The 69477-nt window shown below is 44.4% G+C and overlaps 5 protein-coding genes and 1 long non-coding RNA gene across 8 annotated transcripts in view; 5 read left to right on the top strand and 1 right to left on the bottom strand.

Moving 5' to 3' along the window:
• Positions 1–1001, bottom strand: part of PATL2 (PAT1 homolog 2) — an 18134-nt gene extending 17133 nt beyond the window's left edge. For both annotated transcript variants that reach the window (XM_063314052.1, XM_063314051.1), the window contains exon 1: positions 922–1001. In XM_063314052.1, the coding sequence (XP_063170122.1) occupies positions 922–960 (39 nt within the window). In that variant the 5' untranslated portion in view covers positions 961–1001. The remainder of the gene's footprint in view (positions 1–921) is intronic.
• A 2917-nt stretch (positions 1002–3918) lies between these two features.
• Positions 3919–6790, top strand: B2M (beta-2-microglobulin). The gene is made up of 2 exons (XM_063314293.1): positions 3919–4029; positions 6468–6790. Exons 1-2 carry the CDS (start codon positions 3957–3959, stop codon positions 6773–6775), a joined length of 381 nt encoding a protein of 126 aa, XP_063170363.1. The 5' UTR covers positions 3919–3956; the 3' UTR covers positions 6776–6790.
• A 719-nt stretch (positions 6791–7509) lies between these two features.
• On the top strand, positions 7510–9934 carry LOC134504807 (uncharacterized). The gene is made up of 2 exons (XR_010068683.1): positions 7510–8173; positions 9447–9934. It is a non-coding gene; the product is annotated as an uncharacterized LOC134504807 (long non-coding RNA).
• Positions 9935–13379: 3445 nt separating this feature from the next.
• TRIM69 (tripartite motif containing 69) lies at positions 13380–20619 on the top strand. The gene is made up of 6 exons (XM_063313915.1): positions 13380–14015; positions 14743–14838; positions 15527–15760; positions 17123–17145; positions 17926–18050; positions 19760–20619. Exons 1-6 carry the CDS (start codon positions 13467–13469, stop codon positions 20302–20304), a joined length of 1572 nt encoding a protein of 523 aa, XP_063169985.1. The 5' UTR covers positions 13380–13466; the 3' UTR covers positions 20305–20619.
• Positions 20620–21697: 1078 nt separating this feature from the next.
• TERB2 (telomere repeat binding bouquet formation protein 2) lies at positions 21698–27652 on the top strand. Its single transcript, XM_063314218.1, has 7 exons — positions 21698–21802; positions 23377–23458; positions 24344–24483; positions 25521–25582; positions 25801–25874; positions 26908–26987; positions 27210–27652. The coding sequence occupies exons 1-7, from the start codon at positions 21739–21741 to the stop codon at positions 27353–27355; spliced, it is 648 nt and encodes a 215-aa protein (XP_063170288.1). The 5' UTR covers positions 21698–21738; the 3' UTR covers positions 27356–27652.
• Positions 27653–40885: 13233 nt separating this feature from the next.
• SORD (sorbitol dehydrogenase) lies at positions 40886–65862 on the top strand. 2 transcript variants are annotated; one of them, XM_063314458.1, is made up of 9 exons: positions 40886–41020; positions 43413–43446; positions 46280–46444; positions 47612–47771; positions 50433–50551; positions 52492–52557; positions 62693–62868; positions 64315–64436; positions 65165–65862. In XM_063314458.1, exons 1-9 carry the CDS (start codon positions 40943–40945, stop codon positions 65328–65330), a joined length of 1086 nt encoding a protein of 361 aa, XP_063170528.1. In that variant the 5' UTR covers positions 40886–40942; the 3' UTR covers positions 65331–65862. The 2 variants fall into 2 exon arrangements, with proteins under 2 accessions (XP_063170528.1, XP_063170529.1); XM_063314459.1 differs by lacking the exons at positions 40886–41020; positions 43413–43446 and adding an exon at positions 45350–45459.
• Positions 65863–69477: the final 3615 nt, after the last annotated feature.

Below are 69477 nucleotides of genomic sequence, written 5' to 3'. Positions count from 1 at the left end.
TCAACTCCCAGAATTCCCCACCCACCTTAACGTTGTCAAGGTTGAGAAGCACTGAACCATGGGAGCCTGGAAGAAGCTCGCCCCTCCCTGAGTGGATCCCCCTGGAGGAGCTTCATGCATTTGCGAGAGTTGCTCTTAGGTGCGTCTTTTTGCCAGACAGAAAGAGGACTGGCTCTTCGAAGGTGCCATCTGCGACCAGGCGCCCTTCGGTTGTGCGGGACCCGGCCTAGGACGATGGGAGTGGAAGTCCAGCACATCCCTGGCTCCATCGGTCCCTGGGGGTGGGTGTGCCTGCGCAGGACACAAAATGCTTCTTACATAGGCACCCTTCAGTGTTCTGCCACAGTCAATCTGTTTGCTTTTAAGCTACATCTCGGGCTTGTTTTACAACGGAGTTGATAGAATTCAGCCACTAAGTGTGGTCTCCTGGCTCGGGAATTCTGGGAGTTGAAGTCTTCAAGTTGCCAAGGTTGAGAAACACCGCCCTAGTTTCAACAGCCAAAGTTGCTCGGCTGAGAAGGGCAAGCCAGCCACTCATGGTCTCCAGCAGCCGCGGGGAGGAATAATTTCTATTTAGGAGTCGGGGAGGACGAGGAGGAGCTCCGCGCGCGGGAGAGCCGCTCGGCCATCCTCGGAACGGCGCGCTCCCCTCCCCGCGCTCCGCAATTCCGGAGTAAGCCTTACTCCGCCCGAGTCCCCGCGGCCAGCTACTCCGGGGACCTCCTCTGGGCGGAGGAGCCGCGGCGGCGGCCAGAGGCGAACCGCGCCGCCTCCGCCGGCCACGGCTCGGCCGCTCCGAGAGGACGCGAACGAGCCGGGACGGAGGAAACGAGGTCGCAGCTGGGCTACGGGGGCGCCCCCCGTCCGTCCGCGGAGCCAGAAGCGCCGAGCGGAGCGAGCCCCGCAGCGCGATGCGCTTACCACGTCCGGCGCCCCCGCGGCGTCGCCTCCTTCGGCCATGGAGCCCCCGTGGCGCCCTCGCCCGGCAGTGGTCCCTCCCTGCGGCCATGCCGGCTCTTTTCAAGGGCCTTTTCGGGGGCGGGGCAGCGGGCCCGGGCCTTATTTAAAAAAATACACCCGCCCCGCGGGGCCCCGCCGCTGTCCCCCCGATGCGCGGGGCCCTCTGGCTGGGGAGCCCGGCCGGAGGGCTGCGCGCCGAATCCGATTCCGCGGAGTGGCGCGGGGCACTGAACGAAGCGGGGGGCAAAACAGCGCGGGCCAGCGGGTTGTGCGAAGGCAGCGGGCGAAGCCTCTGCCACCTTAAAGGCGAGCGCGGTTGTTGCGGCATCCGAACGAGCCTGGCTTGCTGGACTTCAATCGCCGTCCTCCGCACCGCGCTGGCCGGGGAGGATGGGAACTGCACTCCCCGCGCTTTGGGAACGCCCGGATCGGGAAAAGCTAACGTGGCTTCTCAAGGCTGGTTCCTCTTCTCAGTTACAGGGAGCGTTATCTTGAGTTGGGGGGTCTATTTATTAATTTCCACTGACCCATCCTCACCCTTTGCTGTATTCACACAAACCTGCAAGCAGATCAGAGGAAACTTAGCTAGAGGCATTCTCACCACAGGCTTGCTTAGTTTTAACTTCAGAGTTTTTTTTTCGTTTTTTTCTTTTCATGGTTTGCTGTCTGGTGCAGACCCAGATCCCTTGGTTTGCTTGACATTCAGTGAATTGCATGTACCCAGAAAATGATTTAATTCAGGAACCAGGTTTGAACCCATCCATCATAGACCAAACATCAGCATTCCTGGGGAGAGCTGATTTTAATCACTATGTGAAGGCTGCACTTTGGAAAAGCTGAATTTGGGATTTACAGCTGCCTGCACCCCACCCTCCAAGGCTGTTGGTTTGAAACTTCCTGGCAGCCCTTTTCCCACCCATTAAACAGTTGAGAAATCCAGCAGGAGAATATTTTCCTACCACTGTGCCTTCACAAAGGAGTCTGAAGTCCATTCCAAATGGGTTTACACAATCTCTGATAGGAGTTGCATGTTAAATACTCCTGCCTGCACACTAGGAAAACTGGTGTAGGGGGCTTTCAGCCCACCTGACTTGCTAGCTTTCTACAGGAGAGGGGTTATTCCAGTGTTTCTCAACCTTGGCGAGTTTAAGATGGGTGGACTTCAACTCCCAGAATTCCCCAGCCAGCCATGAATCCCTGGTTTGGTGAAAGAACCTTCTATTCTGTGAGTATTTCCTGCATTTGGATGTCAGCGCAGGAAAAACAGACATGCAGTGTCAGGCACACAGGCCGCAAGAGGTGTGTCTGTTTAGAATTATAAACACAGCGAGCTTTCACAAACTCAGTTATACCAAGCGGCCCCGTCTTTTGAAATTGCCCACCGCAGCTACGTTGTGAAGGCTCATCAACCCTGTTTGTCAGAGGGGAAGTTCTGGGCTATAAATTTCCCTCTAGGAAACATGGCTCTCCAGATAGAGAAACACCCCAGCAACCCACACAAAGGGATGGGCCTGTCATGAGTAAGGATGGCGAGCAGGGGGCTCCCATCCAGACTGTTAAGCGCATGCGTAGCACTGAGGAATTGGGCAGCCATTCAAAGAGACACAGATCGGGACCGCCTTAACCTTTGGGGTTTATATGTCTGGGTTTTTCCCACGCTTCTTCAGTTTGTTAGGATTCCTGTTATGTACAAGCAATAAAACATTAGAGACCAGTTCCTTGTCTCAGTGTGGTTCCTGGCTGTTAGGACATCAATCCTAACAAACTCCTACTCCCATCGAAAGAGGGAGGAACAAGAAATTAAGGAGAGACATTTGGAAATGTCTTCAGAAAATCAAGAAATGCTGCTCACCATCCTTACTCATGACAGGGCCCTCCCAAAGCAAATCACGTTGCAGCTATTTTTTTTTCCTTCCCCCAAAAATGTTCGGAAAGAAAGATGGAATGGGTGCAGCATGATTCCAGAGATGGATCACGTTGAAGCTTTGCAATCATGTTGCAGCTATTCCATCTTTCAGAACATTTTTGGGGAAAGGAAAAAAAATTGAGAAGGAAGATTACTTGGAGCTTTGATTGCATTCTGTAATTACAGCAGAACAGTTGTTCAATAAAAGCCTAATCCAGGGGAATCAACAATGTACATGTAGGTGTTCCATTGTTTCCTTCTCAGTGGAGGGGTGTGTGTGTGTGTTAAAAGAAGTAAAACTAAGGGCAGGTTGCCAGTGGAAAAATTTGCCCCGTTCTTAGCTGATCTTGGAAATTTAGGCAGGGTTTGGTCTGATTGATGATACTTGGATGGGAGACCACTAAGAGATCCCAGGACTGTAGGTTAGACTGAGAAGCTGAAAAATACGGTGGGAAATGGTAGTGGCCTTCCCTGCTGTATAGTAATCTCACTCACACCTTCTGCTAAGGCCTAATGGGATTTGCCTGGTTTTAACTCAACCCCTTGTGTAAACCTTGGCAATTGCGGCTTATTCAACAATCCTTGTAGAAACAAACCAAAGCTTAGTGTGATCTTAGTGTGAACAGCCCCCCACTCGCGTCAGTACGTTGGCTTTTAATTTTTGCACGCTTTTGTGGCAGGAATTGCATTAATCCCTCGCATTCGTCGGTTAACCATTATCCGGATCTTTTTCCTTTCCCACCCCAGGCCCCAAAACCCGGATTCATATCCTCAGCGGAAGTAGATTCTCCTTAAGCCTACGCTCCTCAGAAACCCACCTGGGGCGGGAGTTCTCGGAAACCGTCGTTTTTCGGCAACAAGGAAAACGAAAGCAAAACCAGCACGGGGCACGAGCGGGCGGGCGAGCGCGCTGGAAAGTACCGAGAACACACTTGCGTGAAGCCTCCCGCCTGGTTACTAGTGACGAAACTGCTCTTTCGATTTTTTGATTGGACCGGAGAGGCAGCCCTTATATAGGCGGCACTCCGTGCCATGCTTCATTGCTGGCCGGACGGCGTAGCGCTTGGTCGCTGTTGGGGCTGCGAGAACCATGGAGCGGAAGGAGCTTTTTCTGTGGTGCCTCGTCCTGGTGTGCGTCGCCGGTCTCGCGGGGGCTGTGCTAAGTAAGACGAGGCGCGGTGGAGGCTCTTTGCCCCTCGCTGCGAGGGGTTGCTCTTCTCCGCCGCGCTCCGCAATTCCGGAGTAAGCCTTACTCCGCCCGAGTCCCCGCGGCCAGCTACTCCGGGGACCTCCTCTGGCCGGAGGAGCCGCGGGGGCGCCAGAAGCGGGTCACTCGCCGGAGGGCGTGGGCCGGGCTTCAGGCCTTATTTATTTATTATTCACATTTGTATCATCTTTTTCTGCATTGGTTCGGTTTCTTCCGGCGTCGCGCTTCCAGCCCGTGGGATGGGGTCGGGGTGAGAAAGCGGGGTCTGGCCCCCGAAACTCGCAGGGACTTTGCGGGGCTGGCGGTGGGCTGGCGTCTCCTGGGTCTGTCCTGGGTTAGCCCAGCAGGTGGCAGAAAGATGGGAGTTGTAGTCTTAACCGTGTCAGCGGAGGCGTGTTACCTGGCTTTCTGGCGCCTTGTATGACCTGGGACGGGCGTTCCCAACCGTGGCCACTGTAGACTGTGGACTTCAGCTTCCAGGATTCTCCAGCCAGCCCGTGCCATTCTCCCAGGAATTCTGGGAGTTGAAGTCCACCCGTCTTAAAGTGGCCAGGGTTGGGAAATGCTGATCTAGGAGGTTAAAAAAAAAAGTTTTGACGCCCCTGTAATACTGGTGGGGCGGGGGAGTCTGGTTGGAGGAATAATGGGGGGAATTCAACTTTGCTTTTTTGTTTTTATTTCTGTGGACTGGGACGTCACAGAAGGGCATGAGAGGGGTCCTCTTCGTTTATTCTTTCATTATTTATTGTGTTTTACATCTACCTAATTTCCGAAGGGTGGTCTAAAATATTACAAGTAAGACCAAAACAGTAGAACATTTTGTTTTCCAAAAGGTGTGAACTGCCATGACGTGGGTGGAGTCAAGGAGCGCTGAGGCTTGTGATGGCTTTCTGGATATTTGAAAAAGCCTTGTCCTCTTTTGTTACAAACTTCATGGTCTCTTTGTTTTCTTTCCTTTTGAATATTTCTGACCTACTGGTGGGGCTCAGTGCCCCAGTTACAAAAGGGAAGAAGGGCAAGATTTGAGAGGCAAGCGTATCCTTTGGTTTGGAAGGGATGATACAGGTAGTCCTCACTTAACAACCATTTGTTTAGTGACGGTTCAGACTTAAAACAGTGTTGGGGAAAAAAACAACTTACTACCGGTTCTCACACTTATCACCATCTCAGTGTCCCTGTGGTCATGTGATCGTGATTTGGGCGCTTGCAACCGGTTTGCATTTATGACCGTCGCAGCTTCATGTGGTCACATGACGGCCATTTTTACCTTCCTGGCTTAATGACCACATGGTTTGCTTAACACCTGCTGCAATTCGCTTAATGCCAGCTGCAAAAAAGGTGGTAAAATTGGGTCAGATTTGCTTAATGACCACTTCACTTAGCACCCACAATTCCGATCCCAATTGTGGTCATTAAGCGAGGACTACCTGTAGTGTGCTGGAAAGAGGCCCATTTTCTGACAGGTTCCTTCTCCAAGAGTAAAATAAAATAAAAGAGAAATGAAGTGCTGTTCTAGAGTTTCACAGCAGCAGTTATATTTGAGAAAACAGGAAAACTTGGAGTCTGGGAAATGAACAGTGGAAGGAAGGTTGGGCTGTTAATCCCTCACACTCACTCCTTGTTCTTCAACCTTCAACGTTTAGGATATGTGGACTTCAATTTCCAGAATTTCTCAGCCGGAGTGCTGGTTCTAAATTGTATGTCCCACTTTTATTTATCCTTTGCTCACCTGGAACTCGGGGTGCGGATGGGGTTTGTGGGAAACTTTTGAAATTAGTCTCTTCCTTGCTGGCCAGTTCCTGACGCACACTAGCTTCTGCTACCTGTCTGTTGGAAATTGCCACTTCCCGAGAGCACTGTTTTTATATTTTCAAAAGGTAGTTGGACTTGGCTAACACACAGGATGTCTGTCGACATATTCCAGGGATGTTCTGTTTGTACACCTTTCCCCCGAGAGCTGCAGGATGACCGAAATGGAGTCATGGCTGTGGCTGGGAGGGCGTCGATCAACTGTTGCTCCTATTTTCACCTTCCTTTTCAGCGGATGTTTTAGGAACATAATTTCCAACCTTTACCAAGCCAGGGGAACCCTGCTTTTAGTCAGAGGATTAATTTGGGGACCCACTTGTTCGCTGTTGTTATTACTATTTTTTTTTTATTATTATTATTTTGTATCATCCATATCTTTCTAAAGAGGTGGTCCTGTTATAGTGTGCGCTACTTACTTGAAGCTACCTGGATGGGTGAGCTGTTGCCATCTGGGCCTTGCAAGGAGTGTTCTCTCTGGAAGCAACAACTATGGACCAAGAATATCTCGGGGCCCTCTGGGAGAAAACACGGGGCAGGATGACCTGGGTTTTCAACCTCTTCTCTTCTTTCTCCTTTAATCTACAGAAGCTCCTGATGTGCAGGTATATTCCCTACATCCCGTGACGATGGGCAAGGAAAACACACTGCATTGCTTCACAGAAGGGTTTCACCCTCCAAAAATCAACGTCACTCTTCTGAAGAATAACGTTAAGATGGCAAACATCAAGCAGTCTGACCTTTCTTTCAAGGATGACTGGACCTTCCAGCTTCTGACCTATGCTTCAGTGGTTCCCAATGGAGAAGATGAATATTCGTGCATGGTGGAACACCCGGCCCTGAAGAAATCAAAGATTTTCAAATGGGGTAACAACTTTAGGTTACCGTCTTTCTAGTCCGTCTCTTCCTCCCCCTCCGCCTTCCGCTTGAATCAGGAATAGTTAACATGTCCTAATCGATAGTCAAGCCAGAGAATACATTATGAGAGTCACCAGTCCAGTCCCTCTTCATGCATTGCTGATTTAGCCTTCCTGCTCAAGCAGCCTGCATGGCTGTTGGTGGGGGATAATGGGAGTTGTAGTTCAGCCACATCTGGGGGGCTACAAGTTCCCCAGCCTTCCTGTAAAGGGGCCAGGCCAATGAAGCTGTGTCCTGTGCATTGAAGCAATGTTCTGTGTGGCCCAGTCCTAGCTGCCAATGAACCAGGATGATCCGCTCGATTTCGCACACTTCCTGGTAATTCCAGGCACCACCTGGGAAGTGGTTAAACAAACCATGTCTTATTATTGTCAGCCTTTGATAGTCGAGCAGTCAGAAAATGGACAACGAACTACTGGAATTCTACTTTGTTGTCATGGGGTATAATAACAGAATTCTGCAAATGGTAATAAGAATTACTTTTCTATACCAGGATTTCAGTAGACATGTTTCTAAAAAGAAAGAAATACAACAAGCTCACCAAGTCCTGTTGTTTTTATATCCTATCCTATCCTATTCTATTTTATTATTTATTATTTATTATTTTATTATTTTATTTTGTTTTATTTTATAATTGTTTTATTTTATTTTTTATTTTATTTGATTAAATCTTATTGAATTAATTTTTTATTTTATTTTTTTAAACTTTATTTATTTATTTTATTTTCCCCGCAAGTGCAAGGTCTGCTTTTTTGTCTGTTGATTGCAACAGAAATTGACCAACCAGCTTGTTGCCTGAGCCTGATGTTGTGGGCTGAGAGAGGGGGACTGGCCCAAAGTCACTCAGCTGGCTTTCATGCCCAAGGCAGGACTAGAACTCACAGTCTCCTGGTTTCTAGCCTGGAGCCTTAACCACTAGACCAAACGGTTGTTTTTATTATTATTTATTAAATTTGTACACTGCCCAATTCCCAATTATTCTGGGCAGTTCACCAGTAGACATCATGAAAAGGAATCTGTTCTGTTGTGGATCTATATGTTACTGCTGGGTTCTGTTGTTCCTACTCTTCCCAACGTGGCTTGCTTTATCTCTCTCAAGGTTCCTCTGAAATAGAACAAAAGAATTCTACAAAAGCATGTGATAGAAAATGCTGCCAGAAAGTTTTTTAACCATTTCCTGTTACTTAAGACAAAAAAGAAAAAAAAATCAAGAGGTGCATTTCTTGCTGAGAGCATGCCAAACAGTGGAAAATTACAGACTTAGAATCTGTAGGCCCTCAATAATTTGACATATATTTGAAGAAATGTGTGCTGAAAGTTTATTCTTTGTCTTCTACAGATCAAGCATACTAAGCCAGTAATCTGTAGCAAATAAGGTAAGAGATGGATGTTTCATGAAAAGTATAGTTCACATGAAATATGCAAGTATGTGTATTATTACTAAGGGAGTGAAAGATTAGCTTGCTCTCAAAAAAAGAGAAAGTAAACCAAGTGAAGCCAGAGTGCCATGTCTTTAAGCAGCTTTCAGCAGGAAAGAGAGCTGTAAAAAGAAAGCTGATGCTTTAGATTAGATTGAACTTGGCAACTTTAAGAAGTGTGGACTTAGCTCCAAACTGACCCTTTTGCAGAAACTCTTTTGCAGTGACATAAAATTATTGCAGTAAATAAAATGTACCTGCATATAGATTGGTAAAATTTTGATCTCTCACTACAGGGAGGGAAAAATTTTTGGAATAGACATGAAGGTATCTATATGCCATTTCTAATCACGTTTCCCATACAATAATAATATTTACGGCTCAAGTAGCTAATATTTTTAAAACCCTGTACACAGTTGTTTTTAAACAAAAACACAAGATGGTCTGTATATCTTATCTAAACATTTTTTTAAAAGGATGGAATGGGAAAATAAGCAAATTAAGATCTTAATTCTTCCTAAAAACCAAATAATAAACATAATGAGGATTTTTTTTAAGGTACCAGTGACCAAGAAAAACCTCTAAATAGTGATGCACAATTTCTCCCTAAACCCTAGATTTCTTTTAATGCTGGCACTTTCACAAATAATTTTTTGATATATATAAAAGTGTTGCATATGAGGAAATTTGAATCCAGGAACCAAGACTGTATAGGCTGGTGCAGTGTTTTTCAAACTTGGCCACTTTAAGATGTAAGACCGGTAATGCTTTGTTAAATGTGAACATATGTTAGACAACAGATGCAGTATACTGTCCCTTAATTCTCCTTTTAAATATGAGTGTGTGTTAGTTAATTACTTCCTTCAATTTTTTTTCTTCCTTGATTGTATAGTTTTAGTAAATAACATTATTATTTTACTATTGTTTATTTTTTATGTTATGTAAATATATTGAGAGCTCTTCCACCAAAGTCAAATTTCCTTGTATGTCAAATCATACTTGGCCAAAAAAGTATTCTATTCTATGTGCGGACTTCAACTCCTAGAATTCCCCAGCCAGCATGAATGAACTATGGGAGTTGGAGTCCACACATGTGGACTTCATGTGAAGGGAGGCTCAGACACTGATGCAGAAAGCAATTTAATTGGTTTTCCAATCCAGCCTATGATCTTCTGTGCCACGTTTCTTTTTTTTCTTTTTTTAATGTAAAAATAATGTCCTTTTTCTCCAGATCTGATGAATGCTGCTTCAGAAGACTATTTTTGCTCTTGGGACTTCTGAGTCAACTGCTTGTGCTGTTTCTGCTTATTGGGGAGCACCGCTTTCGAATTTTTAAAGCACTGCATGTTCAGTTTTTCAGTAGAAGATCAAAGATAGCCTTAGAAATTTGAGTCATCATGTACTTACATCAATTTTCATACATTTAAATTTGAATGCTTAAAAATGTCTCCCCTTCTGTTCTACTGTTAAATTTTCTGGAAGCTTTAGCTTCTTGCTTGTCCTTGCAAAAATAATGGGTTTTTACATTTTAATTTTAAAAAATGATAGTTAAATTTTCCTTTTATAAAATACTGCAAGGCATGCCAATACAGTTTGCAAGTCTTAGTAAAAGACGATAAGTCTTCTACTAGTAAGTCTTTATTAGTAAGACTAGTAAAGTGGTTTTGTAGCCTTCTACTAATGTACAGATAATCCTCCAATAAAGGCCTTCTAACAGTATTTTCTTTGGAACTTCTTTGTGGCTTTGAATGATTTAATAATTCCTGAAGTAAAATTGCACAGTGAGTTGTTTTGCTATGCAATCCCAAACATGCTTACTCAGAAGAAAGATAAGAAAATGCTAACTCTTTGCTGCTAGCTAGAGGTTATTCAGATTTTTGAACATGGGATCTGATAGACCTTTATTTATTGTATGAATCCAATTACCTAGGACGGAGTGAATCATGAAACAGCCACGGAGCTGGGTTTGCATAATGCAACAGGCTAAAATGCTGAAATTTAAAGTTTGGTGTATCAATGCTCATCTGGTTTGCTTTAAGGATCTGATTGATGCTATTTGCCTTTAAAGATTTGGATTTACTCTTTTGAATTGCCTTTGTTTTTTGGGTTTAATAAGATTGGGATTATTAAAATTGTGTAATTTTTTTTTCTTTATTTTAATATCAGGGGGAGGAGTAAATGTGATTTTTATTATGTGTTAAAGTGGAATGATTTACAGAAATAATGTGTTTCCGCTGAGCTTGCCGATCAGAAGGTCGGCGGTTCAAACCTGCGTGACGGGGTGAGCTCCCGTTGCTAGTCCCAGCTCCTGCCAACCTAGCAGTTCGAAAACATGCCAATGTGAGTCGATTAATAGGCACTGCTTTGGCGGGCAGGTAATGGCGTTCCGTTTAGTCATGCCGGCCACATGACCACGGAGGAAGTGTCTACGGACAAATGCCGGCTCTTCGGCTTTGAAATGGAGATGAGCACCGCCCCCTAAAGTCGGACACGACTGGACTTAAAGTCAAGGGAAACCTTTACCTTTAAGAGATTGATTATGGAAATTTTTATATACTGTTAAAAGGTGCGAGCCATATCTTTTTGTAAATTTAAAAATTTTTCTCTTGTGTTTCTGCACTTTTTTAGTTTTTTCTTTCTTTGTATGGTTTTTTTGTAGTTTTTATTCCTTTCTTGAAACCTAATAAAATTTACTATTAAAAAAACCCACGAAATGCAGTGTTTCATCCAGAGCAGCACCAGGTCTCTGCGCTTAAGTATATTCTTAATTTCTCAGGGTGGTTTTGGAACAAACTTACCCTCTTAATTCCTCCACAAATTCATTCTCCTATCCATCTCCCCTCTGCAGGGAAAAAAAACCCCAACTACCACAGAGCACAGGGGTGTACACAAGGGGTGTCAAAAAAATAAGATGGCCACAACAGTGTGTTCAAAACCCCACCCCTCTTTCATGCATGTCATGGTGCACATAAAAAGGGGTGTGGCTTTGATGGCATGGTTGCGGCCACCATCTTGACTTTTTTGACACCCCCAGCAGATACTTCTGAAGGAGCACTTGGGTTGCCATTTTCTTCCTCCTGTGCGCTTTGGGTTATCTCAGAAATTCCTTGATTTTGTCTCAAAAAATGCACCATACCCCAATGGACGCAAAACACAGTGGCCAACTTGGCTATTGATGTGCGTGGCATGAAATCCAACGAGAAAGAGATGGTAAAGGGAAAGGATTATTGAAAAAACGTCTTCCCTGTGGTTCATTCCTTGCTCAGGTCAAAACACCAGATGCTGTTACTCAGAGTTAAAAAAAAAAAAGATTTAGCACACAAGGCAGCTAAACATCGAGTGCTAACATTGAGTGCTGCTGGCCCCAAGGGGTGCAACACCCTTTTATAGTTGACAACTAGGTAAAGGTCAAGGTTTCCCTTGACATTAAGTCCAGTCGTGTCCGACTCTAGGGGGTGGTTCTCATCATCGTTTCAAAGCCGAAGAGCCGGCATTTGTCCGTAGACACTTCCGTGGTCATGTGGCTGGCATGACTACACGGAACGCCGTTACCTGCCCACCGAAGCGGTACCTATTAATCTACTCACATTTGCATGTTTTCGAACTGCTAGGTTGGCAGGAGCTGGGACTAACAACGGGAGCTCACCCCATCATGCGGATTCGAACTGCCGACCTTCCGATCGGCAAGCTCAGCATCTCAGCGGTTTAACCCGCAGTGCCACCGCGTCCCTGGCAACTAGATTGCCTGTGCCTAATTCTAAAATCCTTGAATTTAACTTTCTCAAGACATAGCTTGATTTCCCACCGTATCCGCTGCCAGGAGTTTGTCCTTACCTGCCTTATCTACCTCGGTGACTTGCTTCTGTATAACAGCAAAGCATTAGCACTTCCCTTCTAAAATGGTATGAGTTTAGTTTTCCGCTAACTATTTTCCAACAGTATCCAAAAAGCTGCTGGTTTTTAATTTCTCAGGAAAAAAAACGAGTCAGTGGGGTTGTGGAAATAAACCACTTTAACAAACTTTGCAAGCTAATAAACCTCTAGAGCAGTGGTTTTTAAAATGTCCTAGGAGTGTGTTGCACAGACAATATTTAGCAACAATATTTCTCTGGCTCACATTGGTAGGGGTTAGGGTGGCAGCAGTAAATAATCCTGGTGTTACTTGGTTTATAGATAAATGCTTCAAAATCATAACTCTATCGCAAGATTTGGGGTTTTTTGTTTTGTTTTTTTGCTGGTGTAAGATTAGGTGTCTTGAAGATGATAGGTCTCCAGCTGAGCACCTCAGTTTGGCAATATTTGTTGGATTACAAAGCATAAAGCAAGCAGTTGGAAGGCAATGCCAAATAAAGAATAAAATAAGGCCCATTTGACAGCTATTACTAAGTTTCATCTTGCTTTGAGAACTTCATGGGGAGTTCTGAGACGAAATAATTTCATAGGAACCCAGATGGAACCTTCTGGAAGAAAAAGACAGTTGAGAAGTGGCAGTTACCAGCCAGGAGACTTAAAGCAGGTTAGTGAGGAACGGGCAGAGACCCAAGGATTCCCCTGAACAATACAGTGAAGACTTTACTCTGCAAAATAGGTGAATTCCTAAGAAATAGCATAGGTAAATGGTAGATTGTTCTAGAAATGGGTGGCAATAGAAGCTGGGCTCAATTTACCATGAAGCACCCCAATCCAGTCCGTGCCTTTCAGATGGAGGGCCATATGGCGACTTCCATTCTAGATCCTGATGTGCCATTTTGAAAAACACCTCCAAAGCAGGAGCTTATTCCTGATCTGAGATAAATGGATTTATCTACCAACAGGGATGGAAGGGTTGAGTCTGGAGCATGCCAGGCAGGCCTGCAACTAGGGTCTGTGTCACCCAGGGCAAACATAGATTCCGTGCCCATTTTGGCACCCCCCAGCGTGGTGCCTGGGGCACATGCCCCACTTGCCCCCCCTAGTTGCAGCCCTGATGCCAGGCCTTCTAATGCAACTTTCCCTGACCTGGTGCCCTCAAGTGGTGGTGGTGTTAGTAGTAGTCCAATTTATAAGCCACCTCAATCATCCAAGCTCTGGGGAGTGAGGTCCTAAAAATGGCTGAAGATCATGGGAATGATGGAGTCCAACACATCTAAAGATCTCCAGATTGGTGATTGCTATATTATCACTGGTGGAATTGGAGGTGACCCCAGGAATCATTTAGTAGGTGATCTACTAATCCAGCAATTGTCATTTAAGACAAGAACAGCTCTCATGCATGCTTTCTTCCCTATTTCTGATTGTTGCTTTAGTGTTTGCTCTTTCCAGTATCATGTCCACGTCCACCAGCAAAAATCCCTCCAGTTCCTCGTTAATTTCCTTAAACGAAAGAGAAGTGAGCCCTGTTCTTGCCAGCTCATCAAACACGTCATGGGAGCTGCATGCAGATGACTTCACCAAGGAGTTATCCTGTGCCCTTTGCCTCGAACTGTTTAAGGAGCCGGTCATCCTGCCTTGCGGCCATAACTTCTGCAAATTTTGCCTGGAGACAATGTGGGATAAAAAGGGGGTTTTCTGCCCAGAATGCCACATAAACATTCCTGACCGCGGGTTCATAGCCAACCGAGCCCTGGAGAAAATGGCAGAGAAGATTAAGACTTTTCACGTGGGGGTCCAACAACAGAAATGCCTTGAGCATAGCGAGCCACTGACGCTTTACTGGAAACCCCAAGGGAAGCTTGCTTGTTTCACCTGCCGAGAAGCCCAGATACCTAAAGATCAATGCACCCAGTTTCTCCTCATCCCCGATGCAGTGCAGATATATACGGTAAATGACTTGCTGATGCCTGATCCAATGAATGATCCTGTGACCCAGTCAAAGGCAAGCTTTGGAAGTCCTCTAGGACTTTCCAGCAGATCGCTTAAGTACCTCTTAGTGTTCTGTTTGACATGACCCACATGTTTCAGGCTAAGGATTTGAGGCTGAGAGAGGCTGCCCCATCTAGAAGCTGTTGCACATACTGTAGATCCCTAGTTCAAGATGGTGTTAAGCAGGCGTGCACACTCGTTTTAACACCAAGGACTCACTTGCTTTCCGGCAGGAATGCTAGAAGCAGATCGTTCAAAAGGGTTTGGGTCCAGGACAAAGAAAACGAGCCGAGCCAGAATCAAACACAAATGAGGTTTAATTTAAACTGCAATTTAACTGAAATGGAAAGTGTGGAAGTGTAGTGGTGGGATTCTTCCCCATGCTTCAAAGAGTATTCCGTTACACTGAAACAGAAGAGGCAACAGCTTTGAGGTGCCCTGGGTGTTATATCTAAGATTTTGATTGACAGGAAATTGCATGCCTGTAGAGATACAGGCTGCCCCTGTATTTTAAGCAATCCTTGCAAACATGGAAGTAGAACTGTAGATGTTTGCAGTACATTTCTAACAAACCACGTGTTGGTGCCTGAAGAGAGTACAGCACAGCATCTCAGAAACCCCTGAAGGTTTCAAACAACCTTTTAATCTGGCTAAAATGTAGCTGTAACCGCCCACTATACCCACAGGAAAGGCTGCTCGCGTTGAGAATTCAGCTCAGGTCCATCCTGGTAAAACTGGAGGTGTTGAAGAATGCTCAGGAGGAGAAAATATCTAATCATAAAGTGAGTATGCACAAATTCAAGATACCCTTGAATACCCTCCCTTTGTATTTTTTTCCCATTTTGAGCTAAATGGACATAAATTACATATACTGCAAACTGTTAGCAATGACAGCATCAGAATCACTTTTCTGTCTCTGAGGCCATTATTAAAAGGAGAAAAGAAGTCTAAAGCAACATGACAAGCTCATTTTTGGTGTACAGGTAGTCCTCGCTTAATGACCACAACAGACCAGAATTTTGGTTGCTAACTGAAGGAGTCATTAAGCGAATCCAACCCAATTTTATGACCTTTTTTGCTGTGGTTATTAAGCAAATCACCATGGTCATTAAGTGAACCATATGGTTGTTAAGGGAATCACGCGGTTCCTCATTGATTTTGCTTACCAGAAGCCGGCCAGGAAGGTCAAAAATGGCGATCATGTGACCACGGGACACTGCAATGGTCATAAACACAAACTAATTGCCAAGTGCCCAAATCGTGACCATGGGGACACTGTGATGGTCATAAGTGTGAGCACTGGTTTTAAGTCAGTTTTTTCAGCACCATCGTAAGTCTGAACCATCACTAAACTAATGTCATTAAGTGAGAACTACCTGTAATCATTATTCCATGGTAATATGCAGAAACCATAAAACTAGTATCAGTTATTTGCGTGCACTTTGCTTTCAAGACATTTTTTTATTCCAGGAGAACAAATTACAGCTGCAGTACCACATCTCCTTGGAGTTCCTAAAGCTGCACCAGTTCCTTCATATCAAGGAGAAAACGTTAATTCATCGGTTAAAGGAAGAGAGTGAAATCCTTCTGCAGGAAATGGAAGCAAATCTAAACAAGCTCCAAGATCGATCACAGAGTGCTAAGGACACCTTGGTCTGCATTCAGGCTCGGCTGTACCAGCAAAATTCTGCTGGCTTCCTAAAAGTAAGGTTTCCAGATTTAGCAGCCGAACATGGTTTGGGGTAATGCTGCTGGAATGTTAGACTTAGGACTTGCAAGCCTATGCTTCGCATCAGGAAGAAGGAGTTAATTGAGAATTGCGATGTCAAGTGGAAAAGGTAGGAAATGAAGCCTGCAGCCATTTGACTTGTTAAGGTCATTTTGTTATATCTGCTCCAGATATGGACAAAAGATTTAAGTTATAGGAGGATAGGTGCTAGCCGAAGGTCAGAAAAACTTCTCCATAGTAGTTCGGCCGTGGCACCATTACCCAGAAAGGTGGTGGACATCTCTTTGTGGTAGTGATCTACTGGAATCTGGACAGCCATCTGTTAATGATGCTTCAATATGGATTCCTGTGGTGAGCAAGAGGTGGAGTTGAAGGTCTAAATGGCTTCTTCCTATGCCATGACTCTAATGGCAAGAGTGTTGTCCTGACCATGGTTCCTGTCCAGCCCTTCCACACAAAAAGAACTCCTACAAAACCCCAAGGAGTAAAAGAACAACTTAAAACTCATGTGGCACAAAGGAATATTGATAGTGAAATTTCCTAGGAAGTCAACAATTCATGATTTATGCATGTTCAGTTTATGTGTAATCCATGTTTCAGATAAGCCTGGTTATCCAAGAGCAGGTTGGGAAGATACTCAAACCAAAGATGCCCTTCTGCAACCTGGAGCTCTCCAGATGTGCTAGAGGAAGCTCAGCTTCCATAGCAAAAGGGTTATGTCTAAAGATGCCAGGGTGGGAAATTTTATCTGCAGTATTTTTGATAGCCCGATAGAAAATGTTTTATGAAAACAGGTCCTCAGCATGATGGTTTGTTAGGAAAGAAACAGACCCCAGGATAGAACCAATGTCTTGTTCTTGAGGACAGGCACATGAAGGAGATTGTGGCAGGGTTTATCCAGTGCACTGTGCCACCAGCAAACAAGTCATATTCTTTTTGGTAAACCATGGTTGATTGCTTAGCATTTTGTGTGTTAGCTCAGCCATTTGTGGTGAAACAAACCATAGTCTAGACCAGTGTTTCTCAACCTTGGCCACTTGGACTTTAAGATGTGTGGACATCAACTCCCAGAATTCCCTGGCCAGCATGGCTGGCCGGGGAATTCTGAGAGTTGAAGTCCACACATCTTAAAGTGGCCAAGGTTGAGAAACACTGGTCTAGAAGGATATGAATGCTGCCAAGTGCCTTCAAGACTCTGAGGACCACTGAGAATTTTGCAGTCTAATCTAGTACCTGTTTGGGTTTGTTGGGCTTTATGTTTATACTATAAATGGGTCCTAACGGAAGGCAACTTAGAAATGATTCTTCTTCCTGTTCTCTTGTTTTTTTTCTGACAGGGAATAAAACCATTTATAGAAAGGTGAGTATGAGCCTATAAGGAAATATTTTGAAATGATTATAGCAGACCCACAGAGTGGCAAGAACATGAAGACTAGCCACAGACTCTCCATGTGTTGGCCTAGCCTTCCTGCCGTGGTGTATTTTGCACTGCCTGAAGGGCCCTATGCAAACATAGATACATACACAAATATTCCTTTGTTTGATTGTGGACCCGGTGTTTAACCCTTGTGCATCTATACAGTGCTTCTTCTATGTCAGATGCAAAACATGCATATCAGTGTCCAGGCAATGAATAAGCTAATTGGAACATTTTGCCCCTTCATTTCTTCCCCTAAGCCCCGTGCATTTATATCAGGCAATCAGAAGCCAGGAGGGAGATTCCAGGGATGATGTTGGCATCAAATACACCTCTTCTCCATATAGTAGCTTGTAGCAGGGTATAGCCAATTTGGTCTAGTGGTTAAGGCACCAGGCTAAAGACCAAGAGACTGTGAGTTCTAGTTCTGCCTGGCTGGGTGATTTTGGGCCAGTCTCTCTCTCTCAGCCCAACTCACCTCACAGAGTTGCTGTTGTGGGGAAAATATAAGGAGGGAGGAATATTAGGTATGTTCCCTGCCTTGAGTTATTTATAAAAATTATAAAGGTGGGATAAAAAAATCTAAAAAAAATTCTTTGAGGCAGGAAGTGTTCCTAAATGAGTTCTTCTTAGCCAATATACCCCAAGATAATAATTGTTTCTGGAATTATCTCCCCCCCCATCATTACCACATTCTACTAACTCTACAAATGATCTGTATAGGATGGAGCACAAAACTGACAACTCATCTCTGGGAGAATTAGTGACCGGGACTCTGAACCCAGGAGATTTCAAGGGGCCGATGCATTATGCTATTTGGAAAGAAATGAAGTCCATCCTCAATCCAGGTAAAGATGTATCCAAGTCCAGTCACCTACCTTAACTGAAATGGATTTAAACTGTACAGCAGGAGGGGGCAACCTTTTCAGTTCCCAAGTGCTATCGTGCATAATGGCCTTGGCACCCTGGTACCCCCTTCCCTCCAAATTTTCATGATACCTTGTACAAGAATAATGGAAACAAGCACAGGATATCGCGAGAATGTGAGCATATGTGGGGAGAGAGACAGAGAGAGACATTTTTATGTTTCTTAAATTTTGGAGTCTGCAGTTGCTATCATAAGGTGCCGTGAGAATTTGGAAGCTCATGATGGCTAACCTCCAGGCACTGGTATTTCCTGCAGAAACCCTTCCGTTATTTCTTTGTTGTTCTTAAATGAAATGAAATTCTTCCCCACCCACCACCACTCATTTAGGGTGAAAAAGGAAGCTTTAAAGTAAACATGCTGCTTTTTGGTTATACTGCTGGAAAGATTCATTTACCTAGAAAGATGGGAGGGGCGAGCATATGGCAATGAATAGTTTTAGCCATTTATATATTATTGATACTTAAATAGCATCTGGAAGAACTCTTTAGCCAGTATCATTAAGACAGAATGAATTAGAAATCAAGTATTTATTGTTGCAGCTAGAAGTATTGCTTTTAGAGCAACGGCTGTATAATTAGAATAATTACAATGATTTTGGGGGGCATCTTTTGCTGTGCTGCCTTTTGGGTGGCTAAGAAAACTGGCATGGATAACTATCCCCCCAAAATCATCGTAATTATTATTACATTTATGTCCTGTTTTTCTTCCGTTACGGCATTCAGGGTTGCCCACGTAGAATTCCCTGTGGTTTTCCGACTAAGAAGGGCTTGAGCGCACAAAAATGGCCTAATTGAAGCAGGGTGCTGAACTGTTTAACCTGGAACTAAACAGCAGAATTCACTGCTGATGGATTTATTTCCATCACCTGAAAGGAAATGGAAATGGACAATTATGTGTTGTCCCCAAAGCCCCATCATCATGCCCCTGAAATCTGCTTCTAGGGATCTTTTAATCAACCAGAGGTGACATCCAGAGAAGAAAATCATTCCTGGATTTTACCCAGAATTGGTCCAATAAGACTGATGAATCTTCAGACCATCCTTTGAGATAGTTGCTGTCCAGTAAATCTATACTTTCATGTACATGCACCCCATTTCTAAATGGTGAAATTCCACCATTTATTCCAGATTCAATTGCTTAGAAGGAAGTCATAGGAGATTGGTGGTCAGTAATGAAGGAGGCTGGGAGTTATAATTCAGCAAAAACTGGAGGGGCTTAAGCCATGCTTTCTTGGAGCCGTTTCGCTTCCTGCTAAAAGAATAAACAGGATGTTAATATCTGCCCTTATTCATATACTAAGTGATGGTATTGCAATATAGCCATACTTGCAGAAAACTCAGGGTCAATAATGACAGAACTAATAATTAATTCTGTGAATTTATCTTAACCAGCTTCCAAGCCCATAACAATATATCTAGATTTATATCCGTGCAAAGCTGGAGTGGGCATTCTGCGGCCCTCTAGATGTTGATGAATTCCAAGTCCTATCACAGTCCAGCAACATCTGGAGATCTTCAGGATGTCCACTCCTGTTCTGGAGCACATTGTATAGATTGGCCTTGTTTACTGTGCGTGAAGCCATTTGGAAACATCTCCTACGCTACAACAACCATGTTCTTTCTTTACCAGACATCACCTTTATCACCTTGGATCCTAAAACAGCCCACCCAAACTTGATCCTCTCCGAAAGGATGACTTGCGTCCGGCATAATGACATAAAGCAGGTTCTTCCAGACAGCCCAGAGCGGTTTGACTGCAGCGTTTCTGTCTTAGGTTCTGAAGGATTCACCACCGGGAAGCACTACTGGGAAGTGGAGGTGAAGAAGAAGACCAAGTGGACCTTGGGAGTTGTCCGAGAAAGCATTAACCGCAAAGGGAATTACCCGCTCTCCCCCAAGGAGGGCCACTGGCTGATCAAGCTAAGGAATAAGAACGAGTTAAAGGCTGTAGATATTCATCCCAAGTGTCTAATGTTGGCCAGCAATCTGTGCAGAGTGGGGATCTATTTGGATTACGAGGGGGGGCAGGTGTCATTCTATGAGGCCAACGCCATGTCTCACATCTACACCTTCGCAGACACTTTCACCGATAAAATCTACCCCTACTTTTGCCCATGTCTGAATGACTCCGGAGACAACAAGGAACCACTGAGAATTATTGCTTTTAGCATGTAGAAGCGTGGTGAAGGAGAGACCTCCTTAGCAGATATGTCTCAGCCTGGCTCTGTGAGCAACAAGCCGCTTAGAGGACTGTGGGGAAGGATCCCAATGCCGGTGGAAGGGACCAGCCAGCACCACGGGCTTCTGCTGGGGTTGACTCCCAGCTGTTTCCAACAGTAGAGTAGCTCCTTTGCCCCTTTCCGTGGTTCAGCTGTGACAGCTGTCACGTCTGAAAAGGTGGCAGGATGCCTCCTCTGCCACTTAAACAGCATCCCCTGTTTAATCGGTCCACCGATTTCTTTCTGTGAGGATATCTGACCGTCAGGTTGAGCACAACGGATGTACCCATTAGTGTTCCATTCCATAACACATATAGTAATAATAGTAATAATAATAAAAACATCTAGATTAAATCAAAAGAAAACATTAAGTTTAGGCCTGGCAGTTTTTTCCTCCGCCCCCCATGTTTGATGGAAAGCTCACTTCTTCAGAACGAGTGTGAGAAGAGGCAAACGGTCAAGGATTCTGGGCAGGAATAACCGGAGCAATTTCATTCCCCAGCTTTAAAGAATCCTGTTGTAGAGTACTGGTGAAAAGAAATCCAGCCTAAAGAAAGGCCCAAATCAATTGCAATGTGTAGGTTGGCTGTTTCAAAAAAAGGAAAGGAAGGAAGGAAGGAAGGAAGGAAGGAAGGAAGGAAGGAAGGAAGGAAGGAAGGAAGGAAAGAAAAATTATGGGGAATACCCATAAGCCTTTACAAGGAGCAAATATTAAGTCTGTAATAACTTATTTGTGTTTGAGATCCACATTGTACTTTCAGGACTCAGTGGTTGTGATGGTTTCACAGCTACTGCAAAAACTCAGAAGCGTGGTGGCAGGTTTCCAGCTAACAAATTTTATTAAAATGCCGAAGTTTTTGTCAGCTTGCTTTTAATAAAATTTGTTAGTCGGAAAAGGTGCTGCCAGACTCCTGATTTTATGCCCCAAGGGCCTAACACGGCTCTCCTCCCACAGCAAAGCGAAGATCAGCCATTGATTTCATTGTTTTCTTTTTGCTTGTACCTTTGCTTGAGGGATTACTATTAGCAGTATTACCATTGGCATGATTAATATTTTGCAAAACCCGGTTGTCTGAATCCGCAAGCACTATTTTTGGAGCTGGGCAATGTCAGGGCTCTGGATATAGCCGCCCTTGTCAGGTCCCGACCAAAGAGGAGGCCCATGCAAAGGAGAAGGAAAGGCGGGCTGTGACTCGTGTGCAGCTTCCACTGGAGAATCATGTGCACGGGTGCAAATGTGTGCAAGAGAGGATCAGACGCGTGCAAACCGTTCCGTTCAGCGGTGGGTGGAGACTTTCCCCACTTTGGGGCTTGGCTCAGACGGGATGGGAAGGAAGTGGGCGGGGGGGATACAGAGGCTCACAGGAACCCAGCTCGGCCTCCAGGCGGGATGTTTGGGGGCCGCAGGGCCTGGTTCTCGCAAAGCGTCCACCCAGAGCTCTGCCACCTTTGGGGTGAGGGGGCCAGGGAAGCCCTACGGGGGGGGGGGGGGGGATAGGAAAGCAGCAAAAGCCCCCACTGGGGGGAGGGGGCCTAAGGCCCCCCTGCCATTAAGGGCTGCTGGTGAGTATCAGGCAGGGGAAGTCAAAAAAGTCAAGATGGTGCCTATGCCATTGAAGCCCTGCCCCCTGGGCTTCGAATCTGTGTGTCTTCAAACTCCGAGGGCAGGGCTTTTAAGCACACGGGGCCATCTTGATTTTGTTGACAGTCCCCCCCCCACCAAATCCTGCAATCTGAACGTGGATGCCGTGATGCCAACATCTCTTCAATTTGCACAGACGTTCGTCCACATGCATGTGCGAATGGCCGGGGCACCCTCGTGAGTGGGTTGGGTCAGGTGTCCTCCCTTGCTGGGTTCGCTTTCCCCTTCTTCCCACATCCAGGGAGGGCTTTGTGTCCGGTGATGATCCCAGGCCGGTTTCCACAATGGGTGAACTCCATGGGCGTGGTGGGGGTGTGTGGACGATGCTATGTTGAAGCCTCCTCCAGCAAAATGCAATGCAGAAGATGACGACCTTGGGCCCTTCCTGCCACAGGCTTGACCTGGTTACCAAACTGAGCCATTTTCTGGTTTCCAGCCAGATGTTCTATTCCAGGTTGAGTCCTCCTATCATGCCAAGCCATGAAACAAAGCCTAATACGAACCAAGCTTAATGCGTTGTGCAGGTCAAGCCACCAGGTCTTTAACTGCCTGGGTGAAGCATATTGTGTAAATCCATCCTTCTGTCCATCTCATGCCCTTCGGAAACCTTGTTCCGAAAGGGCTGAAGGAAACATCTGGGTGGTTCGTTCACAGGGGTGGAGGCTGGCTACCCATGGCAAATTGGTAAGGTGCTGGGGCAGAGACCCAGAGCCACAGCAATCCAAGAACCCTACAGAGTCAGACCAGGGGCCCTCCCATCGGTCACTCAGCTTCCCAGAGTGGACCACCAGGTATCTCCAAGATGCCCACGTGGGATAATCATCTCCAACGATTGCTTCCCAGCAGGATCAGTTCAGTGGGACTCTCTTCCTCTAAACTTGAAGAGTTGATGGCACCATCCTGGCCTCAGAGCATCATCCCACCAGCCCAGATCCTGCCTTGAGTCTTTGCCCCAAGGACAGGGTCAGAGGCCAAGGTGGCTGCCCTTAACCAGGTGCCCTCTGGATGGGTGGTGGGTTCAACTCCCTGAATTCCCAGCTTGATGGGGGTTGTAGGAGGTCTCAAACACACCCAGAGGCATCACCTTCAGGGAGGCTTGGGCAAGTGACAACAGTCATGGCAATGGCCATGAAAGAAAGACAGTGCAGCCAGAGGAAAGGTGGAAGTTCCTCTACCCGGGAACGCTGATCCCGGAACATCACCTGTTTTTAAGAACAAGTATCAGGGTTTGCCAAGGGCTTCCAAATGCCAAAGCTACTTTTCAGTCGCTTTCCAAGAGAAGCCTAAATCTTGACAGACCAAGCCATCTGCAGAGAATACACTCTCTTGTGACTTGAAATTCTGTGTTCCACGATCAAGGACCCTCACTGTGATGTTTTCCTGCAGTTGGTGAAGGAGGGGTGATTGTGAACCTGGAAAATGCTGATTACCTCTTCAGCAGCGACGCGTCTCACCCAGATACGAAAAGGTACCTTTTCCCACAACCATTTGCTTCGCTCGGATCAGTGTCTGACATGGTCTTATTTTAATAGTCCTTAATCTCTGACCAGAGAAAATCCTCCCCCTTGAAGGGTTCAAGACCCCACCCAGTTCCGTCTCCTACATCTTGTGAGCCAAAGATTCTGGCTCCCTGCTGCAAGATTTTACCTCTTTCTCCAGCTTTCTTTGAATTCTTGGCTGGTGTTTAGAATTTGGTTGCTGGATGAGCTTCTACCCTTTCCCCCCTTTGGCCAAATTGTTCAGTGGGGGCGTTCACAGGGTGTGGTCAAAAGAGTCAAGATGGAAGCCGTGATGGAGCGATCGAAGGTCCGCTTGGTTTTCATGTGCAACGTTTTGACCACCCTGTCATGGCCACCAACTTGACTTTTTTGACCACACCCTGTGGATGCCCCATTTGGTAACAATGAACAAGGCTGAAATATAGTCAGGAAAATGAAAACCAGGACAAATACATTCCTCAAGCTATGATGATATTCTCTTAATAATGTTAAATCTGGAGCAGCTGGGGTTTGGAAGTATGATGGACCCCTTACTGTGAGTCTTCTAGAGACTTATGGTATATAGATAATTGTGCATATAAATAAATAAACACATGCATAACCACCACACCGCAAAAATGAACACCACATTGCATAAAAATGTTCTGATTTTGCCTGCTGTGGATATTTATTAGAGATGGAGAAAGAGCTTTGTGCCACCAACTCACAGGGAGACCAGATTTATCATAAATGTTCTGCTGCTTTCTGAAAATCTTCACCACTTTCCCTTGTGAAGTTGAAGCCTAATGCAACGTAGTCAAATACGTTGAACTGTTTCACCTGACTTTTACAATTTTCCTTCTTTTTTTGCCTAGAATACACCAAAGTTTAGACTATCTAGAAGACCGAATCACGGTTTTTCATTCCTGTTTTCTTACTGCAAGCATCAATGCTGAAATAAAAAACACCGTTCCTCTAGGACATTTCCTTCTCCCACCAGCCAACTTGCAAGAAGGTTGTACATATGGGACAGAATGAGCAAGAAGTATAATAATAATAATAATAATAATAATAATAATAATAATAATAATAATAATACATTTGTACCAGCTATAGATTTCAGTTTTACTTTTCTTTCCATCTTTCTTCATTTGGTGGTGGTGGGGAACTGATTGCAATCACAGTGACGACAGAAATGTCTTCATTTTCATGTCCTTGTTATTATCAGTTGTCCCAAACTATGGCATCTCTTAGCACCAAACTTGACAGCCATCAAAGAATGGCAAGTTACGTTTTTTTTGCTGTCACCTGAGAGGCAAATGGGAGTCCCATTTGTGCCCATCCATTTCCCGAAACCTTCTGTAATAAGATCTGAAGGGAAAAGGTCTCCTTTGACTCTGTTTATTATTTAATCTGAAATAATTGCAAATACCTGTCACCAGAGGGTTGGAATGAGCTCTCTAGAAACACATCTAAAATTGCAGATTGCATGTAAAATTGTAAATGTGACCAAGATGTTCAAAGAACATTCCTTCCTTCCACATTTTAATGGATGTATGCAGGCATGATGGAGGCATGAAATGTACACCTTGTTTTAATCTCTGGGTGCTCCAGTGTCCCACAGAAAAGAACTTGTGTAAGAGAATTACAGATCCACTTACCAAGGAAGCCCCATTGAGCATTTGCTGCTATAAATGCAACTACATGTATTATAAATGCAGATGTAATGGAATGTGAATTTGCACATGTACTGCATGTGTGCAAATGTGATCAATTTGTTCTTCCAGATATATCACGTTCTTGTATCTTGTAAGAATGGGATGATATCCGTTAGAAATTTCCCAGGTGGGGATGTAAGTTCCCAGATAAGGCTGGAAAATAGGTGCTATTATTCCATTTTAAAATATCTATTGCATTTAATTACTGTGCATGGTAAAATTGGCAGCAAATATAATTGCTGGTGAGAGGTGGCCTTGTTATCACATAAATAACTGGATGACTTTTCTCTCCTTGAATGGTTTTCTTTTCTTCTTCCTTTTGCATTCCCTGTAGAAATTAGAAAAAAAATTGGCAACTTTATATGGGAACAGATCACCAGTCCACTAGAACTACAGGTAAGAAAAATGTCTTGAATACACTGGACATTTACAATATTATTGCTTGGTGTTTTGAATTTTGTTATTTTTCCTCAGGCATAATTGTTCACAGAAGGTGGCTGCTGGCCCATACAAGAGAATAAGATTTATGGGGCTGATTGAATTTCTTTTATAAACTGGCATTGCCAGATTGAGTAACGAGAAATTTGAAATTAAGGTTGTTTTTATGTCCACAGTCTGGTCAAACTCTTGAATCACAAAGCATCAAGAAGCAAGAAAAGTTAAGAGACAAGAAAGAGCTGGAGAAATGGTATAAATCTGAACAGAAAATAGGAGATTGATATGTATGGAAGGGTAACGTATTGACTGAGGATGACCTGGCCAAAAGTGGTTTTTTTTCATTGTTTTATTGAACCCTGATTAACAAACATTATCAAGTAATTAAATTAACATAAATCTACTAAAATGTAAATAAAGGAACAGGTTCTATAATATGTACAATTCTTAAAAAAAATCCAATCATGTCTGATTCTTGGAGACTGCCTGGACAAGTCCCTACAGTTTTCTTGGCAAGGTATTTCAGAAGTGGTTTGCCATTGCCTCCTTCCTGGGGGTGAGAGAGAGTGACTGGCCCAAGGTCACCCAGCTGGCTTCATGCCTCAGGCAGGACTAGAACTCATGGTCTCCCAGTTTCTAGCTTGGTGCCTTCACCACGACACCAAACTGGCTCTATGTACAAATTTACCATATGTAAAATAGTACCATATTATAGTCTATTGCTATTGAAGTGAACGATAAAATCCATCCAACCGTGACGGAATTGTGGTTTCTGCCTTTGATGTCTCATGATTTTAACTCTGATTTTTTTCTAATGTGGCAGTTGAAGAGGCCTTGTTAATCCACATCTCAATTGTTATATTTTCTAGAGTTTTCCAGTGTTGGGCAATTATTACTTTAGCTGCTAAAATTAAACATAATAATTGCCTTTTTTTTAAGCTTGAGGTTTGGTCCTGTAAATAAATGCAATTCAGTCACATTTGCAACTTTTGATAAAAATGAATGAAGACCTACTAGAGAATTTCATAAAGTAGATGATTTTGCTGCAGAAACTATGAGGTTTTTTAAAAAAAAAAATTTGCCGTCTGGTCTCTTGTTTCTCCTGACTCTTGAAAATGTCTCTCCAGGGCAACGCCTAGATCCTTGATTCTTAGTTAGCAAGAAGATAGGTGGGGAAAATAATGAATTGAAATTGAAAGTGTTCCTTAGCACTGTATTTATCATGAGAAGAACCAAAAGGAGCATCCTTTTCTGGTGATAAACAAGAATATTTATTTTGATTGCAGCCAAGGGCCAAGGACATCTGAAACGGGGAAACTAACATACATTCCTCTTCAAGATTATCCATCAAGTAACATGGTGACAGGTAAATAAAATATGTGATGAATGAATGAATGAATGAATGAATGAATGAATGAATGAATGACTAAGACACGTGGCTCAGGAGATCAATGACTGGGTATTCTGTTTCATGATGTTGGACAAATGGTTAGAGGAAATTTTGGGAGAATAAACACACACATACTATACATACATACATACACACATATATGTGTATAATGCATATTTATTAGCATTTATTTTCTAGGTTATACCTCTGAGAAAGAGATGAAGAAATTTCTTGGTGAGATACGAGATTTCATTCCTGGTTGTTCTGGATATTTAGCATGCTGGATTCCAAATGAAACAAATGTTTCCTTTGATGTGAAAATGAAATTAAAAAGGAAGTTGTGAGTAACTGTTGATTCCTTAGGAAGAGCAAAGTTTGTTTCTCAGCTTCCCTGCAATTTTGGTTCCTTCTTTTTTCAGAGGAGTTTAGAATGTTATTACTGGAAAGGAGCCAAGTGCAAATGGGGGAAAGTTTTGTGCTGCTCTTTACGGGCATGGTTCACTCCTGACCAATTCAGGACATGTCTTGTTTGTCATAATGGCTGTTTGAATTCTAGTTATTAAAGCATTGCTGCTTTTTAAAGAAGTCAATGTCCTTTCAGTGCATTGTGTTTTGACTTTTGCTCGGCCCTGAACCATTAAAATCGTATGTCTTCTAAGTCAAACAACAATTATTTCCCTTTTAATGGTTGGGAATATTGACTGTTGGCTTCAGCTGTATTTACTGCTCACAGAGGTCCTTTGGAGTTGGGCAAAAGGATCTAAACTGGGAGCAAGTCCTTACTGTTTTTAAAATGTTAGCTTCCTCTGCCAGACACTTGATGGCAGAGAATTCATGCTGATCCTGTGCATACTGACCCAGCAGGTGGCAGCATCGAGCCAGCCCGGGCTGATCTCAAAAAAAAAAAAAAAAAAAAAAAAAGGGAGCTAAGCAGCTATTAATATTTGAATGGGGGACCACTTGTAAATCCCAGGGCTGTTGGTTAGACTGGGAATTGAAAAGCATCCTGGAAGAAAGTGGCGACCAACTACTCCATATTGTAGCCTAGGAAATGACAAGGTATTCATGAAATAATCTGGAATTCAGACTGAGTCAAGGGTGGGACCCTCTCTCTTTTATTGTACGCAGTGTGTCTAGTGGCTGTTTGAAAGACTAACATGTCTAATATAGTATCGATGCATGGTGCATTATCCTGAATTAGAAATACAATACATTTATGGTGGCAGAGAGGGGGAAGTGAAAGGGTGGGAGATGCAGACAGTGATAAATCTGTTGAATGTGGCAGTTCACAAAACTCTTGCTTGCTGCAGGCATTCTTGTCTAGCTGGGCTAGCAAATGTCATACAGTAAGAACCTGTAATGGTGTGTGGGAATGACCTTGGGAGACGGGGTGAAGAGATGCTGCCAAGGGAATAGTCAGATAAGAGACAGCGCAGCCCGCAGCTGGATGGTGGGTGGGGCAAGAGGCTCAGAAGGGACCTCCCTTGTTTCTCGGGGGTAAAGGTGAGGGCAGGAGAACTGTACTTTCAGAGTCACAAGATTCTGTTAATGCAGCTTTACAATAAAGTAGAATTAGCTCATCTGGTCACGTATCCTGTCTGGTCTACCGGGTAAGGCTGACTTCAACCTTGCAAGTCTGAAAGTACAAATCTCCCTCTCTCCTTTACAGCCCAATAAACTAGGGAGGGTCCCCTCTGATCCTCTTGCCCTACCCACTATGGGCCAAGTTGTGTGGTCAACTCTGTTTGTTAAGGAATGGATTATGATGAAACCAGCGTGCTCCTTTAATCTGTTCTGTGCCGCTGGCAAGCATGTTTCCAGAAACATGGTGGTGACATTCAAAAAAATTGGCAGCGAAGTTAACTGTAGAATAACGGAGACACAAATATGTCAAATTTAGTATCTTTTACTGAAGTACATTAAAAATGATATTTCCTTTGGGAACACTGAAGTATATAGATAAGGGCAGGGGTGTAGTCAAGAGACTCAAGATGGCGGCTGTGATGGTGCAAAGCTCGGCCCATGTTTAAATGGGTGTTGCATCTTCAATGTGCATTAGAGCTTCAATTGCACCATTGCAGCCACCATCTTCACTTTTTTTATCACACCCTGCAGACACCCCTGAATAAGGACCTACAGCAGCCACCTCCAACTTGAAATTCCCTTTCCAGTGGATTGGATTTCAGCTCCCCAAATCCCCAGCATGTCTGTGACTCTGTATTCATTCAGCAAATAACCTGGAGGAATAATCCTGCTACAGGAGAGAATGATGAGTTATTCTGATCCTGTTCAGAATATTAGGCCCCTGTCCAGCATTGCTTCAATCCCATCTTGGTCCCTTTTAATAATACAAGCAAATAGTCACATAAACATGGGACTGCCCTTTTCATGGAACGTGTAATTATGAATTTTGGTTCCCAAGGTGAGTTTAGAAAATTACAACCTCCAGGTGGAGCCCTTTGATAAAACTTGCACATGTGATTGTGAATGAGGAGGAAGGGAGGGATGGATGTGTGATTTCAATTCAGCAAAATGATAACTAGGTGTGATTTCACAAAGGAGACTAATGCTTTTAAATCTCTGTGGCATGACTGTGGGAGTTGTCAGCTGTGCTGCAAAAAGGGGAAAGTAATTTAAAAGTGAGCAGCTGCTCTGAATAATTAAGCTAATTTACTGATGGAGCTAATGCAAAAATGCCTTTAGTTCCTGTTTAAATTTAGAAGGCACCCAAATCTTCTCTTCTTCCCTCCTGGAGATAGGGGGGAATTGAACTAATCCTATTAGACTGGATCACAGGGTTGTTTCATTAATTAATGGGATAGATCATAAAAGCTTCTGCCACCACAATTAATTAACTACTACATTAGATGCCACAAAACACTTTGACTGAAAATAGCATTGTGATTTCTTCAATTTCCAACATACAGTGCACGCGAATAATATGATTTCCTTAATGTCCAGCATCTGATGCATGTAAGAAAAAAGAGCCAAGTTTTGATTGTGTGGCCATGATGCCATTTTTACTTTTTTTGACTCCCTCTTGCAGACGTGCCTGGTTCTAGCCTTGATTTCTGTGTGACCTAAAATTTCCGGTCACCTGCAACACAAGACCACTGTAGGGATTTTTGAAAAGGAAATTTAAAAAAATGGAAGAAAGAAAAGAACTTTGGGGCACATACCAGGGTTAGAAGTTGTGCCCAGTAGGAAAAAACTAACGATCTAAAGAAGGTGGGAATCAGAAAACGAATCTCATGACTTGAATAGGGAAGTGAAAAGGCTGTGTGACTGTATTTGGGTGAACATGGGCTTCACTTACCAATTCTGGCCTTCTTCACAAAATCTAACAGAAGTAAGGAGAGATAAAGCTGTTCTCCTAAGGATCATCTAAGAAGAGGCGGAATTTGCCAAGGTGGAATTTGCCATATGCAATTTTCTCATTAATTAATTAATTAATTAATTCTTTATTCATTCGATTTATATAGCTGCTCATCTCACTTTTATGTGGCTCTAGGCGGCTTACAATAAAATTTGTACAGCATTTTGTCAACAACACAATCTGCTGCTCAAAAGAAGCAAGTCCTATTTGTGACATCTCAACACACTATTTGGGCAAATCACACACACTGTGACATAGTCTAGCTTTCTCTGCAGAAAGTGTGTGGTTCAAGCGACAGGAGTGGGAAGTCTCTCCCTGGTGCTGAACCCAAGCGAGCCTTGTCCTTAGGTGCAGAAATGGTCACCAGTTCTGAATGGACAAAGACAAAAGTTGTGATTCAAGAATGGAACGGTGGTTCTCCTGGTCTTGATGGCTCTGCGCTCATGCTGCTTTCTTTTGGGAGCTGACCACTATCTTAACCTAGTTACAAATCTCTCCACAATATGCCAATCCCACTGTATGGGCAGTACTAATTTGTTTTTTGCTGAATTTAGAACCTGCCACCCAGGGTCAGGCTGCATGACAAGCTGGCTGGTAAGCCACATTCCTTGTTGCACTGTGCATCAATAAGCTTCGCTGTAAGAAATAGGTGAACACAGTGCCAAAAAAACGGAGCCTGCAACTATGTAGGACAGCTGCTAAGAACAACCACAAATCTGCTTTCTGTATAGCGTTAAAAGATGCAAAGTATAAAAACTGAAGTGGAAACAAAGGACCTGTCTGCGTGTTATACCCCTGGATCTTTTTTTTAATGTCAAGTTTTTTCTAAGTCATTTATCAAGACATGTGCTAATTTTTGTTAGTTTCTTCCACTCAGAAATGCTCATTTGGGCTAGCCAGTTTGCCACCTCTCTGTTCAAATGGGGTGGGATGAGGGGTTGCTGGTCAGAAACAAGAGGTGGGAATTCAGCCCTGCCAGCATGGCAGATGATACTGGACTTTAAATCCCCATTTTCACAAGGCCTAAATGTTCAAGCTTTGGTAGATCAAATCTATCCCTTTTGCTTTTCTCCTATTTTCCCCAAAAATCTCAAGTTCTTTCCATCTTGCAAATTTTGGTAAAATGTTATCGAAATGGAATTAACATCTCCTCCCTCTCTAGCTGAACAGCATGTCCAAGTCAAAAGTGTCCATGCATTGGAAGCACTCTCCCACAGGTGCAAATGTCATTGAGACAGCATGTTGGGTAACGCTCACTCCTTCCAAAATGTTCAAGACATCAAGCCCTGGCCAATTTATTCTCACAACGACCCTTCCTATAGGGAGAAGGTTGGTCTGAGGACACTCAGTGAGCTTCAGGACTGAATGAAGAAGGAAACCCAGATTACTACTTGTCTGACTCTTTAGCCATACCTTCCCTAATCTGGTTTCTTCTATAAATTCTGGACCACCATGTCTGATGGGGTGATGTAAATTATCATCTAAAACATCAGCTTGAGAAAAGCTGCTCTAACTAGGTCATATATAAGCCCAAACTGGCCATTGGGGCCAGAATCTTGGTTTCTCATTCTTCTGGGCACTGGCCCAGGAGGGTGTAATGGCTAAGCTGAGACTTATTGGAGGAGCCAACCAGCCCTATGCCATCATATTAAAGGGAACCCTGGCATGGGACATGAGGCTCTTGTGGTCTCAGACTTAATCCCCATGTCTTCTCTAACTCATCAGCTCCAGCATCTGTTTATCACAAAGGTAGAAGCTGGCAAGGGCAGTCTTTGAATGTTACACCCCATTTCCTTATGAATTCCACTTTTCAGAATGGTTGCACAAGGATTCTGGCAAGTACTTGTGCAGCACCAGGCTGAGAACAATGGTAGATTCCAGGGGAAAATTAATATGGTGGATGAGGGAATCACACTATTTGAGGACTTCACACTAGCATTAATCTCTGCAAGATGTCAGGCTGTTTCTTTCTCTTCCGACAACAGGGCAATTAAGCTGCCTTCAGATAACTGGATTTATTTGTGCAATCTGCTGTCAACTTCCATATTTTAAACAATGTACGGTGAAGTTATGTTTTTGCAAATGTAGTGTAAACAGAACATCTAGCAATCCTGTGATCCATCAAGTTGCTTTAGCATCTTCCTTCTCCTTTCAATAATACTTACCAGTTGCCAGAAGAATGTATACTGTTATCCTTAAGTACTTGACCTGTTGACTTTACATTTGTTAATAGTGAAATCCTGTACTATTTCAGTTACTTCACTGCGTGAAATCACCCTCCCAAGATGCTTCCCCATACTTACCTTTAGTAACAATGCCTCTCCATTTCGACAGCAAATTCCTTCATGTTCTTCTATAAGGTCACTTATGAAACTACAGCACAGAACTGAAGCTGTCAATCACTTAAGCTGTGTTGAAGGAGCTGGGAAATCTATGGTGGAAGACGCAAAATAGTGGAAGGGAGGGAGGGAGGAAGGACTTGTTTTCTTCTTTTTTATGAGTGCATTTTCTCCAGTGGGAGAGAAATTCATTATACTGGTTTCACAGTTCTTTGGATAAGGGGAATGCCAACTTAATGAACACCAACTCAATGGGGTAGAAATGCAGATATTCATAGATGGACTGATTATTTGAAACTTCCTGAACTAATTTGTTCAGTGGAATACAATTATCACTCAGTTTTCATATTTCCCTAAATCTGGTAATACAATACTTGGATTAAAGAAATGGAAATACATAGAAAAATGCATACATTAAGGGAATTTGCATAATAAAATGTACCAGTTGGGGTAAACATGGATCTCCTGCTTCTTAATTAAGAGTAAGTGATCATGCAGTGGGAGAGCACATTTTTGCATGTCATGTCTAGTCTCTGACATTTACAGCTGAAAGGATCTCAAATGATGGAGTTGATCTCTGGAGGAACCAAGAAACATAGCTGCTTTCAGGATAAAGAAAATTGGCTTAATTGCCCTACTGCAGGCACCTGCCTCTGTTATGTCCTGCTAATGCAGTGTTTCTCAACCTTGGCAATGTTAAGGTGTGTGGACTTCAACTCCCAGAATTCCCCAGCCAGTCCACACATGTTAAAGTTGCTGAGGCTGAGAAACACTGTACTAATGTGTGACCCTAACACAGTTGGCCATCAAGGGCTCCATTAACCAGAAGACATCATATTTTCTGGGTTTAGGGCTGCGTGTGGTGGGACAAGAGATGGGTAGGTGCAGCCTAAGCAAGACCTAGGCACATCCAGCTTGACCTTAATTGACTCATCTCTTTCATAAACAGCATGTGCAGTGACATGCCAAAAAGTTATGCCATGTGGCGCTGTCAAAATGTAGTCCTTGAGAACAGATCTAAATGTGCTGGAAATCTCCAATGCTTTTGCATGGTGTTTTTTTTTTTTAATATACTATTTTCTTCCATGCTGGTGATTTTTCTGATCCTTTCTTGAAAGAAGAAAAGAAAGGAAAAAGCAGTGATTTGGTTTTCTGAGTTGGTTTACCCCTTCCCCCATACATTCTCCTCTTTTATGGGTTATATGTGACTAATTGTGAAGTTGTGATGATTCAGTGACTTTGTGGTATATTTGCTACGATTAGTATTAACTTGAGAGTCTCAGCTGTAAGAAGCAATAATAAATAGCGTGGAAGCACTGAGTAATAGATAACTAGCTATGTAAATCATTGGACTTAAGTGTGATGCTGGAGCCAGGCTGTTAATTTTAACAGCTCATTCAATATTTTTCCCACTTCGTTCTCTCCCCGCCCCCACCCAACACCTTTCTTCTTCTAATGCAGAGAACCCAGTTTGAATAGTCATGGCTGGCTGGGGAATTCTGGGAGTTGAAGTCCACACAGCTTCAACTGCCAAGGATGATAAACACTGGTCTATGCAAACCCTATCTAAATCAGAGGGTCTTGGCCTTTTGAAGTCCAATGAGTGTCCTTCAAAAGTCTCCTGGGCATAAGTCATCCCCAAAAGGTTTCGTTGTGGGGTAACATTCATATCATTGCTAGATGTGGTTCCCCTGTTGTCTTGTAGTGCCAGAAAACATGGTCAGAGGGAGAACAGAGGAAAAAGAGGAGGAAGCAGAGATGGAAGAAGGAAACCAACATGGAACACTGAATCTGTAAGCAGAGAATTGAGGAGAATGGAGAAAAGAGATAGAAGGTTGGGGTCCCTGTTTTGTAGACAACATCCGTAAACACGAAAACCTGTCTTCATGTTAAAACAATGCATGATGGCTGAGGTGAAATAAATTATAGGACCATTTAAATCAGTTTTACACCCTCAGGGAGCCTAGATGGGACTTTAATATGCCCTCTAGTTTGCTCTCTGTACAAAATCTTCTAACTGGGCATGTATACCTGCATCTATGTACGCATAGCCCACAATTATATTCCTCTAACCTGGGTATCCTTCACAACCAGTTATCTGAGTTCTATTTTTTTAATACCAGCCCTCCAGGGTACTGGTGCTAAAAATGGGTTTCAAAGGTCAAAACAGACTGCCGTTGAATAAATACACTTGCTATCCAACAGGAGGACTGTTCATTTCACTCTGAACAGTGGGGGAGTCCATTATATTTTGCTGTGGTCATTCTGGCGCTTGGCATGAAACATTGTTCCAAAGACCTAAAGAGTTAAGATTAGTTTGCGGCAGAATTCATACAATGTTTAAGAGCCATCAATCTAAGAATTTGGAAGAACCGGCTGTACACAAAGCTATGGGTTAAAAAAAAATATCCCAAAGAAACTTTGCACCAGCTTTGAAATCATACTGGAAGGAAAATCATCTTCCAGCTTCTTCTTCATCAAATACGGTCACATCAAATAAAGGCACCAGCTTTTAGCTTTTTCTTTCTTCAGTCCTCTAAGCTTACACAGTAATGGAGATGTCAAGCTTCTTCAATCCCTGCCTGCAACCCCATGTAGAGTTAACTGCTCTTAAGCCCGTGGGTTAAATCTGTTTAAACGGCGTAAAACCAGGCCTTCCAAAGTCTTTGTAAAACCTATCCAGTAATCTGGAGGAAAAATGTAATGTACAGCTGCAGTTTAAGCTGTTTAACCTCCCCAATTAGTCAACAAATGGTTAAAGCTCTAAATTGTTGGTTCCCAAGACTGATTCATGGGGGAGCTACCATGTCTTTCTCTCTGGAGAATCTTTGAAAAACCTTATCTTCAAACAGTTCAGTTTTAGTTTCTTTGCTGTCCATTTTTTTATAAAATTAGGGTACGACTTTGCACTCAGATTTTCAGGCACCCCTATTTTTAAAGTTTGTGGGGAAGCTGTATATCATGATTGATAGATAGACAGACAGACAGACAGACAGAAACTTTGGGAAGAGATTATTTAATGTGGGAGGAGGCGGGGAGATAAAGAATGCACCCAGAAAATATGCTTGTTAGGTAACTGGATTGAATATTAGAAATTTTTCCATAGGGCTTAAAACATTCCATGCACTTTATTTATTTATTTAAAAGATTTGCAAGGCCGCCCATCTTAAAACCAGAACTTCGGGTGGCTCACAACTATAACAAAAAGCAATATTATATAAAGAATAAAAACAAGAAACTATAAAACCCCCCTGCCACATCCAAACTCCCTTGATGTACTTGTTATAATACTGCACTACAAACTTTTTTGCAACTGCTCTTTGGTGTATCTGCCCCACCAATCAGGGCATCTGCATGTACAAAAGGAGCGGGTCTTCACTCCTGTGGTTGCAGATGCCATCTTGACTTTTTTGACCCCCCATGGATGCTTCTGTCCAATGGAAACTACCTGGTACTTTCCCTCTTAGATCTGGCTCCATAAATTCTTTCCAGTTATGCTTCTGCTAGACCTGAATGTAGTAACTTGTGTTTCTCCATACTTATTTACCTAAATTTCAAAAGCTTTTGTGTTGCTTGAATGTCTTCTTTAATCTGCTATGAGTTTGTGCACTCTCATCTTTATGTAATGATAGAATAGTTTGGATTTTTTTCTCTATCCACCGCATCATTCTAAGGACGATTTGATCTGACATTTAATAATCCTTATTTTTTAAATGGCCTGTCTCATTTCCTCTTCGCGATTTTCCCTACCTGACAATTGTTAAGGCAGGCTATATTTACTTTGGAAATGGGCCTGCTGTTTGGCACATCCCATGCAGCTCTGTGATTCTTTTAAACATTATGCCAAACAAACCATTGTTTTTTGTGATGGGGATGACCCTAGGTAAGCCCTGAGGTTATATCTTCCCATATGTCTGGTGGAGCTTCAAAAGTCAATTTTCTCTTCAAATATTAACTACAACTTGTTGCTCAATCCTTATAAACTGTAATCTAATTGTAAGTTATGGTTTATTTGAAACCACGTCAAGTTCAGATCATGGTGGTACAGCTTGATGCAGACCTTTCCTTCAAAATATTTTCCCCTATATGTTCAATTAATATGTGGGCAATCACATACTAAGATTTGAAGTGTGGCAAATGAGGAAATAGGGTTGAGTTTAGGATTTCACTTTGCTTTTTTGTAATATTTGGACTTGGGAGGAAAATCTTTGAAGATTAACCACAGTTAAGCACTTGGTTACAATACTAAACTGTAGTTAACCAAAAACTGAAGCAAAAGATTCTAATTGCTTGCAGGTACATTGCAAGGCTTAACATTTACTCCATCAAAAAAAAGCATTACAGGTAGTCCTTGCTTAACAACAATCGAGACTGGAATTTTGGTTGCTAAGCGAAGCAGTCATTAAGCCAATCTGACCTGATTTTACGACCTTTTTTGTGGTGGTCATTAAGTGAATCACCATGGGTGTTAAGCAAGCCATGTGATCGTTAAGCGAATCAACCATTGATTTTGCTTGCCAGGAGCTGACCGGGAAGGTCGAAAACGGCAATCATGTGACCACAGGACACTGCAACAGTCACAAATGCGAACTGGTTGTTAAGTGCCCAAATTCTGATCATGTGGCTGCCAGGACTCTGTGATAGTCGTAAGTGTGAGAACTGGTCGTAAGTTGTGCAAATGAAGCCCCTGAGATTTTTCAGAGTGTCCCAAGAATTACATCTGTACACAATGGTTATTTTAACTACACTCTCCTCTCAAATTTAAAACAAGACACCAACACAAGCTCTTTAACCTTGTAATCTTTTATTAATACATCCATGCAACCAAAGGCCGTTCTTCTGAACTTTTTCTTGGGTGGGAGAGTTTTCCTGAAGCTTTTGGCATGCTGGGATGATTAGAGAACAAAGTTTATTTTTATTCAGGGAGCTGAATATGAAATTACAGGACCCTAATTTGGACATGATTCTACAAAATGTGGTTTATAATAAACTGCTCTAAGGTCTTCAACTGCAGAATGATCAATATAAATGATTAACATTACCGGAAATACTGAAAACAAAATGTACTCTTCCAATGAAAGAAATAAGCATGCACATTGTTTGCAAGTGTCATGTCTGGCTCAATAAAAGAGCAATACAGGAATTCTAAAAAGATAAATAGCACTTAATATTATTAATATTCAAAATAAGCAACATTTCTTGTCACCTACACAGGCAATAAAATAGTGAAGAAATCAGCCTTTATAAAAGGTGACTAAGCAAAGTATAGGGACGCGGTGGCGCTGCGGGTTAAACCGCTGAGCTGCCGATCGGAAGGTCGGCGGTTCGAAACCGCGCAGCGGGGTGAGCTCCCGTCGCTAGTCCCAGCTCCTGCTCACCTAGCAGTTTGAAAACATGCAAATGTGAGTAGATCAATAGGTACCGCTTCGGCGGGAAGGTAACGGTGTTCCATGTCGTCATGCTGGCCACATGACCCGGAAAGTGTCTACGGACAACGCCGGCTCTAAGGCTTAGAAACGGAGATGAGCACCGCCCCCTAGAGTTGGACATGACTGGACTTTACGTCGAGGGAAACCTTTACCTTTACCTTTAAGCAAAGTATAAATGCCGTGCATTTGTGTGCTGAAGAAAAAGAATTGTTGAGTGAATGCACAACGCCAAAAGTATGAATGGATAACTGCTGAAGCAACATTAGCCAACTCAAAGAGGGACCAATTGAGATGACCTTATGACAAATAAAATGTTCAAGCATTATGACAGAATGCTGAAAAATAGGTTCTAAAGTGTGAAACCAAGCCTCAAATTCCACAGTGCAAATTGTGTACAAATTGTACCTACAGAGACACACACACACATATATCATTATCTTCTCTGTTTGACTGTTGCTCAGAGAATGATGGGAACCTTTCCAGTTAAGAGAGAGTCACAGATCTCTGCCAAAAAATGTACATAGAGAGAATCACTAATCATAGCATAGCTGAACAGTTACACAACGGCTGAAAATAAATAGGAAACTGGCAAGTGTCTTTGAAAGGTATGTTAATATTTGGCCAGGGTTCACACAGGATTGGGTGAACATGGAAGGAGTTAAGTTCATCACTGGGTTCCTTTTCTATTGGGGACAACTGAAAAATTGAAGCTTTGAAGCTGTTAAGGAACCTGAAGCATTGGTGGGCCATTTTTCATCTACCCAATGATGCTTAACTGGACAATTCAAATTAGAAATTAGGTGGAGTTTGACTGAAGTCTACACTTAGGATCAGCACTGATGGTTAGCAGTTGCAGCCTGCAGGATAGGCTGCAGGGATTTGAGGAGCAAGCAATCCAGTGGAGCTGAAGGTGAGGCATGCCCTCTTGGCCTTCTGAAATTAGGATGAAACTGGTGAGACCGCTGATTTGGGATAAGCAGGAAGCCAGATTGCAAGGAAAGAAAAAAGGCTGGGTTCAGACAACAAACCTGAAAACTGAGTTTGTTTGAGTTCTCAGAATCCATTAAATGAACCAAATAATAGGCTACCACTTGGTAGAGCATCCATGAAGGCCTTGGAAAAGATATTCAGATGCTGTGATGTGTCTATACCTACAAAGATTAGAATAGTGCAAGCCATGGTATTCCCTGTTCCATCTCTATGGAAGTGAAAGTTGGACTTTGAAGAAGCAACATAGGAAGAGTATTAACCCTTTTGAACGTTGGTGTTGGAGAAGACTCCTGAGAATACCATGGACAGCCAAGAAAACAAACTGATCGATCATTGAACAAATCCAGGTTGAGTTCTTACTTGAGGCACAAACGACCAGGTTCAAACGATCCCACTTCAGACACATTATCCAAAGACCCAGCCCTCTGGAAAAGGCTCTAATGCTGGGAAAGGTGGAAGGAAAGAGGAGGAGAGGACAACCAGCAACAAGGCTCAGTACACTGGAAGAGCAGAAGGACCAGGTCAGGGACAGATTGTCATGGAGAAAATCTATCTATGTGGTTGCTTGGAGTCGAAAACGACCTGATGTCATCATCATAAAGCAGACCAAGCCGCTGTAACAAGGAAGAAAATCCCAGCCAAGCTTAAAGCTTACCAAGCTAGCATGGTGCTCAGGGGTAGCTGCTAGAATTTTTAACAAGTCAAGTGGGTAGTTGGAAAACAACTAGCAGCATGGGAGGACCTGGGGGTCAAAGACCATTTTTTTGTAGAGAAGTCACTCAGATGCAAACTCTAGAGTAGAAGGTTAACCAAATATGTCCTTAGGATCAATGAAGTAGCCAGTCTTCTTTGGCCTGCAACTTGATCTCTCTGGAGTTTAGGGACAAAAAGGCTCCACCAGAGTAATCTGAGACTTGTCTCCAACCTGACATTTTTTGCCATGTAACCCCCTGAGCTCAGCTCTGCATATCGGTCCTTCTCTTTACCCGGGTGTTCACCACTTGGGGCCTGGTGCAAAAAATAAGTCTGGTTTTCACACTGGGGAATTCTGGGAGTTGAAGTCCATGCATCTTAAAGTTGCCAAGGTCGAGAAACACAGCACTAGATGGATCCCCCCATGTCCCCAAGCCATCAATCATAGTTCTCAAACCATAACAGCAAGGGATAGATAACCCAAACTCAGTGGTGTAAGAATGTTGTGCGAACACCTTGACTACACATGGTTAGGGGTAAGGCACTTTTAATCCTCCAGATATCCTCTGCCTGGAGTCCGAATCCCCCAAGCACAGCCAGAGCTGAAGGGTGCCAGAATCCAAGTGGAGATAATGGGTGTCGGAAGAGGACGCATGTATCTCCTTCATCCCTGGAAACTTCGGAGACTTTGCATCAGCCCCTCTGTCAACCTGCCGTACCTCACAGTGTGTTCGTGGGGAGAAGAATAACCTTCAGGGACCAGCCTTGAGCCTGTGGGGGTGTGGGGGAGGGGGAGAGCCACGGAGTCAATGGGGCGATCCATCAAGGCAAAGGCTGCCTCCTCTCCCCTGGCGCGCAGCCACCGGAGCGACTGGCGACCCGCCGCGCCGGGAGGAGGTCTTTCCCCTCTCCGGGAGGGCGCGAGGCTCCCCCCCCGCGGCTTTTGGACCCTGCCGGAGCAGAGTCTGAGCCCCCTCCGCCCCCCCGCGCTGAGCTCGGCCTTGGCCCGGCGGATAAAGTTCCCCGCCGAGGCGGAGGGCGGCGAGCAGCTGCAGCAGCCGGAGAGCCGGGCGCCGCGCGTCATCGGGCGAGGAGCGCAGGGCGATGGCGGCGCAGGGCGAGGGCGGCGAGCCGGCGGCCAATCTGGCCGTGGTGGTGCGGGCAGCCGGCGAGCTGCGCCTGGTAGGGCGCCAGCCCGGGGCGGCTCCTTCCCCGGGCCTCGCTTCGGGGCTGGAGGGGGCGTTCGGGCGCCTGCCGGGAGGCGCTGCGGTTCCGGGGCGGGGGGGCAGCCTTGCCTTGCCTTGCCTTGCCTTGCCTTGCCTTGCTTTGCCGGGAGGGCTGATGGCGCGGGCAGCAGCGGCGCCCTCCGGGGGCTCCGCGCCTGGGAGCCCTGCAAATTCCCCCCCCCCCTCCATCAAAGGCAGGGAGCGACGTTGCAACAGGCTGGCGCTGAAACCGGCCTTGCGGTGGGGGGTGGGGGGGGTCTTGGGCTGCCCCGACTGGCCCGGACCGGAGGCGAACCCTTCGCTCGCGGCCGCGCGCAGTCGGGGAGGGCGCGATCCGATTTGCGCTGATTGGGACCCGGAGAAGCCGGGTTCCCACCAGATGGCTGGCCGCCTTCGCAGGGTCGCCCGAAGCCACCCGTGGGCAAGCCAGGGCTTGGGGCTTAGCCAAGGGGTGTGGGATAGGCTTGAATCTTTGGGCTTATTCGGCTAGGGGGAAACTAACTCTTTTTGCGAGAGCCAGGAAAAAGGAAGGGCGACTATTAATCGACCAACTGTGTGTCACTGTCACCTGTTTTTTTTTTTTACATCTTAAAAGGCAGCTTCTGCGCAGTTTCGGGCTGCTTTTAGTCCAACATTGAACATTTCCAGTGCCTTAAAATAAACCACCAATAAGGGCCTTTTTTCCCCTCTGCAGATTTTCCCTTTTTCCTGTCCACACCTGTGCAAAATGCGCTTACTGTTCCACTCTGTCCTTCAGGAGATAGCTTTTCCTGGTTTGGGAAAAAAAAAGAAAAAGAAAAAGCAGATGAATCAGTAGGAAAAAAGGGGCCCATTACTAATGCCTTTGGGGCAGTGACTTGGTTCCTACATAATGCTAAACCATAGTTGGTTTAAGTATGGTTCTCGTCTGGGGTTGTACTATAAAACAATCACCCCACCAAGTTTGCCATTGGCACCATATGACAACATGGCTTCATTCAAAGGACTGTGTCCTGCCTGTGTCTGGTTTACAAAAGAGTACATTTTTGCAAAAACTGTATAAAATCAATTGCATTTGTTTGTAAATTTCTGCTTTTAAAAATATGGAGGATCCAAAGTTGGGATTTAGTGTTAAGACTTGAACGAAAAGGCCAAGTAGCTTGTTTGTGCTTGTGGAAAATTGCTTTTCACTTGCTGAAAAGTGAGTAGTTTATTTTCAATAAAAGACAGGAGAGAGATTTCAAAATTCTAAAAAAAATAAAATAAATGGGTTGCCATTTTTAAGAGGAAACATGCAGAAGAAATTGGGACTTTGCCACTGTTAAATTGTTTGGCTGTTGGGATCTTTTCACCCTGTGACATTTATCTGATCCCCAGAATCAGTGACTGCTCACAAGCTAAACATTAAAGAGATGTCATTTATTGGTACAACCATTTTAGATACATTATCTCACTTTCCCCTAATTAATGTAAATTTGATATCTTTGAATAATGCCCATATCAGACTGGGAAGATTAAAATGTAATTTATTTCTAGGTTGTGCTTGGAGGTTTGTGTTTATAGGAATAGAGAGGAATCTGATTTCAGTCTTGGTTGCATTTGCCAATGATATTACTTGGTGCTGTTTCTGCCGAGCACGCCTCTTCTGTAAGAAGTGATATACAATAGAAAGTGACTTGAAAAATGGCAGAAATGTTTTCCCCCTTTTGTTTGGAATTTTACTATCCTCTCCCCTCTAAATTATTTAGAGTTTTTACAAGTTTTCAATTCCTGGTCCTAAAAAGCTGCAAAGAATAAAATAAAAAATCAAGAGCCTGATGCAAATTGTATACCCCTATCCTTGGTGAAGAATAAGAATTGGTATTTTAAGTTCTTGGAAAGCAAGTGAAGAGGAGAACATGATCTAAGACTGCAGTCCTTGCCTTGTTTGTAACTCTTTATGCATACATCAACTGAACTTTATGGAATTACCTTCCTGCATACAGGCAATTCTACTGATGCTTTTTAATTTTTTAATATGGAAGAGGAAGAGGAGAAGAAGCCTTCTTATGTCCAAAACAGAACATACCTCCCATATGTCTGAAACAGAACTCTTATGCCTGTCATGTTATTCAGTTAAAATCTTAATATTAACACAAGTTGGCGAACTAGTATATACAGTTTATCTTTTTAAATAGTTCCTCCAAGTGCGATACTGCAAAGAAGCTTGTTTAATTCTGGAACGAGAAGTGAATTCTTCATACCCATTGATCCTTGAAATGGCAAGGAGTTTCCAGGGCAAACTAGCTGATTTAATCTTGGCGTAAACAGCATTAAGGTTTCACATGAAATGGAACCTTCCCGATTTTTATTTTTTTGCTTTCTTTCAGGAAAACCGACCGGTTCCTGAACCTGGTCCCAGTGGTAAGTTGGGATGTTCACTTTTTGGAATACCTGCACTTCCCAATTCCTTCTCAGCTAGTATGGCCAATGGGCATGTGGAAGGAAGGTGATGGAAGCTATGGATAGATCTGGATGGCACCAGATGGAAAAGGTGTAGTTCCTGGAACAGTGACTAAGCCAGTCTCATTCATTTGTCAGATTGTATCTTTACCCTGGTTTATTTCTTATACATCCTTCGGTGAAAATATTGTTTTCATAATTTATTTATTCGTTCGTTTGTTTATCAAATTCCTCTGCCGCCCATCTTGTACACGACAACTCTGGGCGGCTTGCGGATAATAAAATAACAGTCAGTAAAAACAGTGCAATATAAAATCGGTACGATATAAATATACATAAATACCAATAAAAATATAAAAATACCAGATGTAAAATGTAAAATTCAAGATGGCAATAGGGTTTTGTACTTGGTACCATCACAGTACCAGCCACCCCCAAGAATGGCTATCCCCCCTCCCATCCCAAGTGAGGTGGCACAGCCATGTTTTCACCCCCTTCCTGAAGGCCGGGAGAGTGGGGGCCTGTCTTACCTCCAGGGGTAAGCTCTTCCACAGGGCGGGTGCCACAGCAGAGAAGGCCCTCCTCCTGGGCTCTGCCAATCGGCAATCCCTCATGGACGGGGTCCGTAGCATGCCCTCTCTGCCTGGCCAGGTGGGATGGTCAGTGAAATGTAAAAATGTGAAGCATTTGCATTAGGCGGCACTTAAAATTTCTCCACCAGCTTTACTGTAATGGAATAATGTGCTGAATGATAGAAGTGTTGGGGTTTGCTGTCTGCATTCCCAGCATATAATGCAGACATCTGCTACAAGCCATGATGATGTCCAAGGGATGATGCTTGTCATGACATCATGCCAACAATATTTGATGCAAGTGTGTAAATCGCACCATTTACACAAGGGTGACATGATACGTGTACTGTCATTGGCTTCCCTTGCACTTCCTGGTGGGCATCCATGCCTACAAAGCTTTGTGACCTTTTGGGAGAGGTGCAAATTCAGGGGGACTTGTCCTTGGCGATTGAGAAAGAGCACGTTTGATTTTACTTGCCAGGATGAGGTTCAAACCGTAATGGATATTCTGCAGAGAGAAAGCGAGAAAGACACAGTCTTCCTTGGAGGTAGCACTAGACTGGCCGAGAAAGGAGTATAGTGAAGTGAGCAGGGCCAGGGTGAAGGAGTTCCTAATTTTTAAGACAGGAGAGTAACCAGATCTGTGGGGTTTGCGGCCGGGGTGTGTTGCCAAACCAGGTAATCTGATGGAAGCAACATTATACCTTGGCAACAGAAGCCTTCTCCAAAAGAGACAGTAGCATGATGGCGTAGTGTGTCAACCCCACTAGACCAGCCCATGAGATCACCTCTGTGGGAAGGCTGAAACTTTTCTTGAGAGTGGTTCTTATAACAGAACCTTGCAAGTCTGATTGTGCTGCACCTCCTCCTCCTCCTCCTCCTCCTCCTCCTCCATCAGTGAATTAGGGAATTATCTGTCTGAACTGCTTCCAAATGTTACCTGGATGTTCTGGACTTAAAAAAACACAGTAGCCCCTTTTGCCTGGGTGACAGCACCCGCACACCTCCATCAGGGTAACCTTTCTTACTCTCTACATCAGGGCTTTCCAAACTGTGTGTCGCGACACGTTAGGGTGCCGGCTGCAGTGTGTAGGTGTGTTGCGCGGTCGAGGGATCATACAGGCACTGTGCATGCGCAGTTTGCGTAATCACACCGAAACAGCTGGTTCCGTGTGACTTCCGGTGACGCGGCCGCACCCGCGGTGTGTTAGTGTGTCCAAACGTTTGGAAAGCTCTGCTCTACATAGTGCTGCTTTCATCGTATCGATAAAACTGCCCGAGCTGTGGACACCACGAACTGGATGAAGAGTTCAGCTTGGAAACCACATGCCTGGCGGTTTCTAGTAGCTTGCGTAGGTGTGAACCGACAAAGTGTGGCCTGAAGTTATTAGTGCTGGAACAGGTATTGCAAAACCATGTGCAGGTGTGACTCTTGTACATGACGGGGTTTCCGATCTTCTTGATTACCCGTCTGCCCACCATGAATCAGTGTCCAGTAAATTGGAGTTGCCCCATGGCTTGACTCAGCAGCTTTGGAAGAAATACGAGGTAGCAAGGCAGGTGGATTTCAGGCAGGGCATGACTTGATTGGTAACTTGAGTCAGCCAATGGCCAGGCTAGTTGGTTGCCTCTGATAATTATATCTCTGAAATGTTCTGCAAATCTGTAGAATGTTCTGAAACATTCTGCAAAGACCAGGGAAAATAAAAGTCAACACTGCACACAATTACTTAAGAAATAATCAAACATCTTTGTGAATAAGCCACCCTTTTGCTATTTTCTTGGCGTTGGGTTGGCTCATTCTTTCCGTAGACTCCTGAGATTTGGATGGTCCTGACTCTGCTGGGTTTCTAAAAGGCCATCAAGACCTGGTGTTTTCAACGGGCCTTAGGAGAAGGCATATGGGGAACGGTTGGCTACTACAATCTGGAAATTAATGACAGTGGAGTTTTCTTGAACCCTGCCTCTCGTGTTTTCTATGGTATTGTTACTTGGGTTTTTAACTCTGCAGTTTTTAACCTCATTTACGTAAACAGGGCGTGTAAGCTGGTTTCAGTCACAGCAGTGTACCCACCCATATATCCCTAAATAAAAGGATTTAGATGAGCTAATTAACCAAATTTCTGCTGCTTCCAAAATCTGAATCCTGCCCCTCTTTATACTGTAAGTAATAGGGGCTCCCGAAGGAGATTTCACTCTCTGATTTTTCTCCTCTGTAATAGAAGTGCTTTTGAAAATGCACTCCGTTGGAATCTGTGGGTCTGATGTCCACTTCTGGCAACATGGAAGGATTGGAAATTTTGTGGTGAAGGCTCCGATGGTGCTAGGGCACGAAGCTTCAGGAACCGTTGTTAAAGTAGGGTCTTCAGTAACCAAGTTAAAGAAAGGTGAGCTGAAGCTGTTCCCAGTCCACGCCCATCTTTCCTCTTAGTATCTGACGAGTAGGGATTAATCTGGTACACATTTACAGCACATACGAAGGGTCTCCCAGCTTGCTCCTCAATTACCACTGATTTGGGACAAGTGAAATAGAATTGTTGGCTTCATGATTAAAATCAGGTGAAAAAGTAGTGGGATCAAGAAAAATAATGGCTTCATTTTGGGCAGATTGATTGATTGATTGATTGATTGATTGATTTTCTGCTGTGGCTCTACCACATTCTTTCTTGTCCCTGTCCTAACAGTCAGAAATCATGCTGAGACGAGGAGTAGGCCTCTAGTGCTTTATTACTGCACCATTAGACAGAAAATCCTAACAAACTGAAGAAGCGTGGGAAAAACCCAGACAGATAAACCCCAAAAGTCAAGGCGGGTCTGATCTGTGTCTCTTTGAATGGCTGCTCAAATTCTCACTACTATGCATGCGTTTTCCCCCCTGGATAGAGGCCCCCTCCTGCTCGCCATCAGTACTCATGACAGTCCCTTTCCTTATACTCCCTCTTTCTGTCCCTTAACTTCCAAACCATTCCACAAAATTATTATGTAGCCCTTGACTTAAAAATAAAGTTGGGCAGCCATGATTTGTAGAAATGTTTATATGCCGCTTTTAGACCCACCCACCTCCCATTAATGCAGTCTATGCATCCGTCCCTCCGTCTGTCTGTCTCCTAACGTCATTTGTGTGAAATGTGAGAAGTCTTCTCAAAGGCACAGCAGAGATTTTCTTTGAAGCCACCATCAAAGATCTGCCTTCTCAGGTTGCAACTGATGGAATTGCACAATTTTGGGGGCCTCGAGGAATAGTAAATCCAGAAGTTTCTAGATTATATCTCGCCCTCTTCTGCCATGAACTCAATAGGAAATTCTCATCATTTGATTCTTATCTCAGCCTGATTGTCTGTAATATGACTGGACTGCTCTAATGATTACTAGAAATGCTCTGGGGCTTTTAGATTTCATCAGCTTTCAGGAGATAAATATTGAATATTACATACCTGATACTTTGGGGTATCTGTTTAGGGTTAGATGCTGTGAATGGATCCCCTAGATACACACCAGCTCTTTAGTGGATCATTTTTTCTGCTTTCTCATCTTACATCCTTGTGGTCTCTCAGGTGATCGAGTAGCTATTGAGCCTGGTGTTCCCCGAGAGATTGACGAATTCTGCAAAATTGGACGTTACAACCTATCTCCCACCATTTTCTTTTGTGCAACTCCCCCTGATGATGGGAACCTGTGTCGCTATTACAAGCACGATGCCAACTTTTGCTACAAGTTAGTTGCAATACTGTTTGGGGAAGCGTGTGATGAAGCTAACCAAACTGAATTTCTCTACTTCTGAGTTACTGCTATTGTTCTTGATGCGGATGGGCAGAGACGTTCTAGAGAGGGAGCTTCCGTAATTTTGTCTGCGGATTTTTATTCATTTAGGGTCTTTCTGGGTTTTTCTGGGCTTAACTGACTCTGAGCAGCATGCAGTTCCCTCAATTGTGTAACTTGGGTTAAGAACAGACAAAATATCAATCTATAATTGAAATCGAAGCCATAAATCACAACGCAACCATACATAAACAGGGAATCTAAACATTCCAAACCAAAGAACCAGCTCTTTGTGCAGAGACTGAATCTGAGATCTCTACAAGCAAACTAAATGTTTTATCGCAGCCCTTCCCTAATTGCTAGGTCAGATCACTGAGTTTTTCTGTTATTTAAGAGGTCTAGGAAGAAAAACAATTCAGCCACATGATAGCAGTTTTTGTGCCCAGCTCCAAACGGTTCGGTGCTAAAAACCACAGCAGACTGTAAATAGTTAGGGATTAAATAATAGGTAAAGTAAAATACTCTAGTTGCTGTTTTCTTAACTCTGCACGGGATGGAGAACTTAAACATGATTACAAATATTTATTCATTTTATTTTATTTATCATAGTTTTATCACCACCCATCTCCCTTATTTATTTAAACAATTCATTTGACCGCTCATTGCAGTGACCCTGAGCCATGTAGAAGGATTAAAGCCAACAATAAAAATCAATGGTCCAAATAACCAATGTCTGTGTTCTTGGAAATAATTCCAGCCACAACAGAAGAAAAAAAAAAACTCCAAATCAGTCAACCAGCAGAGCTAGCTCAGTCTTCTGGCCTGTGGGAATATGCATGGATAAGTTAAGGATCGAACACAGCAATTAATCATGAAGAAACAAGCAAAGAAACTCCTTTTCAAAAACTCATTTCTGTAATGCGATGATACTCAATAAGAGAATATTGTTACCCCTTTTCCACTGTTACCCCTTTTCCTTTGCAGGTTTTAATAATAAGGTTAATAGGAAAGATATCACAGTTCCTTGATACGTCTTTATTGAATGCTTTTTTTCTTCAGTGTTGCCCAGAGTTTTATTTTCTGGGCTTCAGAGATCTATTGCAAATAAACCATTTCTCCAAATGTAGTTAAGAGACTGGCATTTGTCAGCCAGGTTTTTAAAAAGGCCCCACGGGTGTTCCCCCCACTTTGTTTTTTTTTTACACTCTCAAGGAATAGTTTTCAAAAGCTGGAGTCTGAAGTAAAGATTAAAATTCATCTTAAAATAGCAGGACTTGTGTATGCAACAGCAGCGCCCACAGGCAGTTAGGACTGGCTGATCTAAAAGGTTGATAATGCCAGTAAGATTAACTGCAGCTTTGAAATAGAGGAAGTAACTCTCTTACTTGACACCATTCATTTGCAGAATCTCTTGTGGCCAAGAGTTTTGAAGAAGTAATTGTATATGTCAGTTCCAGAAGGATTAAACGATTGGCCTGAAATTAATCCTTTCTCAGAGTGTTACTAAACCTCTAATTACTGCTAACGAGTGACAGGATGAAGGTCTGTCGCCCAACGGCCTTTGACATTCTTTCCTAGAAAAAAAACAGGTATTGGATAGTGTTGAAAGGATAAAATGAATAAAAAGACTGGATTGGCCTTTCCTTACCTGTTCTAACCAGCTGTGCTGGGACAATAGCACCCAGAATCCCCAGCCGAGACATTTAGTCCCCTGACCCTATTGAGGATGATGGGTCCAGATGAGAATTTCCAGGAGTGGCAATTGGCTAAGTAGGTAGCAAGTAACTTAAACATGTTATTTTATTCATTTATTTATTTATCAATCAAACTTTATCACTGCCCATCTCCCTCCCAAGGAGGGACTCTGGGCGGTTTACAATGAAATGGAATTAAAACCAAAACAGTTATGGATACAGTAAATACAATAAAAGTAAGAATGAGATGGAATCTACGTGGCCAAGAGTTCTTTATCAGCGCTTGTCAGAATTTCTTTTAAGGAGTCGCTCTTAGACTTTATGCTTCAGTTGTTTGGAGACACAGGTGGTCCTATGGTTGATCAATCCAAATGAATGGGTATAAATATGGGGCCTCTTCAGAGCAGAGTGATTGGGACTTTGACCGGGCTGTACGTGGAAGAGAAAACATAGTTTGTTAGGATTGGCTTTGTTGCAAAGCAAAGCGAGTGCTGTTTTATGGCAGCAGATCCTGGGAGGCAGGAAGGAAAATTCCATGCCTGATGCTCTAGTAAGCTGGTGCCTCCTAGCGCCATGGTGGACTCTGTCAAACTGCCAGTGCTGAAGTAAAATGCAGCTGCTGGTTTTGTTAGATTCTGCACATCGGAAGATGGGGCTACCTCCTCCTTGGCTTCAGAATTAATTCAGAAGACACAGACACAGAGAGAATAAAAGCTACAGCCCCAGGGAATGATCCTCTGGACGGGCAGATTGGAGAGTGTTCTTCAGAATGAGCAGATTCATGATTAGCTTTTCAACCCCATAGGAAACACTTTCCCAACTGGGCCTCCTCCTCCATCTGTGTTAGGATTGCTTTATTGAATATGGCTTCTGCTTTGCACACACTAATGGAAGTCCTTTGGTCTCTCTGGTCTTGTTGCAGGCTTCCAGACAATGTCACCTTTGAGGAAGGAGCCCTTGTTGAACCTCTTTCTGTAGCAATTCATGCCTGCCGAAGAGCCGAGGTGACACTGGGTAGCAAAGTCTTCATTTGTGGTGCTGGTATGGAAGACCCTGAGATTCCTTTGATTTTTCTGATGTATTATATTTGTCCCATGGATGCTCCTTCCCAAACAACTTGCTTAATCTGTACTCCTTCTGGATATAATTATTGGAATTCCTTCTCACATAGATCGCTGCCAAGATTTTGTCTAAGCATTCCAGTCATTGCTGTGTGCAGAAGTGTGAGAAGTAATGGCAGTGCTCTGGATACATATTTCCGGACCACATAGATAGAACAAGAATCCAGTTGATGGGGAGGCTTTAGTGGATCCTCATAATGAGTGTGATAACCGTGAGACAACCGTGGCATCAATCCCTGGTCACTCAAAATTGAGAACGTTCATCTGAATGTTCCAGTTTCTCTTATGCATCCCTTCCAATATGTGCTCGGAAGGCTGTGAAAAATATAACCTCAAGATTCAGTCTCTCAAACCTGCTGTATTGGTATGCGGGAAAGACCTTGGGAGACGGGCGAAGAGGTGCTGCCAAGAGAATGGTCAGACAGCGGAGCCTGGATGTCAGCAGCTGATCATTCGAGCATTCACACAATCACAGGCAGGAGGCTGGGATTCCTTTAACTGCTTTAATGAAGCGAAATAAATGGTACAGAAGGCAAGCTGCGAATAAAGATTTCCTGCTCAAACCTAACTTAAAAACTACATTCTCTTAGTTAGTCACCTTTCCCATGAAACCATGTCACCCCCACTCCCATCCAGATGGTATTCCTGGCATATCTCAACCCTTTGTCCTTGATGTCCTCCATAGCCATAATAAACCACTTCAGACTCCAACTTCACACCCCCTCCCACCTGGCGACACGGATCCCATTCCTTGGAAAAGGAAATGATGGTAGTAGCTCTGATAAGGGTTTCTGTGAAACTTTTGATCGGGGGGATCTGACACGAGCTAGATAATGGGCAGGGCAAGAGGCTCAGAAGAGACCCTCCCTAGTTCCTTGGGCTGTAAAGGAGAAGGGTGGAAGAGAATTGTACTTTCGTACTTGCAAGATTGTTGTCGGCCTCACGGAACAAACCAGGTAAGAATTACAACCACATGAGCTAATTCTACTTTATTGTAAAGCTACATTGACAGAATCTTGCAAGTATGAAAGTACAATTCTCTCCCCCCTCATCTCCTTTACAGCCCAAGAAACTAGGGAGGGTCCCTTCTGAGCCTCTTTCCTTGCCCACTATCTAGCTGTGGGCTAAGCTGTCTCTTATCTGACCATTCCCTTGGCAACATCTCTTTGCCCCGTCTCCCAAGGTCTTTCTCAAGTACCATTACGCCTGCATCTCTCGCTTTCTTCTTATGGGGTGACTTGTTTCTGGGGTCTGAATTTTATATACATTTGTTTAATAAATAAATAAGTAAATAAATACATTTATTTTGGGGAGTGGTGGACATGTGTAATCCCTAGAAAGGTTCCTGGCACTTTGTAATCTCAATCCCATTTGGATGATGGAACACTTGAAGCAATTTGATCTGCATAGCTTCAGATCACTTGCCACCTCACAGCCAATCCTGTTGTCTACATCTCTGTCTTTCTCTTGTGGGTCCTGCAGTTGACTCTCACTTGTCCTTTTAGGCTCCTTCCATGGCGAGCTAAAATGTTCTTCCTTTTGTTATTTCCTCCATTTTTTAAATTGCTTCCATGATCTTCATATCTGATAGAGGCCACTTTGGATGTGGCATCCAAATTTCTCTTCCAAAAAGGTTGACCTGTGACCGTGTGATTGCTTTTTTTTTTTTTGATAAAGCGAAAGCCATGTTTACTGTGATGCTTTTATTGTTTCCTTATAGCCCTCTTTTTACAATGTTGTAGTTTTATTGTTGGAAAAGAAAGAAATTCCTTAGAAGTGATCCTCCGTTGAGCATTAGACTCTGTGTAATAAATAATCAGAGTGCCGTCTTGATGTTCCCCTCCTTTCTCTCCTCTTTAGGACCTATCGGGCTTGTGACTTTGCTTATTGCTAAGGCAATGGGAGCCGCACAAGTGGTGATTAGCGGTAAGGACAATCTACAGACTAGATGTCGTATGTTTTGTGTTTGCAGTTCAGCTTTCCATGTTTACATGAGATAAAGGACTAGCATTGCTTGGGCAAATACAAAGCTGTTAGATGGGACAAAGGAAGAAATATTATCGAAGAAACGAGGCAAATCTAGAAAGCATCAAGTTTTTCCCTTAATCTTGGTGGTCTCTTTTGCATAATTATGCAGAAAGACAATTCAATATAAGTCTAGCATGACTCTTGGGGTCTCCACAGACACATCCATAGAGTGTTCTTGTCATCTTCCGGGATCTGTTTTGCCTTCCCAGTCAAGCTGACCACTCAGAGATTTCTTGATGGACTCTCATCCAAATACTAACCCAGTCTGATCTTGCTTTGGCTTTAGAGATTGGCCGAGATTGGCTAGGTACTGCTACCTAGCTGGGCACTTTGAATATGGTGCTCTAAGGTGCACCACATGAATTCTCCATCATAAATCCACTTCCAGGTGATTGTGGGAAAGTAACGCGTTAGGAGTGTGAAAGGGTAGAAGATACAGCAGAGGAATGTTTCAGGGATATGTTTGAACTGGAGACCAAGACCCATTACCATGAGCCCAAACTGGTTTAATGATGGCACTGGAGACAAAGTTGGGTCTAAAGAAAGATGGGTTTACAATCCCTCTTTGCAGAGCTACGCATGTTAGAATATACATGGGATGGGATTTGGCAGCGAGGCATTTGATTGGGTTTAAACCACAGCAAGTATCTGACTGGATCATATACCTAGTGAGGTCAGCGAGGCCATTATGGTGGAACCAGGAGGTTATGGGCCAGGACTACAAAAACAATGGGGTTTTGAAAGAACAAAGAGGCGGTTATTCTATGAACACAGTTTCTTTCTAGGGAGAAGTTACTTCCTTTTGCTTTCCCAGTACTCTGCTAGCCTTCCAAGATCTTTTCCACCAACTTACCAGCATTCCTTGGCCTTCTAAATGTTTTTATGGCAGAGCTGTGAGGAATGCCTAAGACTAAATAAAAGACTCAGACTCTAAATCAAGTTTAAGCTCTGGCTTTTATTCAGAATAGAATGCACACCAGTAGAAAGCTGAGAGTGAGGGAAGCGCGCCAAAAGTTGAATTAAATAGTCTCACGCCAAACAGCGCTCCACCCCCACACTCCCCGGGTGTGCCCCACGAGTTCCACGGAGTGACAGGCCATCATTAGGTGAGAGGTCGTCCAGCCCCATTCACCTCGGGCATTGCCCCGTTTATCCTTTTGCGGAGTAATGGTCCATTACCGGGCGATTAGGCTTTGGTATTCCTAGAAAGCGCCTGGACGCGCCCTTCCGGACCTCACCCTGATCATTTCCTTGATACTGGTGTTAATGGTTGATTACCGGGCGATGAGAGCTTGTAGATCTCCCAAACCCATTATCTTCTTTGTCTTGTTTATCGCCCGTCCCTCTCCAGTCATTGACAAGCCTCTGCGCTTTGTCATGCGAGCCGTTGCGATGTCGCAAACATCGCAACGGCGATCATGACATACCGCCCCTCTAAAGAAAATCAAGCCGAGGGCTTGGAGGGATATGCCATATGGAAGTTTCGGATTAGCTCGGGGGCCTGAATGTCGCGGGCAGCGACCCACTCGGGGTGGGGGAAGTGTTTCCAGCGCACTAAGTATTGGAGGGAGCTACGAAGCTTGCGGGAGTCGAGAATCTCCTTGACTTCGAAGTGCTGCTGTCCGTCGATCATGACGGGTGGGGGGGGTGCATGGATGCCACCGGGAGGGGTCACTGGCTGGCTTGAGTAAGCTGCAGTGGAACACAGGGTGCAGCCGCTTCAAATTATGAGGTAGATCCAAACGCACCGTGACCGGGTTCACAATTTGTGTAACCTGAAAGGGGCCAATAAATTTGGGGGCCAGTTTCTTGGACGGCTGAGGGGACTTGATAAATTTAGTGGAGAGGTAAACCATGTCCCCTACTCAAAAAGGCGGCTGTTGGCGCCTATGCCTGTCAGCCTGAAGTTTGTATGTGGTCTGTGCCTCCTTGAGAGTGTCCTTAATGACTGGCCAGGAGTCTGCGAGTTTAGGACCCCAATCACAGGCCGCCACTGCTGGAGACGGGGGCTGTGGAAGCTCAGGAATGGGGACGAAGTCCCGACCTGACACCACCCCGAAGGGGGTTTGTCCCGTGCTTTGATGCACAGCGTTGTTGTATGCAACCTCTGCGAAAGGGAGCAAATCCACCCAGTCGTCCTGGTGGTAGTTGATGTATGAGCGGAGGAATTGTTCCAGGGTGGCATTGAGGATCTCAGTAGATCCGCCCGTCTGGGGATGCCAGGAGGTTGACAATGCTTGCTCGGTGCCGATTAATTTCAAAAAAGCCCGCCAAAACCATGAGGTAAATTGTGTGCCCCTATCGGTCACCAAGCAAGAGGGGCAGCTGTGAAGGTGGTACACGTGCACCAAAAAGAGCTTCGCCAGCTGTTGTGCCAACGGGATAGAGGCAGGGGGGACAAAATGAGCTTGTTTGGAAAAGTAGTCTTTGACTACCCAAATGACTGTTTTCTTCTGACTGGGCGGTAAATCCACGATGAAATCCATAGAGATTTCGTCCCAAGGGCGTGAAGGGTTAGCCACAGGCTGCAGCAGCCCCTGGGGTTTACCGGATGGTCGCTTAGACATTGCGCAAACAGGGCAGGATGCCACATACGTTTTGACATCCTTCCTCAGCGAGGGCCACCAAAATTGGCGTCGGGTCAAGTGGAGGGATTTGAGGAACTCGAAATGACCAGCCTGTTTGCTGTCATGGGACCGGCTGAGGATAGTTGACCATTGCAAGTCAGGGACGTATAAACGACCCTCCACCCAGGCGAGGTCTTGTTCCATGGAAACCTTGTCAGGGTTATCAAGGAGCCAGGGATCCGATTTTAAGGCAAGTGCAAAATCTGCACGCAACCCACCCGGCATCTGCGGTTGCCGGCGGCCCGGGGCGGGCTGTGCCGGAGTCGTTCGCAAGGGGGGGGAGGGCTGTTCCTGAGCGCGGCTCCGGGTGACAGCGGCCAAACCCAATTGAGATTCAGAGAGCACAGTCCCTACAACGTCGGAGGCAGGTTCCGCGTCCTGGGGCAGTTGGGAAAGTGCATCTGCCAAAAAGTTCTTCTTCTCTGGGATAAACTTCAGCTGAAAGTTAAAATGGCTGAAAAATTGAGCCCAGTGAATCTGCTTAGGGCTGAGGCGCCTGGGCGTGCGAAGCACCTCAAGGTTGCGGTGGTCTGTCCAGACCTCAAAAGGGCAAGTCGCCCCTTCTAACAGGTGACGCCAAGCCTCCAGTGCCGCTTTTACTGCAAATGCCTCTTTTTCCAGCGCCTTTCTGTCTCGGAAAATTTCCGGGAGAGATAGGCACAGGGCTTCAAGAGTCCGGCAGGATCCTTTTGCAATAGGATATCCCCAGTGGAAAAATCAGAGGCATCAGCCTGCACGACAAAAGGCCGTTCTGGGTTGGGATGGGATAGAATTGCCTCTGCTGTAAAGAGAGCTTTCAACCAGTCAAAAGCAGCCTGACAGGCAGGAGTCCAATTGAGCACAGCCCCTGGGTTTTTTACCTTGCGTGTCTCCCCGACGCCTTTGGTCCGCAACAAGTCAGTCAAGGGCAGGGCAATTTCTGCGAACCCTTTTGCGAAGGATCTGTAGAAATTTGTGAATCCCAGGAAACTTTGGAGTTGGTGCTGTGTGCGTGGGCGCTCCCAGCTCAAAACAGCCTGGACCTTAGCGGGATCCATTTCGATGCCCTTATCTGAAATCCTGTAGCCTAAGTAATCCAGGCGCGACTTGTGGAATTCGCACTTGGAGAGCTTAGCATAAAGTTTAACGTGCCGGAGCTTGGTGAGAACCTGTCTTACCAATCTTTTGTGTTCTTTCTCAGTTTTGGAGTATATCAGGACATCGTCCAGATAAACCAGTACCCCTTTAAACAAATGGTCATGCAGAACCTCATTAATTAGTTGCATGAAAACCCCCGGGGCCCCCGCAAGACCAAACGGCAGTACCTTATACTGGAAGGAGCCCAAGGGACAGTTAAAAGCTGTTTTCCATTCGTCCCCCTCCCTGATGCAAATGCGATAATACGTCTCGTGGAGGTCAAGTTTGGAAAAGACCTTTCCAGTTGACAAGTGTGCCAGCATGTCTTTCACGAGGGGGAGGGGGTACCTGTTTGACAAGGAAGCTGAATTTAACCCGCGATAGTCTGTACACAGTCTTAGGGTACCGTCCTTCTTTTCGCGGAACAGAACGGGCACTCCAACCGGCGAGTTTGCTGGTTCGATGAAGCCCCGTGTGAGGTTTTTATCGAGGAAGTCCCGCAATGCCGCCAACTCCTTCGGTGTCATTGGGTAAATCTTTGGCTTAGGCAACGGGACATGAGGGAGTAGTTCGATGGCACAGTCCATCTTGCGATGGGGGGGTAACTGGTCCGCCTCCTCCTCCCCAAAGACGTCCTTGAAGTCCGCATATTGTTCCGGCAACCCCTCCATGGGGGAAGCGTGAACCTGAGGGTCGACAATCTCTGCCCTCCCTACCGTCAGTGAGGGGTTTCCCCTTGTCAGGTGCTTGGTAGAACCCATCCTCAAATGTTACCGTACGGGTCCTCCAGTTAATGTAGGAATTGTGGCGAGTTAGCCACGGGATTCCCAGAACCACTATAGGCTTGCCCACCGAGGTGACCACGAATTCTATGGTTTCTCTGTGCGTGCCCATTTGTAGGGTAACGTTCCCTGTACCCTGGGTGGCCGGCCCACCCCCTGCCGTGGAACCATCAAGTTGCTGGAAGAGCAGCGGCTTCGGGAGCAGGAAACAGGGTAACTTTAGTGCAGCGACTAGGTTGGGGTGGATCAGGCATCTGGAACACCCGGAGTCCACCCAAGCCCCGAATTCGATGGTCTTGGAGCAGTAGCTCAGTTCAATTGTTACGGCCAGGATGGGACAGTCCGCACTCACCCTGGTGTCATCGCGCCCATTCTCCACCACCTGTCCAGCGGCGCTGTTTAGGACAGGTGGAAGGCGTTTTCCGCCAGCTGCTTCAGGGTGGCCAACCCGTCCTCCGCGAGGTAGACGTCCTCTTCTTCGTCCTGGGTCGCTAGTGCCGCTGTCAGCTGTTGGGGGGGGGGTTAGGCGGTTTCTGTGAAGCCTTCTGTGTCGGTCTAGATGGGCGATCCGCCGTCCTAGCCTTGTGGCATTCCACCGCACGGTGACCCGCCTTCCCGCACCTGATGCATTGTCCACGGGCAAAGCGACGTTGTCTTTCGGCGTCCCATGTTGGGCCCGACTGTGGCGCTGGTCCTTTCCTGCTGGGAGGAAGCCTGTCCCTCTTAGCCGCCAGCATGAAGGTGCGCTGGGTGTGTTCAGCCTTCCCGGCAAGACGGATCCAGTCACGTAGTGAGTCTGGATCGTCTCTGTACAGCGCCCATTGTAACACCTCTTGATTGAGGCCATCTTTAAACATGTCAATCAGGGTGGCCTCCGACCATTCAGGGACCTTCCCTGCTAAGACCTTAAATTCTAGGGCGTAATCCGCGACCGATTTCTGTCCCTGGTTAAGTTCTTTCAGTGCGCTTTTAGCCCTCTCCTTCGCCAAGGGGTCTTCAAAGTACCGCTTCAAGGCAGCCAGGAAGGTGTGGAAGGTAGCTAGGGCTGGGGCTCCGGACTCTGACATTTGAACGTACCAGTCTGCGGCTCTGCCCTTCAGTTTAGTGGCAATAGCCGAGATTTTGGCCCCTTCCGACGTGAAACATTGTCCGTATAGTTGGATGTAGTTTGTCACGTTTGTTAAGAAGAATGACAGGTTCGTGGGGTCGCCATCAAATTTGACTGGAAAGTCTTTAGCGATCCCACCAACTGGAGAAACCCCCACGTGTGTGTGAGTAGGGTGACGCCCACTGGAATAAAACCACGGGGCCCTGAGAGTAAGTCCCGCGTCTGGCCCCTTCCTCTTGGGGTCGGCGATAGGGTGGGTGGGATGCCGAGACCCCTCCCTGCACCCTGCGTGGCAGCACTCTTTGTGAGTTCACTCACCGCAGTTGACAGGGATTGCAGCAGGCGCTCTAATGATAGCACCCTGGATTCCAGAGCCCTGATCCTGTCTGGTGTGACGGGATCGTCCATCCTTGGTGCTGCCGGTTGTGGTCCGATCGGCGGTCCTGCGAATTCCCTCTCGGGCATCTGGGGGTATTGAAGTCTCCAGGTGGTGTGGGATGTCCCCGGCCGGGGGTCCGTGATGACGTCCCACCTGAAGTGTTGTTGACTCACGCCTCCCTCTTCCATCGGGGCCCTCCACTCCGTGCTGGGGCTTCAGGCTCCTAAGTGGGGTGCGGTGTGGGTAGGGGTGGGGCTCATGTCCCATCTCGGGAGCGCCGATTCCAGAAGCTGTCTGGTTGCCTCCCCCCCTCGCGTTGAGTCCTTTGCGTCTCTGCTCTGAAGCGCCAACTCCAGGATCGTCCCCGGTTCAGTCATCGCCAGCTGCTTCTCTCGCAAAAAAAAAATTTTTTTTGGTAGAGGCTGGCGAGGTTCGTTCTTGAACGACTCTCAGCTTTATGTGAGGAATGTCTAAGACCAAATAAAAGACTCAGACTCTAAATCAAGTTTAAGCTCTGGCTTTTATTCAGAATAGAATGCACACCAGTAGAAAGCTGAGAGTGAGGGAAGCGCGCCAAAAGCTGAATTAAATAGTCTTGCGCCAAACAGCGCTCCACCCCCACACTCCCCGGGTGTGCCCCACGAGTTCCACGGAGTGACAGGCCATCATTAGGTGAGAGGTCGTCCAGCCCCATTCACCTCGGGCATTGCCCCGTTTATCCTTTTGCGGAGTAATGGTCCATTACCAGGCGATTAGGCTTTGGAATTCTTCGAAAGTGCCTGGACGTGCCCTTCCGGACCTCGCCCTGATCATTTCCTTGATATTGGTGTTAATGGTTGATTACCGGGCGATGAGAGCTTGTAGATCTCCCAAACCCATTATCTTCTTTGTCTTGTTTATCGCCCGTCCCTCTCCAGTCATTGACAAGCCTCTGCGCTTTGTCATGCGAGCCGTTGCGATGTCGCAAACATCTCAACAGCGATCATGACAAGAGCTGACAGTTTTAGTTATCCTGGGAAAGTGTATTTGGGTTAGGATCTTTTAGGTTGACCCCTAAAATTCTCCTACAGTACATAACCAACTTCTCTGCAGTGGCTCCTACCCTCTGGAACATCCTTTCCCCAGAGATAAGACAGATTCCATCCCTTGTGGCCTTCCGAAAACAACTGAAGACCTGGTTTTGCCACGTTGCTTGGGGCAGGAAGGGAAGTAATCACCCCTGGAGATGATTAGTGCCCTAAAATGCCCCCTTTAGATATACATGAGCAGTACTGTGACTATCATCATCATCTGGATTTTATACTGTATTTTTCTTACATTATATTTGTATTTGATATTTATTTATATTTATGGTATTTTAATGTTTTTATCTTTACTGTAAACCGCCCAGAGTCCCCCCTTTGTGGGGAGATGGGTGGTGGCAAAATAAATAAATAAGTAAGTAAGTAAATAAAACTTATCATAGCTTAGGGACTACAGCAGAGCTCTGGCCTTGGCTGAACCTGGCTCCCCAAAATTTTGGATCCTAGGATATTATCAAAAACAGCACCCGAACCATAATTTTTAATGCAATTGAAGGTCATAGTAATTGAGCAAATGAGGACAATCTTATTGACTGTGTACAAGGTATGGGATGTGCTTTTAATTCACAACCTAAATGTAAATTGAACTGAGTTTAACCTTTGTTCTACTTCTGCCTAATTCTGGAGCCTGGTCTCCCCATATTAATCAGACCAAGGATGATCTTTGCTCTGAAAATGTTGTATAGCCCTGAATAAAAGTCTACTTTGCCAATGGCTTTGCATGCTACGCATGTTATTAGTGTACCTGTGTTCCTAAGTACAGAAGAAAATGCATGCAAATAGGTCAGAATAGCTTGAAATGCAAGAGGTTCAGTAGGTCTGTGACGCTGGGGTTCAAAGCTCAAATATATCCAAGGTAGGAACAATTTATCAGCGGGGCTGATTCTCTTCTTTAAAATGATTAGATGGTGTGAGGTAGCAAGGAATTTGCAGCACCTTAAAGACTAACAAATGAACTGCTGCCAAGAGTCACAGGGTCAGAGCCCGTTTGCTAGAATGTGCTCTGATATACAAAGGGGGAGGCCTGTCACGTGCCCTCTCCCTGGATCTTTAGGTTGTTGACTCAAGGGCTTCACCTGCGTTTGTGTGCTCTCTAAAGAGGCATACTGCAAAAGTGGGCAGGGATAGGACCCAGGTGAGGGGAGTAGTGAAGCCCTGTTGTCTCCCTTCCCCACAATGCATTATGCCCTATAGGTAGTCCTCATTTAACAACCATTCATTTAGTGATGGCTTGGACTTACAGTGGTGCTGAAAAATCCTACTTATGACTGGTCCTCACACTTATGACCAACACAGTGCCCCCACGGTCACATGATTACAATTTGGGCGCTTGGCAACCGGTTCACATTTATGACCATTGCAGTGTCCCACGATCACGTGATTGCCATTTTCCACCTTCTCTGCCAGTTTGTGGCAAGCAAAATCAATGGGGAACTGTATGATTTGCTTAACAACTGCGTGGTTCACTTAACGCCTGCAGCGATTCACTTAAAGACCATCACAAAACGTGTGAAATCGGGTCGGATTCGCTTAATGACCATTTTGCTTAGCAACCAAAATTCCAGTCCCAATTGTGGTTGTTAAGTGAGGACTACCTGTAGTTCATTATGTATATGTATCTGTCTGTCGTGTTCATGCCCTCTGATGATCATGAAAAGAATGCTAGTGAGTGAGTCACAATTTTTGAACCCCTGAGATGGATTTTCTGGGTTTACTTTCCCAAACAGCACATCTAGTATATGTTTTTTGTACAGGACCTTCATGCGATGACCCATGAAGGTGAATTTCATATGGAGACTAGGCAACCTTGTGGCCCACTGGGTCACCCTTTGACAAACAGGTAGTGCAATCTGATGTGACCAGAATGGACATTAAATTTTAGGCTGACCATATTTTGTTTTTTAACTCCAATGCTGGACGGACCTGTGATAATTTAAGAAGGGTATATATCATAAATAGAAAAATAATTGTAATGGCAAATGAACTTCAAGAATAAGTCAACATTTACTCACCTAAAGAGATAAACAGAATGACCACGGGCGGGCAAAAAAGCAGTGGGAGTGGGAGCAACTTCTGACTTCCTGCCGGCTTCCCCCCTGGCTTTGTTTGTGGGAAGCTGGCAGGGAGCATCAGAAATCACGATCATGTGACCGTGGGGATGCTGCAACGGCCACAACTTTGCAAATAAAACCGGTGTGAACATTGTGGAAATTTCAATTCCAAAGGAGCGTCGGGTCCCGGATTTTTTACACATTCTTTAAGTTAGTGGAGTTTAGGCACCTTGATTTAAACATTGTTGTGGTATAACGCACCGTTTGGGCTAACTTGAGGGTACAAACAGACAAACAGATAAACACAAGGAAAGTTTGTATAGGTTATATAGAAAATATAAAGTTTATATAGATAGATTGGTGTCTGTGTTGGTGGGAGATATTTGCAACAATTTGTTCACTGACCCTTGTTATAGCCAGCCAACCAGAGTTACTTTGGCAGTCAGCTACCTCCATCCACCATGTTGGGTTGTCAGAATAATACTTTACAACATCTTTCTCTAATCTCTCTGTCTCCAGATATGATGAATCAACAGCTTCCAGAGGTCCTAGAGAGACTATGAAAGCCTATTTGTCCTCAAACTTTCCTAAATCTGGAGTAGACAACTTGCTATTCACTAAACTTTCCTCAATTCTCACTAGCAAGGCAATGGCACGGGATGATGGAAGCTGTTGTCCACAATGTCAGGTCAACACTGGTTTCTTATTCTGTCCTAGAGCATCTCAGAGGCAGGAAAGCATGGCTGGTAGCTGACCATCATCAAAACTCTTGCTTGGACTTTAACCAAGATACATCACTCCTCTCAGATAATTTAATTAAATTAACTTATCTGATCCTGGTGCTTTTGTTTCTGTTACTGTTGTGGATTTTGCTTTCTTTGCCTATAGATTTGTCTGCCACACGGCTTGAAAAAGCTGCAGAAATTGGGGCTGATTTCGCCATCCAGGTAAAGGGGCAGAGCCCTGAGGAGCTGGCCAGTATGGTGGAAAACATGCTGGGCTGTATGCCTGACATTACCCTGGAGTGCACTGGGGCTGAAGCCTGCATCCAGACTGGGATATATGTGAGTGTCTCATAGCTTAAAGGCAGATGAAGAGTAATCTTTAATCTCTCAGCTGCTGATTATTGTAAGAGAGACGGAGGGAAAGGTTGTTCCTACCAAGAGCTTCAGACTTTCTTGGCCTGCTAAAGTGGCTGAGGCCACCATCCTATGATGGATGCACAAATACATTTTTCACCCATGCAGCTAAACAAATCTGAAAGGAGACACACATTGTTTCATCACCAGGCACATAGAGGTCAACCACATTGACATACCATTCAAAAGAGACAATAAAAAGCTAAAAAGAAACAAAAAGACCAGAAGATCTCCTTGCCAGCAATCAACATCCAGATGAGCAAAGGTTAACACCATGATTAACACCAGATGAACAATCAAGCAGTAAACAACAGCCTAATCAAGGAACTACCAAGGAGAGAACAACACCTCCACCAACACAGGGCAAGCTACTGTATATAAACAGGGAGCAAACCCCATTCCCTTCTAGCACTGAAGATGTTGCCTAGTCGGGCCATGAAATGTTTGCAAGAAAACAACCAAACTCAGAGAGCGCCAAGGGCTCCATACACATTGTCTGCATAAACGCATATGCACACATCTTGCATTGGCTTCCAGGGGATGCTTTTCTTCCCCATGTAACATTACAACCTGAGGAAAGGGCAACCATCAAGGAGGGTTAGCTCTCCTGCATGATCATGTCCACTTGAAAAAAAGAGCTTCCACTGCTGATAATGGCTGGCTTTTTTCTAAGCCTAATCGCAGCACAGGGGAGATGAAGCATAGAGACTTGGCTCCATGTCGCAGTTGTAGAGGTCCTGCAGATTGAAGAGTCTGAAATCCACATTTGAAGGCTCTTAGAGACTTCTTTTGTAGCTTCCAGCTTGGGAGGGTTGGTAGATGAACCTTCTCAGTGGTGGCCTTTCAATCACAGAGTTCCCTTTCTTGGCATGTTCATTGACATTGTTGCTGTTGGCCTTCAAGCCCTCAGGTGACATCATAGCTTTCATAGGGGGAAACAAGATGGGAAAGTGATGACATGTATATGATGACATCATCATGCAAATGACATCCCATACCTCATGTAAGTTTAATGTCATGACGTGATGTTTGATGTCAGTGTGGCTTGTTATTGCTGAATGATACCGCTCAGACTTTTCATGGAAGTCCTTTGCTTTTACACTGCCAGGAAGGGTTTTATCCTAGTAGTAGAGCACAGGTGTTGAATATCCAAAGTTCTAGGTTCAGTTCCTGCCTTCTCCAAGAAGGACAGGAAAAACTCTGGCCTGAAATGGCAATCCTGGTGACAATTCTGGGATAGTTGGATGCTGCTGTAGCAAACGACACCTTCTTTTGTCTGAACTGTTATTATGGCAGGAGGACAAGTTGTCCTCGCATGTTGGCTTCTGGAGAAGTTGGAAATGGATTTGGATCCTCTTGTTTTGTCCTCAGGCAACCCGTTCTGGTGGGACTCTGGTTTTGGTGGGTCTGGGCTCAGAAATGGCCACCTTGCCCATTGTGAATGCAGCTGTGCGGGAGGTGGACATCCGTGGGATATTTAGATACTGCAATACGTAAGTATTAATCATGGGTCTAGAGGAGCAAATAGTGATTCGTTTTCCTCATACCTGAGGGAAAAAAAATAACGTTCTATCGACCTTGGACACTGAATCGAGAACTGTGACCGCACAACATTTTAAGACTTTGCCAACCATTTTTTATTTTTTTAAAATAAAATATAACAAAACGTCAATCCTAGGGAGCTGTTGGAAGCTAATCAGTTTATCACTGGGACCTGTAAGGAAGAGTGATAGGCCTTCAAAGAACATTGTGCAGCTGCCATTTTGTGTCATCAAAACATTGTGTACCTAAAGAAATAGACATTCTGTGTTGCTTTTATCAAGAGGGTGTGGATAGGTTTGAAATGGAGCTGAACAGAAAGTATTGTACAATGTCAATCATTTCAGTACATAATGTTTTGTGCTTAATCTAGTCCTACTGTGCAAAGACCTGATATATTGAACATACTTAATTAAAAAGAGAGTTAAAAACCTAAATGTAGTTCTGGACATTCAAATATATCAGACTGGGTTTTCCGTTGTAACACTGGAATTTCCCCATCACTTCTGTTATTTTTTTTTAACAGAAAATAATTATATTTACAAAAAAAAAAAGAGTTAAGAAGATAACCTCTGATCTTTGATAGGTCTTGGAAACATCTGTTTGAAAGTAACCCTTGCCACAATCAATGATTCAAAACCTGGATGTCTGTAAAAGAGTTTTTTCTTTTTTTTCACTGCAGGTGGCCCATGGCAATTGCCATGCTTGCGTCGAAAAAAGTAAATGTGCGACCACTGGTGACGCATCGCTTTCCTTTGGAAAAGGCAACAGAAGCGTTTGAGGCAACCAAGAAAGGCATTGGGATAAAAATTATGCTGAAATGTGATCCAGATGACCAGAATGCCTGAGAAAAAAAATCATTGCACTCCATTCTACTCTCCTGCTAGGGAGGATTAAGAACATGGAGAAGAAAATTTAACCAAAAAAATCAAAGCCTTAAATTGGTGTTAATGTAGAGCATTCTCAAGGAAACAAATGTTATGCAAATTATTTTGAAACTTGACCTTCTTTAACCTAGAAATAGACCTTGAAGTCAGATGAATAAATGATGTTTGTCCTGGGCTTAGAGGTGAATTATGTAGTTGCAACCAGCATGAAACTGTAACATTAGGCCTCCAGATTCAATTTTCTGCACAATGCATGAATACTCAGCTTTTGTGAGGTTGTATCATTTCAGGACCCCTCTCATAAGAAACTATCCAGATACTTGACACTGCAAGTAGAATCTGCAGCAGCTGTGTCAATATGGAGTTCTCTGTTTGGGCATGCCAGCCCATCAGCTCTTCCAGCAGACTCTGTCTTCATCCACACCCCAATTTGCTCTGTAGCTATTAATCAGTATTCTTTTTTAAGCCCCTTTTTCCTAAAGTTTTTTTTAAAGTTCTGCAAAACTTGGACTTCTGCCCTTTGCATGTGTGCTGCTGTTTCAGCTTGAACCAAAAGGACTGGCGGTGGAGAGTTGAAATTATTATTTGTCCATCCCAGCCTTCCTCAATTTACAGAATTGTTGAGTTGGATTGGATTTAGACCAGTGAGTTCAATCCTTTGGCCCGTTGAGAGGAATTCTAATTTTAGCATCCTGGACAGATAGTTATCAATCCTCTGCTGGAGTGTTTTTGGCAAAGAAAAGATTATAATCTTTCTAGTCTTCATTTGTTCAATGGTCTTCTAACAGTCAACTAGAATGGGGTGTCCTGTAATGTATCAGTGATTCCATATCCTCCATTGTGAGCAGATCATGGTGTTCTCCTACGTTGGTACCCTTTTGGTTATTAATTCAGGGTACTAAGCAACCCTTTTCAACCTTCTCCCTTCAAGGCTAAACATAGCTGGTACTCTCAATTTCTCTTTTGATGCTCTCTAGAGGGGTTGATACTGCGATTCCAAAAATTCCCAGAGAGCGGCCATAATCTCTATACATCTGAAAGGCATCAGGCTGAGGGAATGCTCTTACGTAAGAAGTCAGGACTGAAGGTTTCAATTCAATTAGTGTTCAAATTTTGTATACATGGTAAGTGTGTGGATCCGTCTAAATATGCAATCCCCATACACAGCCTGAAAGAACAGTCCTGCATGACTGTTCTGATCCACTTCCTTCAGCTAGTGCAGACTTTGAAGCTACTGCAGACTCTGTGCATCACTTAAGAAGTTCCTGCAGGGATTAGTATGAAGTTCTAGACCAGGTTACATGTAGATATGGGTGTATACAAATAGCTATTTGAAGCTTTGCACTATAATCTTGTAAGAAATGCCTAAAATGTGAATGAGGTACAATGGCACAGAAAGTAGGGCTATCAAATGTCCATTCCATCCTAAGAAATCCTTCCTCCCTCCCTCCCTCCCTCCCTCCCTCCCTCCTTGGGTGGTACATTGGTAAGTTCCATCCTACCTCCATATCTCCTGGAGAATCGTGAGGTCATGCATTATTACCACTAATTCATTAAAGAATGTCGTTACTATGCCTCTTCTAGCTCTAGCTGCCTTACGGATGTATATTTGTGCAAGTATGTGGAAATAGCATCATTGTTGCTCCAATGCTCAGGTCCCCTGCAAATACAGCCATTGTACTTGAACACCCTGGTTTTGCAACCTGCAGGGATGACTTTACCCCTTACTGTTGAAACAAGACCTACTTCCTTGTAGAGCCGCACCCACTCATGGGATGTAGACGTGTGGCAATAGGTGGAGAACTTAAAGGTGGGCCTGTAATTTGGAAGTGCGAAGTGCCTGATTGACAGTTTGGACGACTCAAGTCCTGGTCTTCCCTAAGAGCCTAATAAGGTAACCCCAGGGGAAAACCTTTCACCCACATGGCCCTGATAGGTCAAGTTTGTTCTTCATGATTAAAATTTATCCCCTGATATTGTGGGACGTGGTGGTGCTGCGGGTTAAACCGCTGCGCTGCTGAGCTTGCCGATCGGAAGGTCGGCGGTTTGAATCCGCGCGACGGGGTGAGCTCCCGTTGCTAGTCCCAGCTCCTGCTCACCTAGCAGTTCGAAAACATGCAAATGTGAGTAGATCAATAGGTACCGCTTCGGCGGGAAGGTAACGGCGTTCCGTGTTGTCATGCCGGCCACATGACCACGGACGGGTCTACGGACAACGCCGGCTCTAACGGCTTAGAAACGGAGATGAGCACCGCCCCCTAGAGTCGGACACGACTGGGAAACCTTTACCTTTACTATTGCTTGAGCAAATAAAAGAAGAAAATAGCTTCTGCTGAATCTATTGCAATGGTTCAAAGTCTTTCATGGTTTGGTTGCTCTGTAAACTGATTCTTAGGTCTTCTCCTTTTCTCAGGGTAATGAGGAAATAAAATGATTTTACTAACTAAACTAAAAGCTGCAAAAGCTTTTTTTTTTGGCCTACACCATGGTGGGGAAAGCACAAGATTCTTTTGGGGAATGGCATGATATATTTGCTCTATATGAGGTGTTTCCAGAGATGTTACAGCATCCTTGATTTGGTGTGGTTGTCAAGGAACAGCGTTGATGTTTATGAAACAAACAAAACTTTTTTTAGAAAATACCCAGAGAAATTTGTACCATATGGCTGCCATGTTCAGTGGTGGAAGCAAAATGCCTTTAAATTAAAACTACAGCTGAAAGCCCAACGCTTTGCAATTGCATTGCCAAAGTAAATAGTTTAGTTCTTAGTAATGATATTCCTGCCAACCTAGCAGTTCGAAAACATGCAAATGTGAGTAGATTAATAGGAACTGCTTCGGCGGGCAGGTAACGGCGTTCCGTGTAGTCATGCCGCCACACGACCACGGAGGAAGTGTCTATGGACAAACGCCGGCTCTTCGGCTATGAAACGGAGATGAGCACCGCCCCCTAGAGTCGGACATGACTGGACTTAACGTCAAGGGAAACCTTTACCTTTATCTTTAATGATATTCCTCTACCATTTTTCATAAAACCAAAGAGATCTACTGTAGGATAGAAAACACAAACAAACAAAAAAGATTAATAATTTGGGGTTGTAATCTAAAGCAGGACAGAGGCAGGGTGAACCTTTGGCTGTAAAGGAAGGTTTCAAAAATTGATGGGAAACAGTGAATTTTGAGGAGGGGAGGAAGAAGAAAGGTCAACAGACTTGGATAGCAGAGACTTTACTCCATGGCCTGAAAGGAAGATAAATCATCTTCTGGCTTTTGGGTATCCAGGAAAGAATTCAGGAGAGCCCCACAGAATATTATAAAGGTAATAATGGCAGGCCCTTGTTATTTAAATAATCCTAACACTGTGGCCAACTTCTGTTAATCTAAGTTGGTATTCTAAATCAGTGTTTCTCAACCTTGGCCACTTTAAGATGTGTGGACTTCAACTCCCAGAATTCCACAGCCAGTATGCTGGATGGGGAATTGTGGGAGTTGAAGTCCACATATCTTAAACTTGCCAAGGTTGAAAAACACTGCTCTAAATCACTGATTGCTGGCCATTGTATTTTACCTCTGGGATCGTAGGCAATTAGCATCTAGCTGGAAATTCTGGGTGATGAGCTTCACATGCTGAATGCGATCATGAGCCACATCCAGCTTTTTGGGGCACTTTGCTGGCCATTGGTATGAACTGCCCTCCAAGTTATTGAAGGTCACATGTTGCCTTACTTTAGTTGATAGTTTTGGCCATCACCAAATAGGAGAAATCAAGTTGAAGTCAACTGAAGGTTGACCATCCAGGCACAAAATGTGTGGCTAAATTGCCTACAGTCATCAAAAGAAATTACAGCCCGCTACCCACAGCTTAAATGACACTGATTTAGAATGCCAATCTAGATTAACAGGAGTTGGCCATCATTTCAAATTTTTTGGGACCCAACTAGGTACCCACAGCTTAGATGAGACTACTTTTTGTTTTGATTTTGTTCTTATCTGTAGTACCCTTCTTAATGAAGATTTGATACTCTGCCCAGGTTTTTTTTAGAGCAATGCATAACAATTAGGTTAGGGAAGCCTCTCAGGAAAGAAATCAATAGTTAAAATGTATCTAT

The sequence above is a fragment of the Candoia aspera genome, chromosome 13 (genome assembly GCF_035149785.1).
Source record: "Candoia aspera isolate rCanAsp1 chromosome 13, rCanAsp1.hap2, whole genome shotgun sequence".
Taxonomy (NCBI): Eukaryota; Metazoa; Chordata; class Lepidosauria; order Squamata; family Boidae; genus Candoia; species Candoia aspera.
The sequence above is the reverse complement of the archived record's forward strand: the minus strand, read 5'-3'. Positions and strand labels throughout refer to the sequence as shown.

Excerpts from the sequence above, each read along its gene's own strand:
- B2M (XM_063314293.1), top strand. The coding sequence starts at position 3,957 with ATGGAGCGGAAGGAGCTTTTTCTGTGGTGCCTCGTCCTGGTGTGCGTC. Across the intron at positions 4,030-6,467 it reads TCTCGCGGGGGCTGTGCTAA|AAGCTCCTGATGTGCAGGTA; the intron begins GTAAGACGAGGC and ends TTTAATCTACAG.
- TERB2 (XM_063314218.1), top strand. The coding sequence starts at position 21,739 with ATGTTTGGGGGCCGCAGGGCCTGGTTCTCGCAAAGCGTCCACCCAGAG. Across the intron at positions 24,484-25,520 it reads ACCAGCCAACTTGCAAGAAG|AAATTAGAAAAAAAATTGGC; the intron begins GTTGTACATATG and ends CATTCCCTGTAG. Across the intron at positions 25,875-26,907 it reads AAGAAAGAGCTGGAGAAATG|CCAAGGGCCAAGGACATCTG; the intron begins GTATAAATCTGA and ends TTTTGATTGCAG.
- TRIM69 (XM_063313915.1), top strand. The coding sequence starts at position 13,467 with ATGCTTTCTTCCCTATTTCTGATTGTTGCTTTAGTGTTTGCTCTTTCC. Across the intron at positions 14,016-14,742 it reads ATGCAGTGCAGATATATACG|GAAAGGCTGCTCGCGTTGAG; the intron begins GTAAATGACTTG and ends CTATACCCACAG. Across the intron at positions 17,146-17,925 it reads ATAAAACCATTTATAGAAAG|GATGGAGCACAAAACTGACA; the intron begins GTGAGTATGAGC and ends TGATCTGTATAG.
- SORD (XM_063314458.1), top strand. The coding sequence starts at position 40,943 with ATGGCGGCGCAGGGCGAGGGCGGCGAGCCGGCGGCCAATCTGGCCGTG. Across the intron at positions 43,447-46,279 it reads TCCTGAACCTGGTCCCAGTG|AAGTGCTTTTGAAAATGCAC; the intron begins GTAAGTTGGGAT and ends CCTCTGTAATAG. Across the intron at positions 46,445-47,611 it reads AGTAACCAAGTTAAAGAAAG|GTGATCGAGTAGCTATTGAG; the intron begins GTGAGCTGAAGC and ends GTGGTCTCTCAG.